We start from the raw sequence: 72,089 nt of genomic DNA, 5'->3' as shown, positions 1-72,089 counted from the left end.
GCGAAATAGCTCTAAATTGTTTTGTTTTGTCCATGTGAAATTAGTGCGTAATAGAAGGTGTTACGCACACATACACAACAAGCAGAGCTACGATCTGTCCGCATATGCTTCTCTTAAGTGTCGTATTTAGATGTGTGAATTACTTAACGGTACCGCATATCAGAATACTCAACTGCAGCGAGCTCAGTCTGATTAATTACTGTATAAGCGGTTGAATTCGCAGACTCAATAATTCGTCGATTTATGAGAAGCCAGGATCCTGAGATCACTTGCGGAACCTTAAATTTGCGCGACTATAGTATACGGCGTCTTCATCTCGTTGAATGAACCTAAATGTGTTCTCACGCCATAGCTCGCGGAGTGGTCGCGTCGTGAGTCAGCAGGAGCATTCTGCTGCCGCGCTGAGGGCGGGAGGCGTCAGGTGGGTCATTCCACGCCAAACGTCCCGGAGGCGTCGCTCGACCCCCTCAAATTTTCATGAAAAAAATTGTGTGAGCTCTTTATTATGTATATAACATCGGCCAGAAATTCTAAAGTGCAATTATTAACCCTCTCGAGTTTATAGTCCTCTCAAGTACCCCTAAATGCCGCAAACCTTATTTTACGTATGATTTTTTTCAGAAGCCTCCACGACACTCAGACGCGTTCTGTAAACTGTGAACTCCGTGCAAAGAACATGTTCATACAACCTAGGCATACAAATTCAGATTGCTTATAATTACGACAGTTTTTCTGAGACGCGAATATGGCGAAAAAATGTGATAGTACTTTGGAGTGCTGAGCGTCTGTTTGTAGACTGATCGCCACGAAAAAAAATTACGTGGTAGCCAATACATGTGCCAAGCTAAGTACGAAAAATTAACGTCGCAGCTATAAGGGTTTCAGAGTAAAAAAATAAAGAAAACGTCAATTTTGCCAGAAATGCCTATATTCACCCCAAAAATTCGCGCTGTGGAGGTCGAGATAGAAAATTTCCGACACTGCAGACGGTTAGTACAACACTTCTTCTCAAACATATCGAAAAATCTCGAGGGTTATATTTTTTAAACGCAAGAAATTAATTTTTACATTGCACAGAGTGCGCGTGCTCACGGCGCCCGTGCTGTGACCCTTCCGTTCGCTCAAGGCAAGGAACACAGTCCCACAGTGTTCTTCCATTTATATTGCACTTGAGAGCTCAAAATGGGTGATCAATCACAACGTTATAAAGTTACTACAAACTTGCTAGACATGCGGCAACACAGTATATACAAATTTGTCTTAGGAAAAGCCTGTATGTCCAAAGCGGACACTTGAGTTTGACGAAGTTGTGGAATCCCCTTGCACCGGGGATAGTTATGGCCTTTTCATATGTGTCAGAGAGCCTATCCAAAACCTTGTGCCGCACACCAGTATGTTACATCTGGCTTTCCCAAAAACACGAAAAATATACATATGCTTGAGGCAACACGCTGTGCTTCCCGCGCGTTAGGCACTCGCAAAAGCTGACACATGCTGCTGGTCGAAGACGACGTCGAATAGGGTGAACGAAAATATTCCAAGAGGGGTATTAGTACATCGTGAACTGGACAGCGGGTTTTATGAGCCCGATCTGGTGATACCATCGTTGGCGGTTGTAAACTGACGGAGTTTTCCTCCTTATCTCCAGCGCTGCGCGCACAGCTGTGTCTGGAGTTTCGTGCGAGAGTCTTTCACACCTTACAATGGATGACAGCTTGCCTGGTCCAAGTAGACGGATAACGACTCTGCCAGGAGAACCAAGGTACGTGCGTATAATTATGCAGTTGTGAACAATGTCTAACTGAAACAGAAAAAGAAAAATTACCGTAATCCTCCCTTGAGACCTCAGTGCCTCGCACACACTATAGCTTTTAGGGCATTTTCTCTTGTAGGGAAATGTGTCATGACTCATAAGGCATATATATTTTGTTTGGCACCGATAACATTGTAGAGCCTGGACGTCAGACAGGGTGCGTAACGCTGAATCTGTGCAATGATTAGCATTTTCATTTAGGCCTGTTACTCGTATAGAAGAGCTCACGACGACTGTACGCTGAATGGCGCTCGAATGCAGCCTCAAACTGTGCGTTTTTATGTTCACAGTACTGCTGATGAGAAAGGAGCATTGCCACCTTGCTCCTTTGGACCACTGGGCTGTCACCAGAGGACAGCAACGAGGGAGATATCGCTACGGTGCTTCGGGGAGTTGACTAAGGAACAACGGAAGTTGATATGCCTCCGTACAAGGCGCACACCCGATACAATTGCGGGTATATGTGCTCACCACCTCAACATGTATTTGAGAAAATATATGTCAAGTGTCGCTCCCAAAAGCTGCATCAATCCCTTGCATCTACACACAACTACACGACGAGGTACGAAGACGGTGACCATCACATTGTGCGAGAGATTTCCACATTTGTCACTCGTGCCTGGCAATCGCACCTGCCCTTCATGTTACATGCATATTCTTAAGACCAACCCTGAGACAGCAGTCGCTGAGCAAGAGCCTGCCAAGGACTCCGCGTCAGAACGTGCCCACTCGTCGTCTTCATCCTCAGCATCGCCCCCACTCGCATCGGATCCCCTGCCAGAGGAAAGTACTCTGGACTCTCTTAATGCTTCTCTCGGAGCCGTCGGTGAAACCCCTGTCAGGAAGGACCGTAGTTACAAAAGACGTCAGCCATACGTGGAGAAAAAGTTGAAGAAAATTCAAAACCGATTCAAACACATGATATCCAAAAATTTGAATGTGAAGCCACGACAAGAACTCGATGTTCTTTCACGGGAATACCGCGTTCTGTTATCTGAAATTAAAACAGCTATCCAAAAAGCAACGTCCCGAGGGAAGAAAGTTTGGCTTCTGACCCTGGCACCAAAATCCTGGACGAAAAGAAGAATAATGAGGTTCTTTGGTGTAACCGAAAGGATGGTCCGTCGTGCAAAGAAGCTCAGGGAAGAAGCAGGAATTCTGCCAGACCCCTCACCAAAGCTTGGAAGGCCCCTCTCCGACGAAATCAAAACGGCAATAATAGACTTCTACAATTCTGATAACATCTCTTACTCGCTTCCAGGCAAAAAGGACGTACTGCGGGGTCATCAGAAGAGGATCCTTCTGATGAACTTGCGCGAAGCATATCGGGTATGGAAGAACCGATACCCCGATCATGAATGTGGATTTTCCACCTTCGCAGCACTACGCCCCAAGCGGTGTGTTATTGCAGGAGCACCTGGCACACACAGTATTACTATACCAAAGGAAGAAATACTGGACCGTTTATCTGACCAGCTAAGTAATCTGAAATCCCATCACTTTATAGCCCAGGAACAATCACGATACCTACGCACTCTGAAAGCCAATCTGAAAGTAGAAGAATGTATCGTGGTAATGGACTTGTCCGAAAACTACAGTTTTGTCGTACAAGACGCGCCACAATCATTTTATTGGGAAGACAGCCAAGCAACAATACATCCAATTGTAGTCTATTACAAAGCGAGAAACCATCAAGAACAGGGCCTTTGTCATAAATCGTTCGTTGTAATATCTGACACTACAGATCACGATAATGCGACAGTGCACCTTTTTCAAAGGCGTTTTCTGGAATCTTTCCTCACACAGGACACCTCACACATAGAACATTTTCACTATTTCTCTGACGGTGCAGCCTCACGGTACAAAAATAAAAAAAAACTTCGCAAACTTGTGTGCGCATATCGATGACTTTGGAAAATATGCTACATGGAACTTTTTCGCAACCTCCCATGGTAAGGGACCCTGCGATGGCGTCGGCGGTACTGTGAGAAGGCTTGCCACGAAGGCCAGTCTTCAGCGGCCTCTGGAAAAGCAGATCCTGACGCCTTTCGATCTCTGCACGTGGGCTTGCGAAAACATGAAGGACATTCACCCAATATGGGTAGCAAAAACAGATGTTGCCGTCGAAAGAGAAATGCTGTCCGATAGATATGGAATGGCCTTAACCATCCCCGGGACGAGGGGATTCCACAACTTTGAACCAATATCAAGTTCAAGTGTCCGTGTGGGATATACGGGCTTTTCTGAAGAAAAATTTGTATATACTGTGTTGCGGCATGTTTAGCAAGTTTGTAGTTTTGTTGTAAAGTTGTAATTAGTCACGTTTTGAGCTCTCGAGTGCAATATAAATGGGAGAAAACGCAGCGTTAATGTGTTCCTTCTCTTCAGCGAACGCAGGGGTCACAGCGCGGGCGCCGTGAGCACGCGCACTGTGTGCAATGTAAAAATTAATTTCTTGCGTTTAAAAAATATAACCCTCGAGATTTTTCGATATGTTTCAGAAGAAGTGTTGTAATAACCGTCTGCACTGTCGGAAATTTTCTATCTCGACCTCCACAGCGCGAATTTTTGGGGTGAATATAGGCATTTCTGGCAAAATTGACGTTTTCTTTATTTTTTTACTCTGAAACCCTTATAGCTGCGACGTTAATTTTTCGTACTTAGCTTGGCGCATGTATTGGCTACCATGTAATTTTTTTTCGTGACGATCAGGCTAAAAACAGACGCTCAGCAGTCCAAAGTACTATCACATTTTTTCGCCATATTCGCGTCTCAGACAAAACTGTCGTAATTATAAGCAATCTGAATTTGTATGCCTAGGTTGTATAAACATGTTTTTTGCACGGAGTTCACAGTTTACAGAACGAGTCTGAGTGTCATGGAAGCTTCAGAAAAAAATCATACGGAAAATAAGGTTTGCGGCATTTAGCGGAACTTGAGAGGGCTATAAAACTCGAGAGGGCTAATAATTGCACTTTAGAATTTCTGGCCGATGTTATATATATAATAAAGAGCTCACACAATTTTTTTCATAAACATTTGAGGGGGTCGAGCGACGCCTCCGGGACGTTTGGCGTGGAATGACCCAGGTGAAAATCCGGGTAGACCCAGTCGTCGGTACGGGCAACGGCGGTAGACGTGGTTGGCTTCTCCACGGTGGTAGCAAAGCAGCGTCAAGGCTGATGTTCGCCGTACGTCTGTCTTTCGATCGAGTTCTTTGTGCGCGTGGCGGGTAGCTGAGTGGTGCAGATTGGGCGGCTCGCGAATGCGCCTAGCTGTTGCCGTGCCGCTGCTGGTGGTGGCTGTCGCATTCATCTTCTTGCGGGTTGGGGGTCCCAATCGGCCGAATTCCGCAGGTAGACCACGCTGTATTCGACTGAGTCGTTGCTGTTCTCCCAGGCCGTTGAGCAGGGATTACCCTGCATCTCCACCAGAAATGTCACGGATGAAAACAGACGAGCGCTACGGTGAATAATCGGCGAACGCTTTATTCTAACTGCTTAGCTTGCTAACACAACAGCGGTAGCTCATAGACAGAACTAAGGTAAAGAATGCTCCGGCTTGGAGCTCACAAACTTTTATACACAGCGGCGAACATTGTAGAAAGCGCGCGTCGGTGAAGAAGAGGAAGTAGAGAAGCTTCTCCAAGGTCGTCGATCCGTCCATGAGATTTATGGGAGCTAAGGAACAGATGCTTCTGGAAGCATCGCTCGCTAATCAGCGCGGCGTGCCGTGGATCTCAGCCCGTCGCTCGACGTCTCGCCGTCCGTTGTTACTGTTCATTGTGGTCGCTTCAAAGATGATACGTGGCAATATATTATTGTCTTCCTTTTGAGCCGGTTCTTACTCATAGGGCCTCGATGAGGCATCCTTACTTGGTTAGTATCTGAATCCTTGCCGAATGGCCCTGTCCCACGGTCCGATATTTTGCGGAGCCCTCACGAATTTCGCGAAAATTACTTATACAGTATCTTGCAAAAAAGTGTAGGGGGTTGTACTGGTTATGAACGGCGCGCATGCCTACGTATAGAGGGCACATAGCAAAAGTGTCAAAAAAAGGTGACGCTTGGTTGCCTATATACGCCAGAATGGTTAGGTCACATGTTTAATGTAATGCCTCTTATCCCGTGGGATGGCGTCACTGGCTTGAACAAGGCAATTTTTTCTCCCTTGGCAGCTGGGACAATTTCTTCAGGGACCGTTGTCGTCGGCTATCGCCTCGCGATCAGACTGTTCGTAAAACAACGTCCAAAAGCCTTGCTTAAGACTGGTTTAGAGTCCGACGGAGCGGGGCGTAACGACGCTCAGCGCACCGCTGCGCATCGCGAGCTGCCGCCGGTGAGTTCATAGTGCGACGACACTCGGCGACGCACGGCGCGGCGGCAATGCACGGCCACGCCAGCCGCCGTCGTGGGCGTAGAGCAATGCTCTACATTTGCCAGCGAGCTGAGCACGGCGTGGACTCGTATTTTCCAACATGGCGTCGCCCATTGAGCTTTTGATCGAAACTGGAAAGGAACATCCGTGCCTATATAATAAACTGCGGATGGACTGTAGAGACAATCAAAAGGAGAAAAGCTGGGAAGACGTGCGTCTTTCTTATACAATCCACTGTTCATGTATGGGAGTACCAACCGTATTACATAGATGAGTAGAAATCCAGCGAACCGGTAGAGATTTATTTATTTATTTTATTACAGTAGTACAAACGTAACAGTACAGACGATGGGAACACGGATTGTCTTTAGTCGGATTTCAACAAGCGGGTGCAGATATGACTGCTTTACCATTATGAAATGTGAAAATATTCCGTAGCGTTTTCGTTGTGCTGCGCCGAATCACGTCAGACCATGACCTCGGTAGGATGGGGAGGCGTGGCGTAGCGAACGCTGGCTGTCGGCGTGGAATGCGGGCGGCGATGGGCGAAGACTACGTCAGACTCTAAGCCAGCCTTTAGATGTTTGCAGTCACAATCAGCACCGGACGGCTGATAACATTACAACAAAAGCTTTTGTGGATGTAGGTATCTCCTAAGCCTTTTTGAATCGAGAGACCGATACACTGTCAATTCGGTTAACACAAAACAAACAAATATTTCCGAGCTGCAAACATATCTTTCGATGTTACGCAGCCAATCAGACACGTTTGTCCTGTTTTGTTCAGTTGACATTCAGGTATAGTCGGAATATTCCGTTATATATCCGACCTGATTCCGGAAAGTGTTACCCGGAATCCAGTCGGACGTGTACCGGAATCCTCTGATTGCGCCTGAGCGTCGCCGGAATCCGCCGGAATGCTCCCGGATTCAGGCCTGATTCAAGTGATTACCAGCTCCGGTGGCGCAGCGGTAACGCGTGCGCTTGGAGACTGGGAGGTCCGCGGTTCGAATCCGCGGGCCGGCTGTGCCGTCTGGGGTTTTTCCTGGGTTTCCCTCAGATGTGTAATAGGCGTATGCCGGCACAGTTCCCCTGAAGTCGGCCCATGGACGCAACTATCCTCCCCACGAGCGGATTCCGCTCGGTCTTCCACTTCACCCTTTCCTCCTGTCCACCATCTTTCCCTTCCCGAGAAACATGCCGCCTAATCAGGCAGGCAGACCTCTCGGGTTCCTCCCAACGACACTCCTCCTCCTCCTCCTCCCCGATTCAAGTGATTCAGAGATTTTCGTACGGGAAACTCTTCCCCGATTGTTCCTGTTGGCAAGCCTTTTGCGCATAATGCGCACCCTGTGAATAAATAATTACCCTGGGACTTTATGCAAATGCAGATTTTTTGTTGCATCTGTGTAAGTATCCTGATGTTTCCCCACACATTTCTGAGCACGGAGAGCACGAATGTGTTTCGTACGCAAATATTTGCCAATGTTTGCTGAATTCGTCAAACTGCACTTGACAGCATATATATGTATATATATATATACATATGTTTACAATTTGATCGTGCCCTCCCAGCCAAGGACAGCTGTTTCGGTCTACTTTGACCTCGTCAGCCTGGCGCAGGGAAGTGACACGATCTTGGATCGGCGCAACAGTGCGTCTCGGCGAGACGTCAAGGTTCCACGGTGACGGCGTCACCTGTGGAGGCCGCAGTGCAAGCCAGCAAGTACATATACAAAGGAAAAATAGCCGAAGCTCTGTAGCTGCACGTTGAGCACATGTTTACAATTTGATCGTGCCCTCCCAGCCAAGGACAGCTGTTTCGGTCTACTTGGACCTCGTCAGCCTTGGACCTCGTTGCGCCGATCCAAGATCGTGTCACTTCCCTGCGCCAGGCTGACGAGGTCCAAGTAGACCGAAACAGCTGTCCTTGGCTGGGAGGGCACGATCAAATTGTAAACATGTGCTCAACGTGCAGCTACAGAGCTTCGGCTATTTTTCCTTTGTATATGTACTTGCTGGCTTGCACTGCGGCCTCCACAGGTGACGCCGTCACCGTGGAACATTGACGTCTCGCCGAGACGCACTGTTGCGCCGATCCAAGATCGTGTCACTTCCCTGCGCCAGGCTGACGAGGTCCAAGTAGACCGAAACAGCTGTCCTTGGCTGGGAGGGCACGATCAAATTGTAAACATGTGCTCAACGTGCAGCTACAGAGCTTCGGCTATTTTTCCTTTGTATATGTACTTGCTGGCTTGCACTGCGGCCTCCACAGGTGACGCCGTCACCGTGGAACATTGAAGTCTCGCCGAGACGCACTGTTGCGCCGATCCAAGATCGTGTCACTTCCCTGCGCCAGGCTGACGAGGTCCAAGTAGACCGAAACAGCTGTCCTTGGCTGGGAGGGCACGATCAAATTGTAAACATGTGCTCAACGTGCAGCTACAGAGCTTCGGCTATTTTTCCTTTGTATATGTACTTGCTGGCTTGCACTGCGGCCTCCACAGGTGACGCTGTCACCGTGGAACATTGACGTCTCGCCGAGACGCACTGTTGCGCCGATCCAAGATCGTGTCACTTCCCTGCGCCAGGCTGACGAGGTCCAAGTAGACCGAAACAGCTGTCCTTGGCTGGGAGGGCACGATCAAATTGTAAACATGTGCTCAACGTGCAGCTACAGAGCTTCGGCTATTTTTCCTTTGTATATGTACTTGCTGGCTTGCACTGCGGGGAACATTGACGTCTCGCCGAGACGCACTGTTGCGCCGATCCAAGATCGTGTCACTTCCCTGCGCCAGGCTGACGAGGTCCAAGTAGACCGAAACAGCTGTCCTTGGCTGGGAGGGCACGATCAAATTGTAAACATGTGCTCAACGTGCAGCTACAGAGCTTCGGCTATTTTTCCTTTGTGTATATATATATATATATATATATATATATATATATATATGCACGTCGTCGTGCATAGATACACGTTTCTACTGCATATATAGGTCGAGAGAAGTACAAAAGAACAAACGGCCACGAACTTTTACAGTTGTGGAAGGACGAAGACGCCGAAAACGACGGACCATTAATTTTAGGTGAGTTAAGAACTCTAGTTCATTTAATGGGCAGAAATTAAAAGTTAAAAGATAATTCGTGGACGTTTCGACGTGACGTCATAATCGATACAAAGCACGCCTCAGGCTGTTGTCGGCGAGTCAGAGGCGGAATATTCCAGAAGTCCGGGTCGTGATGTCATTCTCCTTTGGTCCCAGTCAGTTTTGAGGGAAAATTCCTGGGCAGGGTGAGTTCTGCTTCGGACTTTGCTGAAAAAGAAATAGACAGGAAAGAAACGAAAAGAAAGAGTGTAGGTCATCTAGGAGGCCAGATTTCTTACCGTTGAAAGTGCTTTGAGATCTTCGTTAATGGTTGATTGGAATTTGTAAATGAGATGAGATTCTCGTTGTTCCCTGCACGGATCTGAGCTAAAATTTGACTGGAGAATGAAAAGTGACACATTATTTAGTGAATCACCTGGCTCTTTGAAATCCCTATTGAAAAAACCATATCGAATATATACGAGACCCATACATACGGCATTATTGAACATGGGGCATATGTGTCATATGTAGGGTGGGCTACCGAAAACGGGAACGAGAAACTCCAAATAACAGCAGGAAGCGAAAATGGAAACGGAAACAAAATTATTTTAGTTTCCACTACCAGAAATAGAAACGGAAACGAAATTCTAGAGTTGTAACGTTAAAGGTCAGCTACGCCGAATTCCCGATGTGTTAAGACGGTTGTGAATTTCAGAACGAGCACGTCCAACTGTCCCAGAAACGCTCCTTTAATTTTTCTCAATTTTGTCTTCCTATTACGAAAATTAATTAATCAAAGAAACCACAACAAGCCATGGGCGCAGCCATTTTTGTGACGTAGATGGAAAAAACCTGCTCCATCTACGTAGATAGAGAATCGTGCTTCTGATTGGATTGTGATTATGTGCTTGTGAAATTGCGATTATGTGCTCCAGAACTTCGCAGTTCAACCGTTCTGCTGCCATTCACGTCGACCCGTTTGCTGCTTTTACTACAAGTGCAGGAAAGAGAGCGATTGAGCAACAACGTGAGACTTGGTGGTCGTTTGAGCATATGCCTGCAGATGACTGGTCTTCAAAGAAAAAAGACCGTATTTCTGCCCATGAGCATCGTGCGATTGCCAGGCTTGTTACACGAGATACACACATTGCGCAGCACCATAGCGTGACCGCAATGAACGATGTAGGAATGTATCGTGACCATTCGAACTGCATTCGTTCAACCATTCGTTGGTTATGTGAAGGTGGTCATTAGAGTTGCCCCGCACAAAAAGTGTTGGATGTAGCTTTGTAGTGTGTTCATCTCATAGAGCGCATCGCGGCATGTAGATAGAGGGCCCTCATACATATTTTTTGCATGTTTACTTCAGTGTGCAGATTGTTCTATACCACACAGGCCATATTTCATTCATAATAGTTCTCGCAAATAAACACGTACGGGTGGATCTCGTACTGCTTGAGAGTTAGGCATAGTGTCTTCAGATCAGGGTATATGCATCCTGTTTGCTGGGCAAAAGATTAGTATGCCATAATGTATGGCGTTAGATTATGGCAAAAGATGGCGTTACATTATGGCGTGCGTGATTCGGGGACGTTTTTTTCTTTTGTGTGATTGCGTGTGTGGCTGGACACGTTTCCTTGTCGACAGACAGTGCTGTGCGTAGCGGCGCTACTAACAGAGCAGCTCTTTTCGCTACTTTTTCAGTAGCGGAGGAGCGCTCGCGCTAAATTTCTAACCAATAGCGGAAAAATAATTCCCGCTACAAATTTTGGTAACGTGTCCTATGTTGCTACCGCTACTTTCCGGCTACTTTAGTGGGCAAGACAAAAGAAGTAACTCGTATTCCACGCCATTTCACTTCGACAAGGCAGTATCCGTGTCACAATCCGGCATGACCAAAGTGATATTTTCTAATTTCTGTACGCTCTTACTCTGCCTAGAATAAAGTTCAGAGCTGGTATCGAAATTTTTCGAGCTTATTGTTCCTGCATAAAACAATATTTTATTGCCTAAGCGTTGTGTGGGCTCTACTCATCATGGTTACATGTTCGTCATTTAAAAAAAAATCTTACGAGGCAGCTTGGCAGTAGCGCCGGTACATATTTCCTTCCGGTAGCGGTACCGCGCTACGTCTCGGAATGAGTAGCGGTACTTCGCTACCTAACTGCCGACCGAAGGGACAGGACGCAGGCAAGCTGGTGCATAACCCGGTTCCTTCCGTTCGACTAGAAACAATGAAGCAAAAAATAAAAAATAAATAAAGGAACAACACGAAGAAGCGTGTGTTTGGGAGACGGAAGAAAACTAGCTCGTAGCCTTTTCTGTGTTCACATTCATTGCCTAGCAGTGACAATTCTTTTGGAGGAGGCTGCTTGTTGGCCCTAACAGCTTTATCTAACACGCAGGATGTCAGTGAGACTTGCAGTAACCGAATATGATTCAGCATGCGCGGCGAGGTGTGCAACTGTTCAAACGTATTGCGATAATTAGGTTCATTACGATAATTATGTTGATGATACTGATTACAATTTTATATTCCATTGAGACTATGGCTGCTTGCGCATCGAAGATAGTGCTGCACGAAATGCTACAGTCGTTCATTGTACCGCTAGATTTGGTCCACAGGCACACTACGCGCACGTATTGCTCCCTAGGCGCAAACATAGGATTCTACTATTTTTAGTTCGTTCACAACAACGATTATGAGCCAAGGCCAATATGTTAGGCCGAGGACACGTTGCGAGAAAGACAAACAAGGAAGCACAGCACACAAGAGACGCGTTTCGAATAACAGCCTTATGCGTTCCCCCGCGATTTTCTTTTACAATTAGACAGGTGGTACAACAACCGAAGGAATGTGAACGGGCGCGCTTTCCTATTATTTGTCTCCGTCATCTGTCCTCCTCTGGCCGTGTGCCATGCTAACCAGATTGCAGCAGGTCAGTGGTCGGAAATCTCGTGCAAGTTGGTCTATTTCCTGCTCTTGCATAACGTATTCAAAGTGTTAGAAGACTTTTGTGGGAGAATAATTTATACGATAACTTTTCACGAGACCGCGGGACGTTGGAGAAGGTAAAAAAAAAAAAACAGACGACGAGAACACATGGTGGGTGAGACTAAAGGCGTTGGTGAAAGGATAACGAAAGGAAAGTTATGGCGATTTCGGGTGATGCACCTGGTAATCCGAGCGAGAGCGCCCAGGTCCAGTGCATGCTCTACACGGGAGTCGCTCTCGGGCAGTCATCACCCGAATTTGTCGGACGCTTTACCGCTCTTCTGCGAGGGTTGCTGCGGTCGCAACGCATTGTGCGTTAGTTGTGTTCGTGAACTTCCGGCATGTCGTTGGCATCGTCGAGCACTTTCACCTGATCACAAGCATAGCTTGCGGGAAGCAGGTCATATAATCTTTATCATTCGCATTATCGGTGTCAATTGAACTTTCATCGCTACTACTTTCGTAAAGATCCATGCCGTCAATGGTGAACGCAACAAAGAAACAGATGACTGGCCATATGACAGCCGCAAGAGCAATACGTGGCAGACGACACTCGCCAGGCACATATATGCGCATGCTCGCCGTCGAGAGCGGAAGAAGAGAGTTGAGAGCGGTTTTGGCTCGGCCTCTCGCAGCAAGAGCCAAAAAAGTGCTCTTGGGGCGAGCGAACTGCTCCGTAGTGCATCATCCGAACACGCGGCTCTTGCTCTGGCCGCACCACCGGAATTTACCGCTCGGGTTCGGGGCAGAAAAAAGTGCCCCAAATGCATCACCCGAAATCGCCATAAGGGAATGTACGAGTCAAATTTCAGGTATGTTAGCATGGGCATTGTGACATTGCTATGAACATGCCCATGTTGAGCTCATCGTACTGAGGAAGCGGCCATTCGCTTGGCGAGCGTAAAACAACGGGATGAGGCTGTGAGGCAACTGTAGCAAACATAGAAAAAGAGGAGATGGAACACAGCCATTAGAAATTGGTAAATGCATATATTGTTTATGATAACATCCGGGTCGACCTGAACCGCATCACATCGCACGCTCTTGGATAGCCGCAAGTGAAAGTTGGCACCACTGTGGTAATCTGAAAAAGTCAAAATGCACAAAAACTTGGCAATGCTCTCATGGGCAGAAATGAAATATCGAAGTGAGATACACAGCAGAAGACAGTTCCAAACCTAGAGAACGCTGTCCATCCTCACCCTTTTACTCCTGTGGTGTACCTCAGACTATCAAAACAAAAATCATCGGGGGAGAGTCGTAATACAGGGGCTTCTCAGTCTTGCCCCCAGAGTCAAGCAATGGCACTAGACTAAGACTACTGATGCCTAAGACCATACAAGGGGGGCAAAGACCACAGCTTGGATTGCCTACGGGGAATAACAAATAAATAAGAGCAAGCGCACTGCACCAGTACAAAGTTACAATCACTTGGTTACAACTTACCGTTTCTCTCTCGCCAGCCGCCGACGCAGCTTGCAGACTGATTTCCGACCGCAACTCCGCGGTTTCCGAGGATTCTTGCACGGCCATGTCATTGCCGCGCGTTCCGTGCGAAGCGGCAGCAGCAACGATACTATGAACGTGCAGTCTACCGCAGTATCAAGAGTTCAAATCAGAACACGACAGTCAGCACCTGTCAGCGCGGCGTGGATGAATGCGTCCCGCAGCACAGCGGCACAGCCAGAGCAGTAGCAGCACGCAACCAACGTGACATAACGAACACAAGTGACGCAAGCGCCACCTTTCGCAGAATACTGGAGTTGATCACACAGTAGTTACATGCTCCGCCACGATGTGGCCACCGAAAATCCTGTATAGTTTCGGTTTGGTCGGAATGTTTTGGAATGGATTGGGAACGTAGTAACCTGCGCTGTGCTCTTCCAATCATGCTGAAATTTTCAGCGATTGTTTTGCGCATAATTGCCCATCCACTGCCACTTCTAGGCTGGTGTGGTGACATTAGAACACCTCGAAACAGGAAGTAAAAGAAAGGCATTTTTCTGTTTTGTTCATGTTTTTCTGAAGGCGCTCCCGGATTATCGGCGTCATATATCAATAAGAGCGAGACGGTCCACCCTCCACGTATCACAGAACAACACAACGCAACAAATTGTGCGCCGCTATCTGCTCTCCCTTTTGTGCCAGTTTCGTACAAAGACCACCCATAATCGGATATATTGGCGTGTTCCAGGCCTTATGGCGCCGCAACCGCATGCCTGGCCGAAAATCGGAAGACGGTCCCCCGGAGTCAAGAATCATAACTTCCGAATGGCACCAGTTTCACCACCAACAGACAAAAATGAGAGCTACAGGTCTGGTACAAAGTTGCCTCGTTTTAAGAGGGGAGTGAGACCATAGCCTTAACCTGATCACTTACCGAGACCTGAATGGGGAGAGAGGCTGTGAGAGAGAGTGATGGGGAGAGCAAAGGAGTTGTACGGAGGCAAGACTCCTTCGCAATGTCCAAGTCCGGGAGGCGCCATGATCGATATTCTGGATTCGGCCGGATTCGGCCACAGTGTTTCTACGTGTGAAGGCCAAGTGTGTTCGGCGCAATGGTATCCAATCCAATGCAACTCGCTTCCGCTTCCGCTGGGCTCCGTGTGCGCAGTGTGCGAAAAGTGTTTGTTTTGTCCCACATCACCTGTGCGCTTGCATTCCCTAGGGAACTACTATCGCACGGTTTAAACTTTGTGCTGCGACATGAAAGAAGGGCGCACGGAACTCGTAGGAGACACCGTTGGTAACACGCTAGGCCTACCATATCAATCATGGCGGCTCCCATGTTGAGATTCCCCCTTCGCTTGCTTGATTTCTAGTTATTATGGGAGTTCTATGGTCGTAAAGCCGTCGCCACACTTAACCGTAACGCGCGATTGCGTGACCCGTGTGGCCGCCAGCGTCACCAAGTGACCAATCTTCTATGATGTGTTCGAGGCATGTGGATCATTGCACAGATGCGCCGCCTCTGGACGGTGGCTCGGCAATAGCGGGGTATGCTCTCACCATCTGAGGTTATGTCTGTGCGCTCTCTCCCAACGTGCGCGCCGGCCACGAACGATTGCGAACGTGAGACTGCACGTTTATCACGTGCACTCTAGCTTGCCGCGATAAAACGGACAAAGAAGTGTCAAGAGTGAGCTATGACCTTGACATAATTCTTTTACATTCTTTTTAGACGAATAAAAACATGACAAAGAAAGTTCAGCTCTGTGACCTTGCTGAAAAAGACAAAAACACTTGCTCACCCGCAATAAAAAACTACAAATTCTCTGAATCTCGTTGAATAGAAATGCATTAGAAAGGCTGTGACACAACCTCATTTTCAGTTTTTGATTTAAATGCTCTGCACGGGATAGGCGAGCATTCCTTCCATTCACTCAGTCGTAACGTTAGTGCAGAGTAGGTAAATGCAGTGGTGAAACATACGAGAATTCGGAGTCACCGTCGAGAGGAGGCGTTTGTGCGGGATTATCCAGTGTATCGAAGCCAGTGTGGCCGCTTGTTAGCGCTGGCGCCTCTGCGGGCCACGCGATCGCGCGTTACGGATAAAGGGGTTGAGAAACCACACGAATAGATCTTTGTCTCTGGTAGAGTCTGTTCGCCTTACTCCACGCACTCCGTACTCAAAGTCCCACCTCCTATTATTTTTTATGCTACAGGGTTTTAAAAATCTCCAATTTTTGAGGCCACCGCCGACCGTGGCGCCAAACGGTACAGGGCAGCTCCATGAAGTCAGCGGGAAGTAACGCCTTGACCGGTTGCTCTATGGCTCTACGTCATAGCCCGCTCATAGCCCGCTCGCCGCGGCCTTGTTTACAGGCGTCGTCATGAGAACGAGAACTCCGCACTTCCGTGGCGCGCTCGGTACTACGTCATACCGAGATCGGGCGAAGAGGAGGCGAGCCAAGAGTGAAAGGATCTCCTCATATTCAAAGCGTCATAACGCCGTGGCGCGGAAGCGCAGCGTGAAAGGGTTTCGACGGAGATGTTTGGCACCAATAGATCTACATTTCAAACATCATTTTGTGTAATATTTGGATTTGGATTCACAACCCCTTTAAGTGCGGCGACGGCTTTAACTAAGACGACCGAGCGCTGCCGTCGGCTGCCGTCGGAGTGTTTATACTCGAGCGGCAGAGAACGTGCACAGTCAATGAGTGCCCTGGCATGAGCACGCTGCACGACGGTGGTCGACGCTGCACGAGCTACACTGTTTGCCCTTTACGGTATGGTAACTCGAAACGCCGCAGACATGTGTGGTGGTAAAAATCGATGCCTCCTAATCTCTTTCGTTTTAGTTCTACACCTGTATGAATTCTAGCTGTCGTGATTTCTATTCATTAGACCACTGCTTCTCCACCGTAGTTCCGAGGGTCTTGTTGTACCAGTGTTCGCCCAAAGACACATAGGCCTTGGTATTCCATCGAGCTAATCTCATCAGTATGGGCATCGATGTCACAGAACCGCAGTCTGACCGTGGTCTGACGCTGGTTGCAAGGGAGCTCGTTGGCTGTGGAGGCGTTGTTCCGAGAGCAAGGATGAGACTGGCGTCTATATGGCGGTCATCTTTGTCCTAGTGTGTTTGGGCATGGAGAAAATGGCCGCTACGGCCAAAGAATCTTGCACTTTCACATGCATGCCACTACTTGAAGCGCAGAGTGGAGGAGGTTCTACAACGGGAGCGAAGGTAACCCCTCGCCCAGCTATGGTACCCAAGAGCACGACGTTTGGAAGGGTACGACTTAACGCTCTCAGTAACACGCAACAGAGTAATACCCACACGGCCTAATTTAGTGTTGTTTTCGTGAAGTGCACTCCAACCAAACGAATGTCACTTTCAGTACATGTTTGCTACACCTCTACCTTAAGTCACTGTCACTTAAACAATGATGGCAATTACGATAGATAATAAACGGCGGCGAAACTTTTAGGCGTGCGCCATAATACCTTGCTCAGAACGATTTTATTTGATTTAGAAACATGTCCTGCAAATTTTCCAACATTAAACAATCTGGTCTCAAACATGTGCCACAACAAAAATGACCGCCGCGAAGACCGTGAGATCGCGAAGTTCTGACAGGCTGTTAATGAGCGTAATAACATGTGTGTGTGTGTGTGTTTTGTTTTACATTGTCACACTGTACTAAAATAAAATAAACACGCTGTTGAAAATCATTGTTTAAAAATGTTGTTGTGTCGGGGCATCTCGCTTTTTCACAATATTTATACCTCTACCACAAAGCCTGCCGTCGAGGCTACAGTCGGTCACCCAAGAGAAGTCAAGTGAGGTTGTGGAACTCACTAAATCGTTAGTGCAGGTTCTGCCTAGTGTCACTAAAAGATGTCGTGTGACAGCACACGAATTACACTAAGTGCAAGTGCCACTCGTTGAAAGTGACACTAAATTAGTCCGTCTGATAGGGGTATAAGACTCCAGTTTCCCTCTGAGTAAGTCGTCTCCCGTCACTCTGTTTCCTGCATGTCGCATATTTTAATACATCAGTTGGGCTCCTTCATCATCCCAAGCTATTGTTAACCATGGCTCGCAGTTACACAGGGCGTTTATGAGGAGAGTTTGGTCTTCGAGAGGAGATGTAACTGTAATCTAATCTAATTGGGAGGAGCTTATATCCAGCCGAGTTATTTTACGTCACACGATGGCTGGCCCAAAGGCCTCATACTGCCGGATACTCATGATTTTTGATCGAACGTTTACCGAGAACACATACTTTTTTAAACATAACTTCGTCACTTTCTATTGCGCAGGATGTTTTTTGCAGTTAGTTTGCGTTGGGATTGATTGAAAAGTGAGCACCGAAAAGCTACCTAAGATTTGTTTGGCAGCTCACGACTCCTAAAATGCTAACGAGACAACGCCAGTGGGCGGCCTCATGACGAAATTGACGTCAGCTCAACATCAAAGAAAACATCAAAGAATGGCCCAACTCTGCTCATGAAAGGCTCTGAAGGAGCGGGATTTCCTATACGCTCCGCAAGTACGTTTCTGCGCAGCAGAAGAGGGCGAGGGTGTAAAATGACGTGCGCGGCGGCGTGCCGCGCTCCCATTCGCCAAGGCCCCTGTCGCCTCCACGTGCGAACCAGAGAAAGGTAAACAGCAGGGAACCCGCCATACGTTTTGTGTGTTTTCCGCTTTGCTAAGTGATACGGGGTTAAACACCTGCTGCATTTATGACTGTGCTTCGTCGCCTTTGGATGTAGTGTCACTTATTTATTTCCAAAGCGCACACGGATTCGCTGACGGTGGGAGAACGCGATTAAATGTTGCTGCTGCTGTCGGGTTCAAACGGCATTCTACAACCGGGGGAGTGTTTGTGTGCGTTGTGCAGTGATTTACGTTGGCTACAGAAAGTGTTCAAACACGGTGCACTCCCAAGGCTCTGCTTTCGTAGCAGTGACGAAGAGCGCCGCGGCAGGTCACAGTTTAATGTGCTGTTTTGAGTGGTCTCATCATTTGAGTGGTTCTAACGTCTAATAACAGTGGAACGAACCAGGAACGAGCATGATCATTGTCTGTTCGGGTGCAACTGCACCAGGCTCCAGTTGCTTCACAGTGGAAGACGGAAGTTCGTACGCGTGCTGAGGCACGGTTGTCGTCGTCCTGTCGTTCACGGTAGTTTAGACCTTTGCAGCTGCCATGTGACTGAATTTTCCATGTCTACGAGGACACTCGCTGTTCGCCCTAGACTGCTGTCAACTCCGTGAGACCGTAATTTGAACAAAATGGGGAAAATGTTTGCAGGGTGCTCGCACGAGCGAACTTAAACGAGAGCCGAATAGTTGAAACTTCAGCAAATATATTGCGTTAACCTTTCGTTTGTCTTTCGTCGATAAACCAAGATCATTCCCAACGAAAAGTGGGACCTCTAATACAGAAACCAGAGCTGTTTTGGTCCTCCCTCGGGCACTCCGTGCATCGAATGTGTCTTTGTTTACCTTCTTGAAGCGCGCACATGGTTCCTTCGTCCAATCGGGAGCGTCCTAGAAACGTCACCGTGACGTCATGCGCACTAAACTCGCGGGCTTGCGGAGCGTATATGCCAAAGCTATCCTGCGCATCGTATATTAGTTTAGTAAATTGGAAGGTGCTCACGAAGCAGACTTGTACGGGGGTATTTGGAGTATTGTATTTAAAATACTCTATTTTAAATACAATTTGCGGTATTTTGGTACTCTACTCAATACTTTTTGTTTTGTGTATTTGCACTTTATTTAAAATACATTTTATGGTATTTTCTACTCAATACTCTAATTACATATTTTGGATCTCCATCTCAAACTTTCTGTGTCTGGTCTTTCCATTATCTTGCTTGTTCAGTGGAAATATCCTGAATACCTCGGACTTGAACCGGATAGTGACTCTAGACCCGGACATTGGCCCTTCTTGGAAGTCTCCTTATAGAGATCTTGCCCCGTGTGTACTAATCTTTGGCCAGTGAGGGTTCTATTATGTGTGCCCTATGTGACGCGGTGACGCCGAATTCTGACCTCGCCGAACAGGGACCTGCTAGCAGTTTTCTTTGTTCTGGGTCACATATACTTAGTGGAGGAGTCATGTGGTGTCTCTTTGTCATCTTTTGGGGGCTTGTGTTTAGATGACTCCTATCACACAGTGGCGGCTAGCGTAGTGCGCGGGGTTTAGGTGATCCATGTGACATTGCGGCGACCTGCCGCATTGACCGGTGACTTTTTGCGTTCAAGGATATATAGTATCTTAATTGTATTAATTGTCTTATCTGAATACCTTTTTGAGTATCTTGTACATGTCTGTCACGAAGGCAACCGTGTATGAAGTGACTGACATAATGTAGCTGACCTCCGGTTTTGCTGCTTCGATTAACGTACAGATTTCGGAGAAGACCCTTATCATAATTAGGCAAAGGTTGTTTCCACACGCTGCACGAAAATTTGCCCATGTGAGTTGAAACAAAGAGGCTTTTATTTATGGGTATGTATATGACAGCGTTAATTTTATAGCCGGATTCGATACGTTCTTGAGGCTCTTGTACTCAGGACAAGTGTTGTTGAAGTATTCTCTGGTCATGATTTCTCTCACTGCGCGAACTCGTTGAAAGCGTCCCTGGTGGGTCTTGCTCTTGTCACAGACGTTTGGGAAGCTGCACTGAAGATCACGAACAACCCAGCCCCCCTGGAAGTCGAATTCGCTCTTCGCTCGGCAGATCTGCAAAATAAAGTTATCCACAAAAATTACGCTTTTAATTGCGCGTAAACTCAATGGCAGCTATTGAAACGATTTACCTAAACTAAAGCAACGGCGTGGTTGGTGGTGTGTATTCCCTTTGTTCAGGGTGTCTCTTAGTCTTGTTGAATCCGTAGAGCATTAAGCCCTTTGGACATCAGGGCAGTATTTAAATCGATGTGTACTCTGGCGAAAGTGTTTACGAAACCGAAGGACCGCACAACGGCTAATGAACAGAATGGTGTAGTGTATAAGATCAGTTTCCAGGATTGTAAGGCGAGATACATTGGTGAAACAGGTAGACGACGAGTGACACGAATAAAAGAACACAAGCGGGATGTGGCCAGGGTTACGCATGCCACGAAGACAAAAACAGAATTGGTCGATCATTGTTGCTCGAAAGGTCACGACTTTGATTTTGATAACGTGATAACCTTAGCAACGTTGGGGCCGTAGAAGATTGTTAGAACCTTGGTGTATCAGGCGTGATTCAACAACTTTTAAAGTAAAGTAACGGCATTGCCAAGCGTCTGCACACTGAAAACACAACTTGGCTGCGTAAAGCTCTGCGCGTCAACCATTCAGCCCAATGATTTCGTTATCCTTTCAGTATTGTTTCTCATCTGAGGACAGGGCTAGGCGTTCGCCTTTTTTTGGAGATTAACGCATATCCAAGAGTCTACAAAAAGAACCACACCTCCGTTCTTCGATAAATCGGGTATGCCACGATATCCGAAGGAATCCACAGAACTAAGTCCCAACTTGCAAAACTGAAAGCTTATACCTGCGATGTCTCGGAGTGACCGTATTTCAAAGTAGGTTCGCATTGTGCAACGTGTCACCTTAGCGTGCTTCTCATGTCTGTCGAGGTCGTTAAAATAACGTGACAATTTTAGCCGCGTAGGCTTAAAGGAGGATGCGCAGTAGCAACACAAAGCGAAGAGACGTTGGTTAGCGATTGGCAGGTCCGACCTATACAGTGTCCAAGCTTGTTGAATACGATTCCCCTAGGGATTTTCTCAGCACCCCCTACACTCCTCTAACACTTCCCAAAAATCTTGCAACATCGCCAAAATGCCTGCCAGAAAGGCTAAAAAAAAGTCAGAAAACCAGCAAATATGGGTGTTACGCCCCCCCTACGGGTCACAAACAGCCATGACACCTCCGCCCTCCCCCTCACCCGGGACGAAAAGCCTGAAAAAATCTTTGAGTTCCCGCGATGTTTAGAAGCGGTGCCATCATTAGACTACGCTGATTTCGGATTTTGAATGTGTCGTATTATGGACCTGTGCAGTTTTGACTGTGGGATGTCGGGATGTCCCTGACAAATTAGGAAAAAGAGTGGTATCATTCGGAGCGACGATTGTTTGCGAGCGTGTTATGCGGTGAACTTTTTAACATATCTATACTTTGAAAACATAACTTCTCCACGTTACATACTGCACAAAGAGACACATGAAAGCTTCATTGTTTTTATATTTTTAACCTCAAGAAACGGCATTCTTTCCTTCTTTCTGCATAGGAGACCCGACGGTTCCGAAGAGTAACGAGTAATTTGATTTGCGATTTACAATAAGTACCAACAATACGGGAGTCCCTTTCTGATACCCACGTTATGAAGGGAAACTGAAATAATCAGGAGAGAAATTAAAACGGTACAGAATGGATATCATTTGGCAAAATTGTCTTTATCCTTACATATGCGGCACAAGAAGCAGAAAAAAAAATCACAGTATAGAGTCCGGCAAAGTAAAAATCGAGTATTACTCTCCGTCATTTCCATTTGCTCGCTACTCTATACATCCAATGTCATATTCAGCGCGCATTAAATACGACAGAATTGATATAACGACCACGACGGCCTCGTCTCCTGCCACTGCGATTGCGCCTATACAGACGTCATTTTTCGCCACGGTCTTAGATGCCTCGGCGGTTCTATCTTCCAGATACCTCGTCGGAGTGTTCTTTCGTAAAGTTCATTCCCACGTGTTGCAAATATTTTGAGGATATGCCCTGCATTTAATAAAAAGCGCTTCACCGCATTACAGGCTCGGGGCGAAGCAGCATTCGGAATGACATCTCTGCGTACCTAGATTTGCTGTGGAAGGAGAACACCTCGCACATAAGCGAAGCGCTGCGGAACATACGTATATGCAAAGCGCTTTCAGCGTCCAGTGAATCACTGCTGTGAACGCTGGCTGTCCCAAAGCGTGCTGTGTGGACAAGTTCTCTTTCTAAGTTGTACGGTGCTACATAAAAGATACTTCTCTTCATACGCCAGAAAGATCGTTCAGAACATAAGCTTAACGTGTCGTAGTCTCTTCGGCAAGGCACTGGCCAAGAATGCAGTGTGTTCACAGCGTCACTGTGAGACAAAGGGAAAGAACAGTGTATCCATACCTTAACTTCAAGAGACGAACTTGTGTCGTACACAGCGACTCCAAAAGTACCATTCAAGCGCACAAAGAACATCTCATGAACTTGTCGCTCACTTCGGGCGAAACCCATCGAGTTGGTGGTATTTGCAAATTGGCAGATCTGGAACAGGACGGGATAATTATTTCTATCTTTTTGGAAATTGGCTATATAAGCAATTGTACCAGAAATATAGCATAAAAAGAAGACCTACTAAAGACGCAATGGCGATAGTGCATCTATAAACATTGTTATATATATATATACTCAAACGTTGCCTGCCTGCGTACTGTTGATGAGGCCCAAGAAGGCCGAAACAGCTGTCCAGTACTGGCATGGCGACGTTTGAGTTCCAAACAAATATATATATATATATATTATATTAATTAGTCACATATAATTTACAAAACCATGGATGCCCTTCCCTTCTCCACCCAGGAGAACGTTCATTCCGTTACGCGCATTGGTTATGTTCATCCCCTAAATCATAACAGTGAAACACCCGAACAGTAAAAAGAAATAAAGCTTACCGTTACCGTTATTTATAAAGATTCCTTATTTGAAAAATTTCCCTCGGAACACTTTTGGACTACTGGAAAACGAGCGCGTACTTTGGTGTTTGTTCGGAAAAATTGCAAAAGAGAGGAAATTTTGAAAAGTTGATTACACTATCGAAGAATACGAGGGGAGCATCACCCACCATGTCGGCTGGCGAAAACGTGGCGAAGAGGAGGGATGTTTTTAGTTCTAGTATATCGCTTTTGCCTTCCGATTTAATTAGCACGAGTATGTTCAACAATCACATGTCGAAAAGAAATCAGAAGTGTAAACATTAAGTATATTTGTGCATTAATTACTTACCCAATTGGTGACGAGTCCGAACCTATATTTTCCACAAGCACCGCCGCTTGTGGTTTTCACCTCGCGGTATTTCCTCGGTATGCTTCCGATGTCAGTAAAGATACCGCAGAGGGTGACGGCAAACATCTCAACCTTCCCCGGAGGCAGGATGATCTCCTTCCGCAATCTCTGGGCGCCTTTCTGCGTGTGCAAAGAAGTTTCATGCAGAACAATGTTTCATCCCAAGTGTTCAAGCTCATTTTAATGTGCCAATACAAAAGTAATTATTCCAAATGAAATTATATGCCAGCGATCCGTATAAGGTAGTATAATAGTAAATGCGAAAGGCGAACACCACATTCAAGATGAAAGATGGCACTTCTTAGGCACTTTAGGCTTTGTATGTATTTGTCCTTTCTATGTGTTCCAGTCTCAGAACATCAATTGTCTCATGTACCACATTGAAGCCTCGCAACCCCCGCTTGTACATTTGTTTTCAAGAAAACAGTCCCAGGACATCCAGTCTCTGACCTGAAATCAGATTATGCGAATCGAGGCATCAGTGCATGGTATCCTAACATGGACATGAAGCGACATATTAGGGAGTTTCTTTTTCTTTTGGTTGTGCGCTATTACTGTTCCCAACACCATCACAAATTTGCTACCATGAATGTAGCACGTTGCTAACCAGAGCCCTAATTCAACCCTGAGAATGCAGTGAAACTATGGGCGGGTGGACGGGATGTATCCTAAGCATTATCACAGAGCCTACTAATTTCTTTCTTTGGTATATGAGCTACAGGAGGAAAGACAGCCTGTGACGAAACTATATGGAGTCACGGTACTTTTGGTAATACTATTGAGAGGTTTGGTAGACAAAGGCAATACCTCCAGGCAACTCTAGTGACACGTTAAAGGGGCCGTAAACAGGTACACAACGTACGCACTTGTTTGTGTTATATTATTGCAACTTAGGCCGTCAAAACTCTCTGCAATTCCTAGCGATCAAAACCGAAAGGCACATGCATACGGATGAAATATTCACTGCACTCTTTCGCATTTTAGCTCCGCACCGCGCTCTACGCGCTACGTCATTTTGACGTAGCGCTTTCCTCACCAATTTCGATCGAGTGTTCCACGTATGATTTTATTTCAAATGCGGAATTGGACTAGATGAACGTGAATCCTCTTCTATTCAAAATCCAAACAGCTCCAACTGAAAAAGAAATGAGTTTAATTTAGGTACCACACGCGCACTACGTTTTCTTGCCAGTAGCACGCAGCACACCGCGAGCAGTTCCGGAATCTTAGGTATAGGTGCGCGATGGGACATCTTCGTCATCTTCGAATGGTTTCGACAACTGGGCTGCCGTACTTTGGTTTGAGCCACGCGGCATCGCGTCACCAGCTCACGTGGCACAGTGGATAGCGTGCTGGCCATGTCACGTCGTGACTGGGAGGAACCCTGGTTGGAATCGCGTCATGTGATAGCAGCCCAACTGTTGACGTTTGCGCCAGACGGAGATGTTGAAGAATTGAATTTCGGAACCACGGAACGCAAAATGTAGTTTCACACAAACAGAGCGCTCGACTCACAGCTGATAATGAAGTATGTTTATTGGCTGGTAATTTGAAACGTCATGTGCGCAGCTCGGCACTGCGATTGGACGGCAAAACGCTACATTCCGCTACAAGCGCTACGCCATGTGACGTATGCGTGGTGGAGAGAGGATCGGTGGTTACTCATCTTTGAAAGCAGTTATATGGGTCACTAAGCTAACACGAGCCGAACGAATAGTATATTTGGGTATAATGATCTGAGTTCTTTCATGGGGTATCATTATTTATGAAATATTTGGTGGCCTGTTTACGGCCCCTTTAATCACCGAACGGAAAATGGCACATTGCGTTTACTGCACGTACAATTTAAGTTTCTCACTGCATGTCGAATGAAACGAAGAAACCACCATGTCACCTGCTAGCAAGCAATGAAGCTTCTGCAGTGACGTCACATTTGGTCACGTGACACTGGAAGATGTATTGCCGCACCGGAGTCACAGTAGGAGGGCATGTCGTATATGCGTGCAATTACGAGAGGGGATTGTAAAAACACACGCTGCTGCCTCATTTGGCTCGCCTGTGGACATCCCTAGGTTTTCCCATGTCACGTGACTCCAAGGTGCTCATAGGCTGCGCGTGACGTCATGTGCACGAGTCTCATTCGTATCATAACACACGGGAAATATCTCTTTTCACGTTGAGTAAAAGCGGTTTCCCGGTCTGCGACACATTCCTATTACGGAATTGTATCGCGGGATGTTTCTTCAACGCAGTTCTGTGGCACTATTGTGAAATGCTAGGTCATTTATGCTATGGGTGTTATTTTGTATCTTAGCCGTGCACCAGGACTTCACACGAAACGACTTTAATCATCACATTTCCATCTACAAGTGTTCACAGTTCCGGTATGACTGTCCTCGGTTGATGGATGGGCTTGCTGAACTGTGCATCGTGTAAAACTCCAAGTAACTTTGTTATTCTTGAGTCCTGACGAAGGCCAAGCCTCCGCCGCAACGTTGACGTGTCCCTTAACTTTCCACATGTAAATAAATACCTTCCCCCTTTTTCTTAGTTGATATACCTTCGTTGTCTGCCTCTCGCTTTTTCTAGTACATATTTAATTGCGCGGTCTCCCAAACCCATTTCTTGCACCGTATGTAGACAGGGTTTTTCTTTTTAGCTGCAACAAATTTTCATAAAAAGGGAAATTGCCTTACGATGCTTTTACTTTTGTCATTGAATTACTCGGCGGGGCTGCTAGTAGGAAACCGTATTTTTCCTCAACTAGGGGAGAAATTAACAGATGCATTTCAATCAACTTATAGTTATTGATTTCAGGGAGCACATTAATATTGTTATTATTATTTATTTCTTCATTTTCTTTTCTATAAAACAGAAATGCGTGTGCCGGGTATAAATGCTCAAGGCTGACAAAGCACCCGGACCCATTTGGCAGTAGAGTGCAAACTACTCATGAAATCCACAGATATAATGTGCAAGCCTGCAACAAAACAAAGAAAAAAGCAGAAAACAGAAAAAACAACAGAAATATTACCATTAACTTGATGGCATTAAGAATTTGCAAACAGCAGATGGTTGTATAGCGATTTCTTAAAATCTTAACTTCTTAAAACAGAACTGACAGTTTTAACAATGTGATCAAAGTTATCCAAGAAGGTTGGAATAAGAAATTTAGATGATTGCGCGCCATAATTTGTTCTAACTTTAATTGCGATATTAAGAACCATGAGATTTTTCTTCTGTTGTGATTTTAAAGCTTGATCTCCACATGATCCGCTCGAACCAGTGATGAAGATGAGAGAACTGATGTTCTGAGGCTGGAACAACATAGAAGGGACAAATACATACAAAGCTTCAATTTGCCTAAGAAATTAACGATGAAAGTCACTGAAAAGGCTAGCCAGCTGTAGGAGTCGAACCCACATCTTCTGGATTGCCGGTCCAGGGCTCTACCAATTGAGCTAAGCTAAACGCCTTCTCAGCGACTTCCAGGGTGCGTCATATGAAGGGACAAACCAGCCACTCTCTCTCACTCATCCTCCTTTCACTCTTACATTTTTGCTCACCCATACACACATGTGTGTATGAGTGAAGAACAGGCTTTAATATCGCAATTGCAATATGCTTCCTAATGTCAATAATTAAAAAGCTGATCGAAATATACAGGGTGTTTCAAAAAACGTGTCATTCGGACTTTATAAAAAAACGGGACGACGGAAAAATACGGGGTAAACGGCATTTTTTGTGGCAACTGAATTTGCCACCTTGAAAAAATATTTTCATTTGATTTTAATTAAAATAAAGTGAATTTCTTTAATTGAACTCCAAAATTTCCCAAGTCAACCTAACGTTTTTTATAGAATTAGAGAGCCCGTAGCGAACTTAGTCAGATCCACTAAGGAATCCGCTCGATATTGCAAATGGAACTGCCCAAAAAAAGTCCCGAAATTGAGGCTTCGAAGTTTCGGGTATTCAACTGCGCGCCAAATCAGACGCAAAGATTCGTGGAGGCATGGTTGCATCAAATACAGCCACCTTTGTTTGATGCATGTGTTGGATGCGCCTAATTAGCAGCGAGACCGACTTTCCTTCGTTCTTTTTTTTTTTTTTTGTTCTGTGAATTCAAGGTCAACAGCTGCTTTTAATCCCTTATTTTGGCACCACTGTTAGGAGGCTACACGACGTCAGCGCGATATTGTGCGTTTACGTAAACTGATAAATGCTACACCAACGTCTACAAGCCGTTGTATAAACTGGCTCTTTGCATGGCTAACCTTTCCTTCCTTTTACTAAACATAACCGCCCACCCCCCAACCCCCCGTTGTAAACCATCAAAGCAGCCAAGGTTCTCGGTCTACCTCCTCACAACACGGCATTGGCTCCTCGAGGTATTCGATTCATTCGTGGAACAGTGCCTTTAACGTATAATCCTCGATACGGTAACTGCTACAGCTAACTAAAATATTGAAGACGCTTGCTTGAGCACGCTTCTCCAAATTCGAATGCGACGAGTGGGATGCACTCGGTCATTTTAGTTTGGGAAGGCAAAGAAGACACTACAATACTACATTCCTGTCACCTTTTGCCGCCTTTACCCTGAGCGTCTCGTCCAACCCAGGCCACACTCACGTGATTATCATCTGTGCCATCGTGTAATCCAACGAGTGATCCTCACTGGAGCCCACAAGTGTGGAGGTGGGAGCGAAAATAAAGGGACTAAGGTTTCTTCCCGGGATACGCGGCTAGGCCAATGACACGGGCGAGCTGCATATAATAAACCGGGGATTTTGTGGTCCACGTCGGGTGGACCCACTTTACAACAACACGGCGAATAAGCAGAAAATGACAATGCCATCCCAGAATCCAAGTTTCGGCGAGCTTAGTTATTCTAGTATATCCATTGGCAACTGCTGGGAGATAACACCCACACCCACAAACAAATCCAGGGTATTTTTCCAAGAATGCTTTCATGGTCAATTACACGACCGGGAAGTGTTGCGGCATTCGTCATGCCGGTCACCTTAGGACTCAACAAAAGAATGACTGCCGACCAGAGGCTTCCCAGGAGCTGAACATCCAGGTCAGGTCACATCGTGTTAGAAGCGTACGAGATTTCGGGAATTTCCACATACTGACTGACCATGTCGTCCATGTTAAACCCGAGCGCGAACGAAGGAAAGGAACGAGTAACGTGAGTAACGAGTTACCGATTTTTATAACTGAGCACGTTATTAGTTACAATTTTTAGAGAAGTAACTCAGTCGTTACTTCGTTACCGAAAAAAGTAACTGGTTACTGGGTAACGAGTTACGTACAACTCTGGTTGGGAGGGCGTCAGGGGGGAAGCAAGGGGGCAGTTTCCCCCCCCCCCCCCGGCCCTAGGCTTCCTGGCACATCTAACATGGTCGTTTGAACACAATCACGTTTCCTTTCTTTTCTTTTTTTACGTGGTTAGCTTGGTGCAGTGCGTAACGAACTTTCTGTTCATCGCTAATATGACTGGCTTTTCATGTAAGCAGTTACAGGTGACTGGCATGGCCTGCTGCACATTATGCTGACTGAGGATATTTATTTTCCTGAGCACGCATTATCCAGTATTCCTATCCAATTAGTACAAGGTTTAGCCTCCTTCTCTATTGTCTCTTCAGACGCTATGTCCGTCTCGGATTGTTATGGCGATTCCGGCCTCCAAAGATACACCAGATAAATCCTGTCGTGGGAACGTCGATATCTAATTCGCCAGACAGCGTAAACACGGGTCAGCACCTTGCAAACAAAGCATTTTATCCCTTATTCCCCAACACATTTAACGACGATGAACAATGTCCATCTGGGGTCAGCTCGTATTGGGAGGAGTCCACTTTTCTTTCATGGTGTTTGCCTGCTACAACATGTACCGTGGAACAGTTTTTCAGCACCCTGCGGAGGGCAAGAACCTGGCTTCGTTCCACAATGACTGAGGACCGGCTAAACGCGCTGTGTATGATGAACGGTTCATCGCGAAAAAGTGGGTGGCGACAACACATTTGTGGAAAAAGCTATCAACTCTTTTGCGCGAGAAAAGCAAAGGCGCCTACAGTTTCTGCCTAAAGAGTGAGGGACATAGGGAGTGAGGGTAGAGAATTATCGTCTATACTGATACTGATGTCCATATCTACTGAAAATAAGCCACCACTTGATATTGTCAACTTGTCACAAGTAGACACGGCTGTTTCACCGTGTGTTCTCGTTTTTGCGAAATCAGCAGAAATGAGATAATCGCTGACGGAAAGGGCAGCAGGAGTGGCGACGGCAAACGTACTATGAAACAGAAAATCAGGAGCGAGCCTTTGCACGGACAAGGGATTGCGTAGCCGAGAAACGGCAAAACGTAAAAGTTCCGAAGCATAGGGTTACTGAGCCAAAACAATATAGTTGCGGGCGCATTCGACACCCAGAACTAGAGGAATATCCCGTACCTTGAGCACCAGCCCGAACACCTCCGCACCCGCCCTGCACTCACGGCACCCATAACGACCCCCCCCCCCCCCGCCTGGAGAAAATCCTAGCGGCGCCCATGCCAGGGGGTGTTAATCAATGTCTATGGGTGTATGCATTGGTAGCTAGCCGACCCATATTGGGCATTCCCAAAAATTTTACGTTTCACAGTGTTGTTACTGCGGCAAGGGAATATTTGCTTTAGTGCGTCTCATCTCACAGAATGCCTTACGCAGCAATCGTTCAACGTCCCGGACGACCTATATTTGCACATGAAAACTAAATAAACAACCAGAGAGAAGACCTTGCGCGAGCGCTCGCGACTTTTGGCGCAGATGGGCTGTTCAACTTTTCAGCCGGTGCGAATCTGTGCTGCAGGAACAGCACGTGGTGGGCTCGCAACAGAAGAGCGTTTGTGAGCCCCACAAAAATGTGCCTTTCCGCGTGGCGCGCTGCGAGCAACAGCGCAAAAGCTCGTGCATTTCGCCGCCATCTTGTCCACGGCCGTGACCACGCGCTCCCCATGCATTGCATTAGGCGCTTGGCACACCAGTCCTTCTAGCCCGCCATACGCGCACATCGATCAGCGAATTGTCATGAAGTTTCTCGTGAATGAAGACGTAAAGCGTTTCAGTGGTGCAAACGGTTCCGAGACGGCCGTACATTAGTGCAGGACACTCCCGGCCGGGGCGGCTCAGAGTCCAGAGTCAGAGTTCCTCAGAACATCCAAATTGCGGAGCGCCTGATCCTCAACGACCGACGGATAACATGTCTCGAACTGGCTCGAAAGACGGACCTTTCTGTGGGAACGTTGAACACTATCATTCATGAACACCTCCAGTTTCGGGAAGTTAGTGCCCGTTGGGTCCCGAGGCAACTTTCTGTGTTTGACCGGCAGAGAAGACTGGAAATCTCCCAAGAGCTAAGGTACCGTTTCGACACTGAAGGACAGCCATTCCTTGATCGGATCATCACGTGCGATGAAACGTGGGTGCGTCATTTCATTCCTGAGTCTAAACGCGTATCAAAACAGTGGAAGCATCCGTGCTCGCCAGCACCCAAGAAGTTCCGAAGCACCCCGTCTGCGGGTAAGGTCATGGCCACGAATTTCTGGGACAAGGCTGGCGTTGGTCGTGTTGATTCTCTGCCCAGTGGTACCACCATCAATAGTGCATATTACTGCCAGGTTCTCAGGGATGTGCATAAGGCGCTGAAGCAAAAGCGGCAGGGCCTCATCACCAAAGAAATCCTCCTGCTACAGGACAATGCACGCCCGCATACCGCGCATCTCACGACACGCACCTTACAGGAACTTGATTGGGAGTTGTTGCCACATCCCCCTTACAGTCCAGACCTCGCCCCTAGCAATTTCCATCTCTTTGGACCACTGAAGGCGTTCCTTGGGGGCCGCCACTTCAGCTGCGACGACGAGGTCAAGAATGCTGTCCGATTATGGCTACTACGCGCCGGTAAGGATTTCTACGCTGCTGGCATCCAAGCCCTCGTGAAACGCTGGGACAAGTGCATTAGTGCAGCTGGAGATTACGTTGAAAAATAAAACTAATTTTTTCGCCTGTAAGTTCATTTTACTTTTGCGAAAAATGAAAAGTCCCAGTTTGACTTGAACATCCCTCGTATATCTCGAAGTACGTTCAATTCTCAGGGTGTTTAATGAGGACGCTAGATTTGCATAATTCCTGGCTCCAATTCTGCTGTCTCGCATTTCCCAGAAAACATCTAATTAATAAGTTAAATAATGAATTTTTAGCTAATTAGATGTCCAGTAGTTGCATACTCTGTCCTAAAGGATGTTCGCCCGGCCGTATAACCCACCTGCGAAAACTACATCTATTTTGCTCTGCTTGTTCTTTAACGAAAAAATCTGTAACGAATAAAGAAAAACACTGTATATTATTCGAAGGTGTCTGGGGGTAACCCCATTTCACGTTGCCAAACGTTTGTCATCTCGCCACTTTGTCGTCCGCGTTCTGCATAATGTTTCCAGGCCTCTTCACCCGATAATCATCTATTCTATCTAACCTAATATTCTATTGAGTTGACATGACTTAACCTAACCTGACCTAACCTAACTTGACGTGGCTTGTGTTGTTAGGATTGCGTTTTTTTTTAGTCTCACCACCTTGTCCGCGTTCTGCAAAATGTTTCCATGCCTCATACTCGATAATCATCTATTCTATCTAATCTAATATTCTATTGACTTGGCATGACTTATACTCTTACTCTTTCTTGTGTTGGCAGTGTTTTTTAGACTTTCGCTGTTAGTGATGCTATTGCTTCTTGTTTCCAGTTGAAAGTTTGAGTGCATCATTACGCTATCGCCTTTGCGTATACATAAGGGATATCGTGGTGGTTCCGTGCACTGCGCGAATCTTTTTTTATGTGACATCTGAAATGAGAGCGCAAGATACACGGACAAAGAACGGAGAAACAGACAGGACGGGCGCTTTGTCCGTGTATCTTGCGCTCTCAGTTCAGATGTCTTATTACCAACTAGCCCAATCCTCAACCCTTCTCTTTTTATGTGTCACGCGTGCAGTGCCACCAACGCTATTCCCTGCGTATGCAAAAACGATAGCGTACGATGCACTAAAACTCACTATTTTCAGTACGTAGAGGTGTACCGTTGTACTACCGTTTCGTGCGCAGACGTATAGGTGTCAAAGTAATCGCATACGCCATTTATTTGATTTCTACCGTCTCTTTCTACTCTGCGAATGAAAGATATCTTTCATTTGGAGAGTAGAAATAGGCAGTTTATAAATAAACAGTTAAACTACTAAACCGGCCCCCATAACCAGTATATATACGGATGTTATTCACTGCGCATGTCACATGCATTATGATGCTACTGCCTTACTTACAAGTGAAGGCTGGTATTGGGCATTGGAAAATGCCCAGGGCGTAGGTCCGGTTATCATGCACTCGATGTCACCACGGTACGTCGTTTGGTACACCAGTATATCAAGCTTGGCTTGGCTGAGGAGTAAGAGCGCCACTTATACATGCCTATTTGAAATACACAAATGAAGACGCACCTGAAGAGTTGTTGAACGTGACTAACCAATATATTGGTGGACGCAATTGATGCGTTCCTGAATGTCTTTATTCCAGCGAAGCTGTAGACAGGGTCAGCAAACGCTCGTGACTTGAACGACACGATTTCCTGAAATTTGCGAAGCATCAAGAGGTAAGTAGCTGGTTAACCTCAACGCCAGCTCTTTTCTCAGTGACCTCAGTAACCGAACTTTTAGCGTAACAGCTTTATCTGTTAGGGTTTACAGGTACACTGCAATTCGGGTCCACTTTCCAAAGCGCGTCACACAAGCGACTTACCTATGCGCCTTTGTGGTATTCACTGTCACGTAGTGTCATAAACTCGAAAGGTACCTTAAACATAACACCCAAAAAGGACCTTTCGCTTCCTAAACCAATAATGAAATAAATGTACAGGGTCTCCTAGAAAACGTGTCATTGGATCACAATGTTATCCATAAAAATTAAAATTAAGCGCAAAATTAAAAAAATTCGGCGCATGCCGAATTTACTCATGGTCATGACAAGTGACACGGATACTGAGAAGCTATCCTATCGAAAACACAAACAAACATCATGCTCTTCGAAGCGCCCAGCATATAGCGCTGGACGAGCTTTTGCGCGCCGTTGTTGTTGGCCCTGTAGCAGAAATTAGGAGAAAGTAGCACAAATTGAAGATCTCCCTCTCTACCGTTAAAACGTTCGATGGGTTTGGCTGAAAACTCGGAAGAAAAAAGGCGACGAGGCAGTCAGTTCCAGAACAAAAGTGCAACTAACTTTATTTACAGAGGAACCGGAAAAAAGCGGGAAAGCGTGAGAGGAGAGAAGACATTGCTCTGGGTCGGCTTAGGTTACAGTCGAGGACGAGCGTCGCGGTAGCTCACAGAGGAGTTCCTTGAAAGGGAGCGTCCACTCAATATGCATGGCCTTTTGGCCATCTGCACTTATTTTCTCAACAACCCGACGAGAAAATGTTGCTAAACTCAGCCCACACAGGGATAGTAGAAAGCAGTGATGGCCAGTAGTTAAACTACCAGTTAAGCTACCTGATTTTAGTTTAAAAGTAGTTATCAACTACTTGCAGAAATGTAGTGTGCAACTATTAGTTAAACTACTCTTTCGAGTAGTTAACTACAGTAGTTAGGTTACTTCTAGCGCCAACTACTTCCGATTTTGCCGCAAGCTTTACGGCACGACTGTGCTTCTGACTTTAACATTGAGCTACTTGTTTGACGAGAACGGAGGTGCAGAGCAATGGTGCCGTGCATGTGTACTAAATCTTCGCGTTTATCACTGCTTGTGATTCATATTTAGGTGTCCAAGGACACTATAGAATGGGATTGGTGTTGATGGACAACGTTAAGTAGTTAGAGATGTATAGTTACAATACATTCCAGTAGTTAAAGAACCTCCCCTAGCAGCTGAAAAGTAGTTGAACTACTATTTAAACTACTCCATCGCGAAGTAGTTAGTAGTTATAGTTAAACTACTGTAGAAGTAGTTAGTGACCATCACTGGTAGAAAGAGATAAGACAGGGATGACACATCACATCCGGCTTCCACTGGAATCATGTTTTCCTTTTCCCAATTTCAAGAACTGTCACATATTCTACTATCCCTCTGTGGACTGAGTTCAGCAACCACCTTTCGTGGGACTGCACGAAGGCGCTCAAAAAGTTCGCTATATGCTCTGGGTGCTCCGAGAAACATAATGTTCCGCTATTTATCCCGATGGGATAGCTCCTCAATGTCCCTGTCATTTATCAGGAACTTGAGTAAATTCGGCACGCGCTTCACATTGGTGACGTAAAAAAAGCGACCCTTATTTGGCAAAGTTTCTAGTTCAGTTCGTAATAATTAGCGTAATAAAACTTCACATCAGGAGGTGGCAAAACATAGTAAGAACAAATGCTGTAGACGGCGTGATTCTAGGAGACGTAGTATTTTAAATGATAATTCAAGGACACGTTTCCGGGGACACCCTGTATGTGGAAAGACTATCTAAATCCAAACAACTTTCCTGAAAGGCGTTTCGCTCTGGCAGACCCACAGGCAGGGCCGGTGCTAGGGGTGTGCGGGGCCTGAGGCAAAGGCACATCGCGGGGCTAGTTTAAGTGCATACGATTTAATGCACGATTAAGTGCATACTTAATATTTAAAAAAAGTAATCCCTGGTTGAGGGCTTCGTGCGCGGGGCATATGCAAGCGCGGGGCCTAATGCGGTCGCCTTATTCACCCTCCTCCCCCATATCGCCGGCCCTGCCCACAGGGAGGAGAAAACTGGAGATCATCCCATTCGCTCATGTGACGTCGCATGACATTCACTCTGGGCTAGTCATCTGGGAGCTAAAAATTACAGCCAACACAAGGCCGCTGCCTGCCTTTGCGTGGCCGATGCGTGGAAATGCCCTCAGAGCGTCACATTGTTGTCACATGATGTCGCGCATACGTCTGAGAATTTTAAATCGTATGGATTCCAGTGCTCGCGATGCCGATGTTAAGCTATACCCTATAACTTCACGTGAAGGAATGCAGAACCTTGTTAAAGTGGGAAATGCACTACCCATTCCAACAAAAGTATACGATCTGATCCATCAAGAGAGAACTATGCCTTTAAAAGACGTGTAGAATACCTCTTCATGATGTCGTTCTGTCGTGGCTGCGGGGAGGAGGGGGATGGGAGTACAACAAATACCATGCACTCTTGCCCAAGGACAATAGTCGTAGCTCAAATGTGCACATTTAAAACAGAACTTCCCCGCATGACACGCGGAAGACCAACCGCTGCCTATAGTGTGATTATATCCTGACCTTCAGAAAGCGCGGGTCCTACTCCTTTTCGTGGCAGTTTTCGTGATAGCTCCATGACTGACTACCTCCCGTTTTCAAAACGTCAGACAAAACAACAATGCCCTTCGGGGTGATGGTCGGCTAGCAGCGTGCTGTGCGGTGATGTTCTGCTTTGAGAGTGCAGCGCGCTAGAGAAGTCTTCGATCCGCACTTGCTCTCGTATTCCCTCAACTTCTTCCAAGAGCGCGTTAAAGAATGAGGTTCACGACACTTGGTGACGCAGTAGAGACGCTTTGCACAGCGAGACGTCAATGTGCTCCGCACAAGCAGTGGCAGAGCATGCGCCAGTCAGGCGGCATCCATAGCAGATAGATTTTCGCTACGATAGATGACCGCTACGTCACGTAAGCAAATAGCTAGGTGGCTTGCGAATCACGAACCTTCAGGACGTCTTTTCACACTGCGGAGTGATACGACAACGTTCACGGAAAATAGTCTCTATCGTAGCCTAGTAGTAGATACGTTATGAGCGCCGTGACGTGCGTCACGGATGTTACGTGCAGAGAGGCTCTTTGCATCTGGGATCACATAATCGAGGTGAGGGCGGCCACTATCGGTCAGCAGCACACCGTTCAGGTCGGAGCGTCTGCTACCGCTCCCGAGACGCTACACGTTCTTCGGTTACATGATGTCCCAAATGACGGATTCCGCCGACAACCGCCACTTTTTTTGGGACCGTTGGCAGCATGGGAAGAACGAGTAGTGCAGCACGAATCTAACTGTGCGTTGTAAAGCGACACCCCAGTGCATCCGGACAGTGTGCGGCTCTATGGAGTTGCAGTTGTAGCACCAGAAAGGTCTATAAACGCCATTTATCAACGCTATCCCTTACGTGGGCTAAGGCGACAGCGTACATTATACTAAAACTCACTAATATCTGCTGCTGTTCCATCGTTGACATACGACAAAAACGCTCGATGGTGATTGATAATTGCACTCCCTGAAGTACAGACTGCGTATTCGAAAGGTTGTGTCAGGCTTGGTAGCCTGACGTTGAATGACGTCTTGCTTCTTCCTGGCTGATTCGACGGAACCATGTGCAAGCGCAGTCATAGGCGGTACTTTTCTCATTCACGCAGGACCGAACTTCGCGAGGCATTACCGGTGAGCTGTAGGGGCGCACACTTAGCTGATATGAGGACACAATAGATCACACAGATTTTGCCGTGACTGGGAATTAGCGAACACGACGGAGAGACGCACCAAAGCTAACACCTAGGGATGTACTCCCGCTTTGAACACCGCATCACACGACGGACGCGTACGTCGCACTCGTGATCGTAATACTGTTTTGTCGGGCTGCATATGCGCCTTATTTTCAGAAAACGCGACATAATTAATAGCAGTCAACATGGAACAGCTGACTGACCTCTGATTATTTTTTCTACTACGAGTGAGAGGGCTCTTAGTCACAGACGTCACACTAGAGGGTTGTGGTATACAGTTCGAGCGCTAGAACCTCTCGCCTCGACAGCTATTTTGTAAATGAATTTTAGTCACAATGAGGAAACTTTGGGCCGAAATATTTGATGGAAATGCTGTTTGTACACTGCTTTACAAGATGGCAGCAGCGTTTGTGTTAGTTGCATACCACTTTAATGGTCCTTTAAGAAGTCTGGAGGGCACAGAGGGTCTCTCAATTCGAAGGGGATGCGTCCTAGCGCGTCGGAGTGTGTAGTGGAGCTCTGATACAGGAACTATATTTTCCAACTAAAGGAGCTTTACCTTAAAGAACCCTAATATTTCATCCGCTTCATGTACTGTATCGTTGCTATTTGCGCCGTCCAATACACCGTAGAAGATTATGCTGTTCTCCCAAAGGTTATGTAGCACACTTGACTGGTCTTCAGCAATCAGTGCCTTGAGTGTCTGCGGACTTGTTACTATCCTGTAAAATTCCACACGATACACAGTAAGTATTTGCTGAATATAATACTACCACGCATCTTGAAACGCTTGGCGGTCAAAAGAGAGGCCGCACCCCCGTTAGGCCACCAGCTGTACTAGCAGTATACGCACGACTACTGTATGAAGCCGCCGAGGTGGGAGTGTCAGCGGTTCATTTTTTAAGCAAAATATGCTTTGTCATGTGCACGAGGAATGTTTTGTGGGAATGTGGAACGTCGCTATTGCTTTCGCGTGTTGCACCAAACTTGGCGTCCCGTGTGAATAGTTTACTGGATTGGATTACTGGGACCTTTACAGTATAGTGGCATAGGTATTTTGTTAATAGCAGTCAGAATAATGGCCTAAATTGTACAATAATTCGTTAACTGAATTCCCAACCCTGTGAGAAATGATCCCCAAATTACTGTGGTGCTAAACCAGATATTTATTTCCTACGAGCCAAAAATGACAGGCTACATATTTTCATGAACTTACCCCACCCTATGGGCAAGTTGAGAACATCAAAAAATTAATGCCGGGTTGAAATTTTGTCTTTCTGTTTGGGGCCAGCCGAAATGGTCAGCCACGAGTAGTGCACATGGAAGCACAGGGCAATGGCACAGCATCATAACGGTGAGGTCATATTTTATTAGCCGAGCAGCAGAAATTAGCAAATTGGAAGTCAATGCTCGCGAAGGTACAGATGGGACAAAAAAAAAGGCCCCTCTTACCTCGATCACACCTGAAAAAGAGCGTCTCACGTCTTTCTAAAAAGTCACGTGCAGAACATCAACACATGACTTCAAAGCCCAGACAACGACTGTGCTCACCCTGGTGTCGCGGACAAGAAAAAATATTGCTAAGAAAATGCCACGCGAAAAACCCACTGTTCCCAAATTGGGCCCCGTCTTCAAATAGCCCCACTTTACCGTAAGACTGACGTATATTGTTTACGTCGGTTATGGTCAATATAAGTGTTGCGTCACGTGCATCATTCAGTGCACCGGAAACAACGTCCAATATCACTCTTGCCCACACCACGCCGCACTTCACGGTTGGTTCACACGCAGTATAATTGTCCCACATCGGCTTTTCATATGTTGCCAGTTCCTAGACTGCTATTCGTTATGTAGTGTGTAGTCATAGGGATATGTACACGCTTAACATAATGCTACAGAAAGTGTTCATTGAGCAGGCGTCATGGTGAAGCTGAAAAGATTGCCCGTTTTCCGCCGAAACGTAGACATTCATATTAACAGTAGTATGGACTGGACACAGACTGCCGCCAACGCACAACTAGCCTTAAACACGATTAATTAATCAATTAGAGCTAATTGGGACCCCCCACATTAATCAGCATCATCCAGTGAGTCATCACATTAATTGGGGAGCGTCTAACTCGTGTTCAGGCCAGCTGTGTGTTGGCGGCAACCTGTGTCCATAAAAACGAAAAAAATAGATAGAGATAGAGTGGAAAGAAGGAGTTTAGTTGAAGATCAACGATGCCATATTGAAGAAAGCGGTCCGGAACAGCCGCTGACAATCGCCGGGCGCCGGAGCACACAGGGAGGTTGCAAAGCATCGCAGCTATGACCACAAGTTCCGGACATCCTGTGACGTCAGCTGTGACGTCATCATGACATGTCTGGGCAGCTTAGGACAGCATTGGACATGCGAGGAGAAAAGCACTCGTAATACAGAGGCTGGGAAAGCAAGAGTAAATATGCTAACCATCAATAGCTAACAACAAAAACAATTAGTTACACAACAAATGAGCCCACCACAACAGCAGTCACGGGGAGCGCAGAACGATGCGTCTACACCATCCGACAGCCAGGCACGCAACTGAATCGTAATGCTTTTTTCTCCTCTATAAAGTCATGCATCTGTCTCTCTTGCGGTTACTTTTTGAACTAATTTAATCGCAAAATTATTAAGAATCGTTCTGGCATTATTCCCTATCAAGGCAGCACTAGCATCATCGTCAAGACAAGAACGATCAACATGAACCTTTCCTGTCCATAAACGAAAAAAAAATACAAAGCTAGATGTGTCAACAAAGGAAAGCATGCATGTTGGGGCATGTCAGGAGCGCTATTACACGGGGACAAATCGCACGACTGCCGGGCAACAGCGGAAAGCAAGCACAGAAAAACGCTTGAACAGAGTGAAAAGGCACTCACCATCATTTTTCACGTTCACTACATTCCCTCATTGTAAATCCCTTCGTCACACACCATTCACAGTGACGAACCACACATTCACACCCCATCAGAGGCAGACGGGACCCCACCGAAGCTACGCTCTTCCACTAACGGCCAACGCAATTTCTAGGAACAGAGTTAATGCGTCCACACCCGTCAGTGTCCAAGAGAGAAGTGAATCCTTGCACCCCCTGCAGGCCGTGCTCATTGGTCGTGACGTCAGCCTATTGTCTGAGGGCTACACTGTTTTTTTCCACTAATGCTCCTCTGGACATGGTCCACCTGAAACAATAGTGTCACGGTATGACGTCATCATGCAGCTGCGTGGCTCAAGGACGCGTACGCTCCAGACAGGGGACCTGTTATTTATTGAATCACTACCCCAAGATTATTTCCTTTATTATACTATAATGATTGCATAGGGAACTATTGCAGAAGAGCACCATACATGAGAGGAGATTGTAGGAATTAAGCATTTCAGTCCCAGAGTCTTACTAAATTAGACTTACGAATACAGGAAGAAACAAAATAATGGTTCAGCAAGACATGTGCATCCCATTCGAGAGCCAGGCAGCTAACTGAATAATGACGCTTTGCTCCTCCTGAATAAAGTCACACACTTGTCCCCCTTGCGGTTACTCTCTGAACTAAATGAATCTCAAAATTATTAAGTTTTAGTTCTAGTTTAATCGTTCTAGCTCTACTCCCATTCAAGGCAGCACTATCGACATCGTCAAGGATGTTCCTTGTCAAAAAGAAAAAAAAACTATATGTAGAAGGGAAGCATGTCAGAACAGGTGTGGGCATGTCAGCGCATGTTTGTCAGACAACAAGGGGAAAAAAAGCGAAAAGAAACACTTGAACAATGAAGAAAACCAGTATCAAACTATTTTTAAGCACACGCACTCCTCTTATGCAAAAACAGTGCTCATCATAAATCCGTCCAGGACAATACAGGCCATTTTTCTAATGCTTCACTTTTTTCCAGTAACGGTCAATGCATTGCTACAGACTGCATTACGCCATCACATCCTGTCTGAAGAAGACAGCGGCAAGGACTCCTATTATTTATTAAATCGCAAGGTTATTTCCTTTGTCCAACTCTTAATGACGTTAACTTTTACAATAAAATTCAACAAAAAAAGCACTGTGCATATTAGCGATTTTCACCCCAAAGGCTCATGGTCATTAGAATCACAACACCAAGTAAACTAACTGTGCTCTTTTAAAATAATAAGTGAAACCACTCAACATCATCACCAGGCCTATGTAATACATGACCCTTTCTATGCTCGTATACTCGTTGTCTGAGGCTACACCTGCGAGCAAAAAGGCGCGAAATATGGGAGGCAAAGTTCCATTTGCGCACGACAAAGCACAAGACAGAACACCTTTACGGGAACATGATTGGATTCCCACCATATTAATGATTTTCTATCTCGCATTGCATTTCTTGCGCGATAAGCCTCGCGATAAAGTGTGTAGCGAATGATGTTCACATTTACCCGTTCTGCTCTATCATATTCTTGCAAAATATGTGGGTTCAAGGAAATAAAAGGAAAACGAAGTGAATTCACTACTGTATAATGATCGCTGTGCAGAAGCACGGCACCGTTATCTTCGTGGATGTATAGCGAACATGCACTCCTTTCTTTTTTTTGGTTCGCACTGGCCGAGTGACGACATCCTATTACATCCGGAACGAAGACCTATTGTTTTGCGTTCGCATACATGTGTGTTTTGACGATGGTAGGATAATTATTGACCTGAGGAATAATATTGATGTATGTGGTTGTGAAAATAGACTGTGTTTGTGAGTGTGTGCACGCGCGCGCGCTTTTCTGAACCAGGGACTCCACTTGACAAGTAAGTGCTATCTGTTTGGCTTTTCGTATGACATGAGTGATACATTTATGTACTATTGCGTGAAATAGTGGTTTAAAAAATAAGGGTAGTCGCGTTTGCATTGCTATCTGTAGGATAAGACGAGCATTTTTAATGGAATTGCCTCCCGAACCTGATGAAGTCTTTGTTTTGGGCAGGGTATTTTATGAGTGCCCAACGCCCGTCCTGTTGTAGTTTGTTTGTTAGTATGTATCTGTCACGTTCGTAGCGCTGTTCAAGCTTTGTTTTCTTTGCAAAAATTCAGACTTTATGGTATTAAGCTGTCCGAGTAGAAGTGACTTTCCCTGCTCGCTTAAGATAAATTGTGTGGCGTTTTTCTGTGCTTTCTTCACGCAGGGACAATGCAATTGAGTATTTAGCATTATGCAATAATTATCTGAGAGCAGAAATGGATGTCTTTGTCACAGTTTATTAGCGTGTGCCTCGTTATTTTATTTTTTTCTCTTATAGCTATGCGAGCAAAAGTGCATGTAATTTTTCGCTGCTCTTTTCTTATGTTGTCTACTTTACGCAGAAGAAAGCTTCCTGGTAAAAGCTGAATAGTGTTCTATCAGTGGAAGTGGGGTTGTTTCTTCGATTTTGTTGGGTGTTCGATATCTTGATGAAGTAAGCAGTGCTTAATTTTGCAGTCATGGGTTTTTGAGCAGAAATGCTGGTTTTCTCTTCTCCGTAAGAAAATTTCTGCGTCGTTTTCCAAGCAGACCGCGTTTAGTTTACGCGAAATAGAAAAATGAAGTTGTGTATGCACTATGATTTTCTGTCGCAGGCTTAGGCCTTTTCCCCGATGAGCAGAATTTTGTATGCGATGTCACATGTCTGACTTGTTCAGTAGTGTCTTTCTTGCTGCAATTTTTACCCTTCGCCAATATCTTGTTGCTGTCATGCTGTGCTAGGCACATAGCGATAAGCGGTGATTCTCCGATTATTCCTGAGCGGTTCGACTTAAGCCTTTTTCCTGCTCACTTAAGGAAATTTGTGTATCCCTGTCCTGTGCTTTCTTTACGCAAGGGCAATGCGACTGTGTATGTGGCATTATGCAAGAATTATCTGGTGGCAGAAATGGGTGTTTTTTTCTTAGTTTATTAGTGTGCGCTACGGTTTCTTGCAGTTACAGCTATTGGGGCACAAATGCGAGTAATTTTTTGCGATTCTTTTCATCTTTCACTGCTTTTACTCAGAATGTAGGTGAGGGTAAAAAGTCAGCATCCAGGTAGAGCAGGAGAAAGCCGCTCGGCAGAGGAGAGTTCACGAGAATGGAATTTGTTTGTTTTTTCTTATGTGTTGTTGAGTGTCAGTATTCACTTTGCTTGATATGTTGATGGAGTAAGCTGTATGCAGTTATAAGTATTTGTGCAGAAATGCTGGTATGTGAGCGTGGAGGAGAAATTCCAATAAAGCACCCCTCTTTGTGCATTCCTGAGCTGATGTCTGTGTGTGCGTGCTTTTTTCCTGGTTTGCGACATCATCGAGGCATGTTCGGGCTTGTTTAGCAGTGTTGCAATTTTACCCGCCTCTATTATCTTGTTGTTATCTTGAGTTAGCCGTTGAGTTTCGTAGCTATGTCCGGTGGCTCTGCTATTATTCCTGAGGGCTCAGTCTTAAGCCTTTTCCCTTCTCGCTTAAAGGAATTTTTGTGCCCTTGTCCTGTGCTTTCTTTAACAAGGGACAATGCGGCTGTGTATGTAGCATTATGCAAGAATTATCTGATACCAGACATAAGTGTCTTTTCTTAGTTTATTAGCATATGCTTCAGTTTTTGAAGCCATAGCAATACCAGCACAAGTGCGCGCAATTTTTGCTGCTCTTTCCTGAAATCACTGGTTTTGTGCAGAAGAAAGTCGCATGGTAAAGCTGAATTCATGAGAAGTGGGTTTCTCTGCTTGTTTGTTAGATGTTGTTAGGAGCTCGGTATGTTGAAGAAGTAAGCTCTTGTAGGTATTCGTGCAGAAATGCTTGCATCTGAGCGCAGGAATTCCTGAAGCACGGCACCCACAGTGTAAATTAATTATTTTGGATGTGAGTCTGCTTCACTGCATGACTAGACCTGGTAGGCTGAACTGGGAAGAGAGAAAAAATTGGAGCGCTTCATTAATAGCGATCCAAGTAATAGGGCAATTATAGTTTTCATAGAAAGTTGAATTTTAATAGGCTCCTAAAATTATAGTTTTGTAGTAGTTTTTCTAAACTGCAATGGAAGATAGAAAATCGTTAATATGGTGGGAATGCAATCATGTTCCCGTAAAGGCATTCTGTCTTGTGCTTTGTCGTGCACGAATGGAACTTTGCCCCTCGGCTTTCGCGCCTTTTTACTCGCAGGTGCAGCCTCAGACAACGAGTATACAAGCATAGAAAGGGTCATGTATTACATAAGCCTGGTGATGATGTTGAGGGTCTGTCTTATTATTTTAAAAGAGCACTGGTAGTTTACTGGTGTTGTGATTCTAATGACCATGATGAGCCTTTGGGGTGAAAATCGCTAATATGCACGGTGCTTTTGTTGTTGAATTTTATTGTAAAAGTGAATGTCATTAAGAGTCGGACAAAAGAAATAACCTTGCGATTCAATAAATAGGGGGTGCAAGGATTCACTTCTCTCTTGGACACTGACGGGTGTGGACGCATTAATTCTGTTCCTAGCAATTGTGCTGGCCATTAGTGGAAGGACGTAGCTTCTGAGGGAGGTCCGTCTGCCTCTGATGGGGTGCGGATGTGTGGTTCGTCACTGGTGAATGGTGTGTGATGATTGTGGTGGATTTTGTGACGAACGGATTTACAATGAGGGAATGTAGTGAACGTGAAAAATGATGGTGAGTGTCTTTTTCACTCTGTTCAAGAGTTTTTCTGTGTTTGCTTTCCTTTGTTGCCCGGCAGTCATGCGATTTGTCCTCGTGTAATAGGGCTCCTGACATGCCCTGCATGCATGCTTTCCTTTGTTCACACATCTAGCTTTGTATTTTTTTTCTTTTATGGACACAAAAGGTTCATGTTGATCGTTCTTGTCTTGACGATGACGCTAGTGCTGCCCTGAATGGGAATAATGCCAGAACGATTCTTAATAATTTTGCGATTAAATTAGTTCAAAAAGTAACCACAAGAGGGACAGATGCATGACTTTATAGAGGAGAAAAAAGCATTACGATTCAGTTTCTGCCTGGCTGTCGGATGGAGTAGACGCATTGTTATGCGCTCCTTGTTACCCGTACTCTGTGTTGATTTGTTGAGTACGTAGTCCTCTTATTACCCATTGATGAAGTTACGTGTTAGGATATTTTGTTCTGTTGCAAGCCTCATTTAGTAAGACTTTGGAATTCCTATGATCAACTTTCATGCATGGTGCTTTTCTGCAATAGTTTCCTATGCAATCGTTATGGAAGAGTAAAGGAAATAATCTTGGGATAGTAATTCAAGACATAATAGGTCCCCTGTCTACTGCGTACGTGCCCTTGAACTATCCAGCTGCATGCTTAGGTGATGACGTCATGCCATGGCTTCATTGCAGATTGACCTTGCCCAGTTGTGTCGACCGTAAAAAAAAAAAAGCGGTGTAGCCTTCTGACAATGGGATGACGTCACGACAAATGAGCAACTCAAGAAGAGGGCGCAGGAATACACTTCTCTCTTATCCTCTCGCAGGTACGGTCATGTTACTTCTCACTGGTAGTCACCGCAGAGGGCGTGGCGCTCCAGTCACTTGCTCGCTGGATCTCGTGCAGTGCAGACATGTCCTCGGTCACTCCGCAGTCCTCGCGCGGCTCAGTTTTTGCCTGGCTGTCGGATGGAGCAGTCGCATCGGTCTGCGCTCCTATTGTGGTGGGCTGATTTGTTATGTAACTAATGCTCTCGCTCGTGATAACTTTGTCCCCCTTTTTTTCTGATTTTCATCAGCCCGTACATGTCAGGCGCTGGTCTGTTGTCCGGGAATCCCCGCCATTTTCTATCTTCTTCTGCCTTGGGAACGAGAGTAGCGCTGGCACGATTCTTAATAATTATGTCGTGAGATTAGTTGAGAAAGTAACCGCTAGGGGGTGCAGCTACGGGGCTTTATACAGGAGAAAAAATCATTACGAGTCAGTTCTCTGCCTAGCTGTCAGATGGAGCAGTCGCATTGTTCTGCGCTCCTCGTGACTGCTGTTGTGGTGGGCTCATTTGTTGTGTAACTAATTCTTTTTCTTGTTAGCTATTGATGGTTACTTATTTACCCTTGCTTTCCCAGCCTCTGTATTACGAGTGTTCTTCTCCTCGCACGTCCAGAGCTGTCCTAACCGGCCCAGACATGTCATGATGACGTCACAGCTGATTGACAACGAGATTTGGTCGAGGCAGACCAAAGCCCTCTCAAAAGCCGAGGCGCCTCTTTTCCCTGAGTTGTTGCATTTCGATGGTCACAGCTGACGTCACACGATGTCAGGAACTTGTGGTCATAGCTGCGATGCTTTGCAACCTGCCTCTGTGCTCCGGCGCCTGGCGATGGTCTGCGGCCGTTCCAGACCGCTTTCTTCAAGATGGCATCGTTGATCTTCAACTAAACTCCTTCTCTTCACTCTATCTCTATCTATTTTTTTCTCTTTTATGGACACAGGTTGCCACCAACGCACAGCTGATTTGTGATGACTCATTGGATGATGCTGATTAATGTGGGGGGTCCCAATTAGCTCTAATTGATTAATTAACCGTGTTTAAGGCTAGTTGTGCGTTGGCGGCAGTCTGTGTCCAGTTCATACTACTATTAACCTCACTCTAACGTTTGCTTAGGTAACTTAATATTTAATATTACTCAGCCTTAGCAAGTCAATTATCGTTTCATCTTTCAACAATCCGTGTCGTGATATATCCAGAGTGCGGGTGGACACTAGGGACACATGGAACATATCCATGGCACATGGCAAGTTGTCTGCTGAGATAGCACGGAATAACAGCCACGGGGATCTGACTCGGAAGTCTTATTTGAAGAATTTGTAAGGAAGTTCAGGATCTTTAGAAGCAGGAGAATGTCTGAGAGATATCTTTACGAGAGACACCGTCAGAATCACGGTCAGAGGTCTGACCGACTGACTTTGTGGACCTGCTACCTTGGGCGTTGTACTTTGGAATAACAGCTTCATGCTCGCAACAAGGACAGTCATTATGTAACCTTTGAGAGACTACAGAGCTCTCAGCGGAATCTGGGAGAGGTTTTTTGCGTACGTTTTCGCTCACTGAAAATTTCTCACGAAGCTAACTACCTACATGCGCCTACCTACGCTTATGGTGATCGCGGGAACACTTGACAACATGACTGATGTTATATAAAACTACGATAAAAACCGGAGACACGGAACACAAAAAAAAAAACACAACACGTCACGTTCTCAGACACAGCGACCCATTTAATGACAGCCTACACTCCCAATAACCTCCTGATGGGTGGAAAGGGGGAAACAGAGGGAACACTAACGCAATTGCCTCGTGGCTTAATCTCTTTGTACTCGGCTAAGAGTCGCCCAAACGGGTCACGCACCTTTTTCAATACAATGGTCTCTTGGAAAAGCGGGAAACAATTGTGACAATCTCTCAAGTGTTCGACCAATTCAGAATTTCCTGAAAGGATGTCTGCATTCCTTTTATGCTCTAAGAGAGTAATGTTTAAGCATCTACCAGACTGTCCTACGTAGCAAAAACCACATGCAAAAGGAATATATATACTCAACAAAGCGTGTCTTGTGAGAAATACGGCAAGCTGACTTATCAGAATGAAAGGGCATTAGAGAGCTTAAACGCGCAACATTTGAAAAAACAACTTGAACATTGAACCTCTTTGCAGCGGCTAGGATGTTATGAGACACAGCATGAAAATATGGAATGCAAACTCGTGCAGAAGGCTGCTCAGAACGACAAGGTTTTACATCACCTATGCCCAGAAAACACTCTAGTAACTTTGACTGCAACAAAGCTGGACCAAATCCCGCTTTTGTTAAGCGGTAAACCTGATGGCGAAGACTATCTGAAACAAAATGGCAGCAAGACTACTTCTTTGCACTTCTACCATTGATGTTCCCACATGCAGGATTTGTAAGTCTAGCCTTTTCTCCCGACCTCTCTGAGTCCGTTCTTCGTCGTGTGGCACTGTTTGCCCTTTGCAAGTTTGGGATCGCCATCGCTAATGTGGAGGTGGAGATCTGCACCCTCAAGTTATGTCTTCGCCACCAAGTCTTGCCTCCCCGTGGACTAATTTATTTATTTATTTATTTATTTATTTATTCCTCAAGGCCCGAAGGTATTACAGAGGGGAGCGGGTTATTACACACAAACACAATATACAAAGGTAACAAAATACAGGTCAGTATAAACGCAACGGTACACAAAATACCAGGCAATTAGATAAATAACACTAAAATAAGTCACATAAGTCACAATGAGCCACATAAATAACAAAATGTAAGATTGTTATGCAGTACACCATATATATCACAATCAATTCGAAAACTCCAGTAAAGTAATTAGTGCAGCATTGAACTTTGTATGGTCAGTGATGTTACCTGGAAGGCAGATAATAATAATATTATCCCGCTTGATCCCGCGGGATAATCCAGCTTGATTGTACCCTCTTGCCTCGACACTCCTCGTATAAGCTCCTCCGTGTACAGAAGAATCTGTTTGTCTCCCATCTGAAAGACCTGCGTGCCATTGTGGATAAATTACGGTTCTTAGTGCTTGGGCCTGATTTTAGATTGACGGCATACTTTGATCAGTGGACACGACTTGTGTGTTGTGAGTTTGGTCGTGGCTGGGACCGTTCTAAATCGCACATCGGGTTCCGTAGCAAAACCTGTGAATCTGTGTACAGCGCCAATGACGGCGGTTTTCTGAATTTAGCGAATGTGTCGCTCTCACCCCAAGTTTCGTCTGTTCTCTCAAAAACCCCCAAGTTCTGTGTTTCAATAAAGCCGTCTAAACTCGAGGTGGCTTCCGCTGTTCAGAATGTGGCCTCTAGGATACACGAACCTTCTGCGAAAATGGCATTTGTTGAACAATGTGTGGGGCGCCTACCTTCTTCGTCTGGGGATTGCAAACAACTGTCCAATGTTCTAGGTACTGTAAAGCGTGAACTAAAAAACATGGCTTTGGCCCGTGTTGAGTGTGACAAGTCTGGCCGCTTTGCTGTGTTGCCACGTCCGCTGTACGAAATGAAGGCGGAGGATGCCCTTAACAGGTTGTTCAAACCCTTCGCTGGCAATTTGAAATCGTTGAAACGGAATATTACCGAAATCTTTATCCAAGTGGAGATCCCCCTGTCAAAGAAAATGAGAGATTCAAAGTGTTGCGCGTTGGCTGTCAAATTTCTCCTGAAATACCATAAGGTGGACATGCCATTCAGAGTTGTTGTCAGTGAAACAGGTTCGTGGCATAAGCTGGTTTCTTGTTTCCTAAAGAATTCCTTGACCTCCCTTCGTCTTCCCAACTGTTTGTCCCTAAAGAGTTCAGATGAGTTAATTCCCCAGTTCTCCAAGTTCCATGGTAGTGAATGTGAAATTGTTTCTCTTGACATAAAGGACTTATATTATTCTTTGAATGTACATGACTTGCTCCGTCGTGTTAGGTGTGTTGTTGAAAGCCAACTTGTATCATTTCAGTCCGCTGCCGGCATGTCACTGAGTGAGTTTCTTCGGGTTTTGGAATTGTATCTCAGTTCTACCACTGTTTCTTATAATGATTCTCTCTTTGTACAGTCTAAGGGGGTTTGTATTGGTTCATCTGTAGCTCTGATCTTATCTGAAATCTACCTTAATGTTTTTGATAGTGCTGCACACCAATTCTTGAGTTCTATGAGGGCTATGTTCCTTGTCTTGTTACGCGTTATGTAGTTGACATCTTAGTTATTTCAAAGGATGACGCTCTTGTTTCCCAAGCTCTGCAGGCAATGAAGTGTTCATCCCCTGAGCTAGTTTTCTCTGTTGAACATGTAGTTGATGGTAGGCTTCAGTATCTTGATCTTTGTTTGAAGTTGTGTCCCCTATTTTGTTGGGCGTATGGTAAATCTGGTGGCAAGCCGTTACTTCCCGTAAACAGCTCTCATTCCAAACTCGTAAAGTCGGGCATCGTGGCCTCGCTCATCCGTTCCGCGTTAAATAAGTCTTGCTGCCATTTTGTTTCACATAGTCTTCGCCATCAGGTTTACCGCTTAACAAAAGCGGGGTTCGGTCCAGCTTTGTTGCAGTCAAAGTTACTAGAGTGTTTTCTGGGCATAGGTGATGTAAAACCTTGTCGTTCTGAGCAGCCTTCTGCACGAGTTTGCATTCCATATTCTCATGCTGCGTCTCATAACATCCTAGCCGCTGCAAAGAGGTTCAATGTTCAAGTTGCTTTTTCAAATGTTGCGCGTTTAAGCTCTCTAACGCCCTTTCATTCTGATAAGTCAGTTTGCCGTATTTCTCACAAGACCCGCTTTGTTGAGTGCGCCGTAGGCGTTGTGTATTATGTTCCTTTTGCATGTGGTTTTTGCTACGTAGGACAGTCTGGTAGATGCTTAAACATTAGACTCTTAGAGCATAAAAGAAATGCAGACAGCCTTTCAGGAAATTCTGAATTGGTCGAACACTTGAGAGATTATCACAATTGTTTCCCGCTTTTCCAAGAGACCATTGTATTGAAAAAGGTGCGTGACCCGTTTGGGCGACTCTTAGCTGAGTACAAAGAGATTAAGTCACGAGGCAATTGCGTTAGTGTTCCCTCTGTTTCCCCCTTTCCACCCATCAGGAGGTTATTGGGAGTGTAGACTTGCTTAGAGCTGCTGCTGTTTAGAAGAACTACTACAAAACAATAATTTTACGAGCCCATTAAAATTCTACTTTCTATGGAAACTATAATTGCCCTATTACTTGGATCGCTATTAATGAAGCGCTCCATTTTTTTCTCTTCCCCTTTCAGCCTTGTCATGCAGTGAAGCACATATATCGTGTCCATGAACTGATTTTTTTATTCTTAGAGAAATCATATTTTTGCAGTTATAAGGGATGACAACATCTTCTACATCTGAAGTGGATGTAGTAATTAGGTCTCGTTTAATTGTTGGAAATAGAAGGTCGGTGCAAATGCGAGGTCATGGGTTGCTGTGTCTGAGAACGTGTCGTGTTGTCTTTTTTCTGTTCCGTGTGTCCGGTTTTTATCGTCGTTTTACAATGTACCAGCTCGCCTGCACCCTTGCACTTCTACCATTGATGTTATGGCTTTAGTGCAACGAAGAGGAAGAGGACAGTTGCCATCACGAGGTTTTGGGTTCTTTTTCCTTTTTTTGGGAACGTTCTGTTAGTCTTCGTTTGTGCTCGGGATAAAGAGGTTCGATTATACAGAGCGGAGTAGTTGCGGTCATTACAGTCAAAGAGTGGGAGTTCCACAACAACTGAATTATATCCACTGCATTGAAAACGTGAACTTACTTGCGATCAAAGTTGACTCCGCATTTTGTAAGCGTCGCATTTCGTGAATATGCCTCCAGGGCTTTAATGGCTGCCGTTGGTCGTAGGTTGTGGTTTAAGATGTCGTCCATTGAATAGTCCAGGACAAGGATGTCGCAGATGCCGTCTGGTAGATCGACGTCGATGGCTGCGCGAGTCCTTGAAGTTTCTCCCAGGCGATCGGTTGTGCATAATATAGGATTGGCCTTGACAGCTACACGGAAGGCGTGAGACTCTTATCAAATGTTAGAGTCCCAGCTAGACCAACTTCTTACACAGTTCTGCCTGCAACTTCAGCTATGTTCAGAATATCCTAAGTGACCACGCGGCATACTTTGTCACGGTCTCCGTAGGCGGGGAAGAGGAGGTTATGAACACACTTATAGTGCTCGCTACAAAACGTACTGATGCGTATGAAAGACGGCATTTGCGAATATTGAACAAATGACAACAACATTCAATATATAGTACATTTGGTGAGCGAGCCTCTAGCTTGTTAATTAATACAAAACGTAATTTATGCAGCACTCTGCATATACGCTATGATGTGACGAATATAGGATTGCAGCATATCATGATACTACTTGTGTGTACGTGTTACAAACAGGTATTATTGTTATGTGGTGTTGGATGCACGGCGTGTAATTAAAGTATAATTTATATTGCCAGAACCTAGGATAAGCGACAAATTGGAGGCACAGAAGTTCGATGGAAGAAGCATAACACAGTCAACGGAAACGCACAAGCACGTACATCCTCACGTTACGTGCGTACCTGTATTGTAACGCTTTCTTTCCTTCTAGATGCGTTCTTCACTCACATTTAAGGTGCTTTCACGTTCAAAATAGCGACAGATTTTGCCCTGAGCGCCCGTTCTGTTTACTCGTAAAAGTACGTTGGTGTAGCTGTGTGCTCCATCGTTCGAGCTTCAGGAGTAATTAGCAGGAGCGTTTTACTACCCGGCAACTTAAGCTGCTTAGTCGCATTTGCAGTCTCGGCAGTCTCCGTAGTTCTTGACGTAGTTGTCGAAGGAGTTCGACCTGCCGTTACTCGCCCTTGAACTGCGGTTTGCCTTGAATGGCCTTTGAAGAGTTGGTCGCATGGGAATCAGTTACGCTCAATCATCTTGGTAACAAGTGTAACAGCGTGTGATAACAGCTCCCGACCAACGTACCAGTGGGCTTCCTGTATCCTGTAATGCTGTCAAGTGTCAGGATGGCAGGGTCCCTCTTCACTGTAATTATCCGCCATGCATTTACGGAAGACGAAAAGAATTAAAACAAGTGGTACATAAACACACAGACAAAAGTCGAGAACTACTACTTATAGCCACGCACAAAGAGGAGCCACAGATATCTCTTCTGTGTTTTCCTCTCCATTCGCTGTGCATTATATATATTCAAAACGAATTGTTCCTGTCGTTGCCTTCAAGCTTTCTAGCGTGCGCTTTGTTTTTCTGTTTCGTGTTTCGATGTCCTTACCACAGTCGAGAAATACTGACCTAAGTATCTGTCTATGAATAGTGTCAAAAGGCCAGGGGGAGTCGTGGTTATTGGTAAAAAAACGCACACTGGCACTAGAACATTAAAAACAAGTAAGAGCTTGACGTTTCGGGAACAGTACTGCTCCCCTCATCAGAAACAAGTGTCTTGGCTGAGTGTATCTGCACTCTAAGAAAAAAAGGTATAACTTTCCACCCGTCTCGGTAGAGCTGCATTGCAACCACATTTCTGCTCAAACCAGTTTTACCTTTTGGGTATAACTGCAGAGTAGAAGCAAACTACAGAGTAGAAACTGTCGTTCTACTAGCTTGGGTAGGGTATTCTACCATTTTTTCTTAGAGCAAACGTGAGAGAGAGGAGCAAGGGAAAGGGATGCTGCCGATTATACCCGCTGAGGAGAAGGCGCGTGTGGATCGGCACGAAACGGTTGAGGTACTGTCGTTCTACTACATTGGGTAGGCAGTTCTACCATTTTGTCTAAGAGTGTGTCTATGTAGGAGTGTGTGTATCTCTCTACGTATCTGTCCATGTAGGAGGACGTCTACTATGTGAGACGTTTTGATTATTTACCGCAACAACCACACTTCACCGGTCTCCTATGAGTGCAAAAGAGAGAGAGAGAGAAAGATAAAGAAGAACGTGCTCCCGTAATCTAGACATGCAGACGAATCATATAGGCGGGCACTGACATACGTAATATGAAACTGGTGTGTGACTTTTAAGTTAGTTGTAATAAGATATTCAGTAGAAATACGTCCAAAGGAATAGAGAGGAGTTGAAAACTGGAAGAAAATTATTGCTCCGTTTTATTTGCTTGCGCTGCCTGTGCGGTGTTCGTTGTCCAAGTGGACGTCGACAGCATTCCTACACTAATATGTCTGTGTAAGTTATGCAGGACTATTGAGGTACTCGAATAGCGAGCGCAAGAGCGACAACTCGACGTAATGCCAAAATTGATTTGTATACACGGTAAACGCTTCACTGAATTAAAGACGAAGCTGTGTCTTTTTCACATTGCTGACCAAGGTCGTAACAGAGTGTACTCTTAGCACTCTAGAACCTACGCTTTCTGTGTCTCGCTTCATTGCTTCGAAGGCCGACTGCAGCAATCAGAACTATTGCCAGGGTTATTCCGACGGCACTTGCCAAGAGGCTCATCACCTTGATTGCACTACTTGAACTTCTGAAGTAAGAATAATGCACAGCCTTAGAGTTGGTCTGCATTGGGAATTATTATAGCAACAAAATAACTTATCTGGTTTGGGCTTTCCAATGCATTACGAGGTTGTGTTTCTCCGCCATGAGAGGGCACGAAAATAGGAAATAAGACGCGGGAGCCAAATTTAAGAGGAACTCGTCATGTATGCGGTCCTTGTTCGCTCTAGCAACAGAAGTGCAACTGCAACCCTAGCAACAGAACACGCTGAGGACGAGGGCTGCACATGATATTAGTAACATTTTGCGTAGTTACTTTTAAAGTCATTCAGAAAATGCTCATCATCCCCTGTTAAACGATTGGGGTATACAGAACTTCATCACTCTGCTTAGTCCACGTGTTGGGCGGTGAAGTTAACGTTTTAGATTAATTCGTTACTTTAACTCTTTAGGATGTGGATGTTTGGCGCTGTGCTCTCTTAAAACAGAACTTCACCCACTCACGTAACACGGTGAAGCATACATAGCTGCGTAAGTGCCAGAAAGAGACAGACGTCTCCCGTTTTCAACAAACCGAAACGCTTAATCGCTTACAGGCCTAAACGAGCTAACGAGGAGTAAGGCACTCATCTACAAGGGCATGTGATATATACTGCGATTGCAAGGTGCCCTTCCATTGATACGCGCGTGACAGCCGGCGCATGCGCCTATATGTTTTATATGCGGTGAAGTTCTGTTTACGGAGTGTGGTCGTTAACGTCGTATTGCTGGCAGAAGGGAAACCGCATGCGCTTGGAGCCTAGGGCTGCTTGTACATTTACCCGAAGCTCTCAGCTCACATCTTTCAAGAAGCTTCAGGAATATCGATTGGCCTACACCCTAGCAACGTATGCCCTACAACGCGTCCTTAGCGAATCATAGACTTAGGGTTCCGCGTTTTCGCTTTAATCGAAAAACACCGAATACAGGGGACGTTCCAGGAACGATGACAGAGATAAATTGCTACACATGCCCAACAAGTTGCTGATGCAGATCAGAAAACCATACAGAAATACGATGGTTGTGAAAATTGTCCGTTTACTTTTGCGTTAGCCGTGAAACGCCACTGCAGGCGAAGAACGCCATCTTGAATGAGCGTCGTGCGGAAATTGCATTGTGATTTCTATTCGCCGATAACTGTCGCTTAAACCATGCACACTCCAGGAAAAACATCGAAAAACGCCGATTTCGTGAAAATGAATAAACGCCGAAAAGCATATGTCCAATGCGCCCAAAAATAAAAACCGAAAACGCGGAACCAACAGAGCCAACATTCTTTCTCATGATTTGTTGAGCGTGGGAGGTATATCGCATTTTCTACGAAATCTGCTTTGATGTTGATTGTCACGGAAAGGTCTAGGCCAAGCGCCCTTCTCTAATCGTAAGCGATATCGGTATCTTTCTGTGTAACGGTTGGCCCCATGACCATGTTATATGCTGAAGTTTTTTTGTTCTTTTTGTTTTCTTAGATTGTACGGAGGAGAGCATGCAGCACCGACAAAACGGACACTCGGTTCAGGAGTTGTACTTCTTCGTGTGTCTCTCTTTGAGGGCAGCCATCCTTTGGAGCGAGTTCTGCAGGTAATTTTGAAAGTAACTGTAGAATATAGCTAGTACTTACTGAGTTGCTGTAAAGGAGATTTCCCCAATTACGCATCTACGTGGTGAAACACAGACAGTAACACATACCTCACACAGCAGGGTACCCGACTTGATGACGACAAACACATTTTCACTGCGTGACTATCGCAGTATTCGAACAGCCCACACGATAACTGTTCTTACAGTAAATAAAACGCGGACGAAACACTTACGGTCGAGGACAGATGAGCGTCACGCATGCAGCGTATGTTTTCTTGCAAGCTGTATACAGGGTGTTTCAGTTAAATCCCCGGGCTAAATAATTCGCGAACGGGTGCACCAATCCACGAACTTTCTTGTTTACAAGTATCTGTCCGATACCACCTACAAGCTGCACACCGTGTGAACGAATTGGAGCCGCTCATTATTTAAATAAAAATTAAAATGAGTTTCGTAAAAAAACGTAACTTCTAAAGCAGGGCGCTGTCAGCATTAAAATGGGTACTACCCCTTTTGGGACCTTCAGTGGACACCTTGGGACCTTCAGACATCTGCCACCGAAGCGGGTCATTTGTTGCAGTAATTAATTGGTTTCGGTTTACGTATTTTTTTCGCGGCTGGTCGCGGCGAAGCGCAAAAGGGCGTATTTCATTGGTGTAATTCATTGGTGTAAGGACGTAATTCATTGATGGATAAGGGAGTGAAAGAGCGTCCTTTTGTGCTTCGCAGCGACAAGCCCCGACAAAAATACGTAAACCGAAACCAATTAATTACTGCAACAAATGACCCGCTTCGGTGGCAGATTTTTCTCTAAAAGGTGTCCACTGAAGGTCCCAAAAGGGGTACTACCCATTTTAATGCCGACAGCGCCCTGCTTTAGAAGTTACGCTTTTTTACTTAACTCATTTACATTTTTATCTTAATAATGAGCGCCTCCCACTAATCCACACGGTGTGCAGCTTGTAGGTGGTATCGGACAGATACTTGTAAAAAAGAAAGCTCGTGGATTGGTGCACCCGTTCGCGAATTATTTAGCCCGGGGATTTAACTGAAACACCCTGTATAGCGCATCTCCAACAATACCGTGCGAAAAAGAAATAAAAATACCGATGTGTTCAGCGCATAAATTTGTCGGACCCCTAGTCGGACCGCAAGAACTATTGGAACTGAGCTACCCTGGTGGCAAAGAAATCGTGGTGAAAGCGAAGCAGGGAGGTTGAGCAAAAAAAAAAACAAAAAAACAAAAAAAAACGGGGAACTGCATACACATCAGGCTGATAGTAAAATATTCTAGAAACTGTCTTGCTCTCAATGAATGTAACTACTTTCCCTTGTAACATTTAGTATTTCCGATACCTCTTCGCAACTTGGGTGCATGTTTTGCAAATTTTCGCGGGTTTTCTTTTTTCAGTACTTCCGTAAGACACCAAGATACATTGATTAGGAGAACCATGTGATCCAATAAACATGAATCTTGAAATGCTACTGAACAAGGCAAGCATAGTAAAGCTTGATCCACTATGTACCGAAAGCTAGGCCGAAGTTTATCCCATAGAGAATACATGAAGGTTAACATGTTTGACACAAATGTGTCTGATTTGTTTAAATTCAATGGGGGGGGGGGGGGACAAAAACAACAGGCAAAGTTCGCTGAAGACAGGGTCCCGATGTTTCGAAGCCTGCCGGATCCTTCTTCAGGGGTGACATTTGAAGCTCGGGAGAGCCGCTCGTACACTGGGGTTCTTTGTCTTGTCGATCACGTGGCGGAGGGCTGAAATCTACCTGAGATCAACCTAAGACGGCGACTGCTCGTTGAGTCATGGCCCATTCAATCGACACCCGGAAACCTTATTTATTTATTATTTATTTATTTCATCACACAAGTGATTAGGAGCAGAGGCTAAAAAGTCACAGGAGACTTGACAAGGTCTTTAACCGGTCAATACGAACAGTGCTCTGTAAACGACCTCCGCCACGTGACCGACAAGAGAAAACACCACGGCATAAAAGAGAGGCTTTCCTTGACTCCAAATGCACCCCTGCAGAAAGAGCCAGTAGAATTCGAAACTTTGGGACCCTCTCTTGAGCAAACCTGGGTTGTCCCCGTTGAGAAAATATATGGGACAACGCGCGCGGCCATAGTGCGCCCTTTTGCCCGCTCTGTGGAGTCCCACCGTAACATGAAAGCGCCACGCATCGCAGAACGTTGTTTCACAGAAGTACATTCATCAGAACGCAAATGATCATTTCATACTTCCTGCTGGCGCTGTATACGACAGTTACAATGAGGAATGTCGGCACAGAATACACAACCCTTGTTGTTAACCCTTGAGAAGAACATTGTAGCATTGCTGTCGTGTCCGCCGGTTAAGGCAAACACGATACGATACCGTTTTTGATAACCATGTCCTTATTCCATTATGTGTACTCAGACAACTGCCCGTCGAAAACGCCAATACCGAGAAGTGCAAAGCCTAACGGCAACGTTCCAAGGAATATACCCCTGGCACATTTGCAGCCTTCAATGACCGTTGCAACAAATGGCTCTTCACCTTGTTTCTTGCTCCACCAAGCATGTAACGTGTCAACTTCTCAAAGAAGATTGCCCTTTGAAAGCTTGACACGTTGCATGAATGGTGGCGCCACCCAACTGTTCAGTGGTCATGGCAATGTTCATTGAAAATTGTCCATCCATGTGGCAGGGGTACTAGCATCGGTTTCCGGATTTGTCATAAACTAATCATAGTTATCAACTCCGCTTCCGATAGTCACTGCTTTCTTTTTTCTTTTTGCTTGATGAGCACTTAATGTTTGGCGAGATTTTCGATGTATCTTCCTGTTTCTCGTGCTGTTTTTTTTTTTATTGTGCGTTTTTCTTCCCATCTTCAAGTCCTTTGATTCTAGCAGTTTATGCGCTTTGAAGTTGTGTCAAATAATATCCAATTGTGTTGTGCACACCGTCCGTTATGTTGTTCCCGCAAGGTACGTCTCTTCTTTTTTCTGGCAAACAAACAAACAAGCGACATTGAAAGGATAAATAATTTAACTTGACATCATCGTATTCTATGTGCGATAATTTCATCCCATATGATGAAGGTTCCTCTGAAGAGACCCGATATTTAATCTTTTGTGACGATTCTTTCTCTCTTCTCTTTTCGGCATTGACAGTGATTACAGTTCCGTGTTTCGATACGAGGAGCTGACTTTTAGGCTCGACTACAGTTATCTTCTGAGGCCAGAATTTTCCAGGAATTGTCATCAGGTAGTGTTGGAACGGATAAAGCCCCGCTTTTTGTTAATGTGGGGAAGTAAACACACACACACACAAAAAAAGAGAAATGCTACCACTTGGAAAGAGAGAATAGGGGATAAAGTGAAAGAAGAATAAATGCACAGAACATATAAATTAAATTTTAAACGTAATTTAAACGTAATTAAATTTTAACGTAAAAATTAAATTTTCTCGCAGTTTTCTTCAAGTTATCCGCCAGATTTACTCGGGCAGCAAGGACTTCAGCGGCACCTTCTTATGCTGGCACCCCTTGTGCACTAGAGAAAGCTAACCGGAACATATTTGGCTGGCGTAACCTAACTTTACGTAGTCTTGCCTAATCTAACGTTTCATCATGCCGCGAACAAGATGGCGGCAACACATCCGTTGGTCTTAGCAAGGCCGTAGCCCTGTTGTAATACAAGTGCTTAACACTACAAGTACAAGTGCATACGAGAGCCATTCTAGCCCGCAGTTTTCCACAATTCTTATATTATTCGATTCCGTATGTCACCCTCTATCGCTTTCAGGAATTATCTCACTTCTAAATAAGATCAATAATTTTTTAAAAGTCATAAGCTCATATACGGCACCGCTGGGAAAACCGTGGTCCGATTAACAAAAAATAGAGATTTAGAGAGTCGCTTCTGCCCGAACCAAACGACAGATACTGATGATTCGGAGAGCTTTGGGGAAGGGAACGTCACTTTGAGCAACTCGGACGAATCGCTCGCCCTCAAATGTTTTTCAGATTTTCAGATGTTTTTCCAGGCATTCAGGCAACTACTGGATCACGGTGGATCATTCACAGTTGTTTTTCTCGGTATTGACATATCGCAGCGTGTTTTACGACTCTCTCTCTTCGGGGAAGGCTAGAGCTGACACGAACTTGAGGACGGTGGTCACGTTGTCGTCAACGTTATGTCAGGCAGACGCCGCCCCTTTGGCGACACAATCTCGGCTATGAACCAGGAAGATATGAAAAGTCAATTGCGTTCTGAGAAAGATCATACCCCCCGTGTGCGAGCCTCTCTCTGTACTTGAACTACGAGAGCCAATCGAGGAACGACAGGGGATGAGGCACTTGCATAGCTCTAATGTGCCTTGTATACTCGAACAAACTTTTCAACCTGGCCTCGAGTACATGTTCTGGCGCCACATCTCGACGCTGAAACGCGTTAAATGCGCTGTGGAATACGTTGTAGCTTCCAACAACTTCTCGATCTGCATCGTCTACAACAGTAAACATCTTCTGCGCAGTTCCACTGGCGCGCCGCTTGTACAAAACAAACGACAGCCATTTTGCTTCGCGATTCCAGTCGGTCGTGGCCACAGAACAGAACGAAACGTCTCTGCGCCAGTCTGTCGCCCGGACTAGACTCCCCCGCGACTCTTACCCATTCGTAATGCGCATGCTCGAATCGGTCGTTTTGTTACAGTGAAAACGACTCGCTAAAGGTCTGTATTGATACGTACGCATTGCGGAAACCACGTGGGAACGGTGAAGGTCACCAGCGAAGCACAACAATCGGGATATAACAGCGAGGGAAATGTACCCGGCGAGACAGAAAACACGTCTTACACGTCTGACGAACGAAAGTTCTTCTTCGTCGTCAAATCTAAAGATGCTTCTTCGTCCTTAGTTTTTTTGACTGAATGCACCTCGTGAACTTCACTTGAGATGCAACGTCGTTGAGTAGCGATTTAAAAACGGATGACCGATTTAGAATTACCCAACAACAACAACTTTATTTTGACTTTGGAGCGTGGGGAGGTTCATCGCCATAGGCGATACTCTACCCCATTGCTGGTGGGGACGTGGGGAATAAAATGACGAGCCCCTTCACAATAACGATCGCAGTCCGATGGGGTCCACAAATGTCAAAAGAGCTTTGAGCGCAGATCGTTGCTGGGCTGGATTGGGCCAGGGACCAAGCAATTCCAATAGGGAGAAGGGGCGAGAGTCCAGCTGACGAAGAGACTCGGAGAGCGCGGTTCGGGAAGGGTGGTAGTGGGGGCCATGAAGAAGAATATGCTCCAGATCCTCAAGAGCACCACAGTGGCAGCAGGTGGGAGAGTCAACTTGTCTCAAGCGGTAACGCCACTGAGCTGTAAAGGCCACATCGAAGCGCATATTCGGTGGATTAACGCAGCATCTTGACGAGAGGTATTTCGTGGCATGCGGAAAGCGAGCGTGGTGCGAGGAGCTACCTGGTCGTATCGAGACCGGGTGGAAAAAGTACTCTTTGGGAAGTGCTTGGCGCGCGGAAGGCGTCACACGAACATGCGAGATCTGGCAAAATTGGCGAGAACGAGCGAAAAAAAAAACAAAAAAAGTTCTCAGGGAACGAACGCCTGAATTTGCCATTTTTCTCCTGTGAATTCTGGTGTTCCCAAGGCACCGCCTGGGAGAGTTGCTATTTCTAATCTACACTGATGGCCTTCCGCTCAACTTCTCTTCTTCAGTTCTTCTATTTCCCGACGATTGCGTCTTATATGGACATATCTCCTGTCCAGCCGGCCAAGCACTGCTTCAGGCTGACTTTCACACATTAAGGTCATGGTGTTCTACTTCGCTGGTGCCGCTTAACATATCCAAAAATGTGCTCACCTTCACATCGGCATGCATCGAAATGTCTACACTTACACACAATCAATGGTACCTATCAACCACTTCATGTTATAAGTATCTTGGTCTTCATATCACCTCTAGTCTTCAATGGTACGCCCACATAAATCACATAATCAATTATTCTAACCACTGCCTATGGTACTTCAGGCGCAATCTTTTTAGCGTACCCAGGATTGCACGCTTTGCCCCCATCCACGAAGCACTTTGCCCTCCCTCCTTGGAAAAAATATCCTGGCAACGCTCATGATCCCTACACAGTACTATAACACACACCAGAAGGGACGCGAATACACAGACACGGACGCAGAAGACGCAGTTTTCCACCCTTTTTGACCCACGAGCAGACCGTCATTGCTCGGCGGCAACGGTTCGCACAAAAGTGTTCGCGGCGGCGCACACGTCTACGTGCTTGGACAGTGCCTTCGCAGTTCTCGGACGTGGAGCTCCTGTATATTTTCTCACAGTGCAAGTATTGCACCCTTAGGAAGTGGAATTAAGTCGGAAAATTCCTGCTCAACCGCACGAAAAAACACGGTAGCGCAGGGGTGAACGTTTTCTTCGTGTTTGTCATATTATCACCACACATGTGTAGCAGAATAAATAAATAAATAAATGTGTTCTTCCTGAACTGAGAAAGAACCGAACCGAAATTATGTTACGTTCGCGAAACGGTTCTGGCGTAATTACTCCCTGACGGAGCCCATACAAATCTACGACTCGAAACGGACATCCAAGGGTTCAATGTAACACGGCGCTTAAAGGGGTTGAGACACCTTCATAGATGTGGTTCCCCAGACAACACGAGCGGATCCGAGGGACGCTCATGGGATGCTTTTTGCGGGATGTGGTGCATGTCCCTGGGATGCACGCAACTCCTCCCATGCAGCTCCCCACAAGGTCCAAGTGGAACGCCGAAGTATGTCACCGTTCGTGTCCCGTGGATGTCCGCTGGGAACCTCAAGGGACTTCATAGGTACCTTGTTAGTACACACTGTGTGCACTGGAAGCAGGCTGCCCTGTATGGCACAAGTGCTATCCTGAGAAGCTAGCCTCCTGGCTGCAGATTTCGTGACGTTCCTACACGAATCCACTGCTAGTACCTTGCTGGTACACTGCTGTTACACGTATAGAAGAGCACATTTGAGTCAAAACTCACAAAATTTTATTAAATTGCCCTTGTTTCTCTCGAAAATAGAAGTACAAAGGTATATCATGTACAAATCCTACTGTGCAAAGTATCACAATAAAATATCACAGGCCGTGTCAACCACGGGTACATGTGCACTGTACCACAGGAAAATATATTGCAAATCACCAGGAACATACTAGACATGTGGAAGATGCATGTCAATTGAAGCGCTATAACGTGAAAAGGGTTATACAATAATAAATAGTGCAAAGATCTGCACTAACTTCAGGACAAACTTTATAGTCTAACACCAGGCCTATTCCAACTCTTAACTGGAGTCTTAAATAGTTCAACAAAACAGGCAAATGCTTTTGCCTTGACAGCGGAGGACATGTTCACCTGACACATAGGCTTTGGAAAGTCCTTGGCAAAGGTAAAAACGTATGAGGCACCAGTGTAGAGCGACAGAACCAAGCTCGCCGTTGCTGTTCAATGCATACCGATGTAACTTACACTTACTAATACACTTATGTAACTCAAAAAGGAAACAAACAAAATCCACTTTACAACAATGCCAAATAGAACATATGACTGATGTGGTAGTGCAAGTGACCAGAACGAAGGCGCAGGCTTTGAAAAGCTCCTCGCAACAGTGAAAAGGAATGGCGCATCATGACGGGATACCACCAGGCTCACCGTTGCTGTTCAGTGTGACCAGGTAAACACTTATGTAACTCAAAAAGGAAACAAACAAAATTCACTTTACAGGGTTCCGTTACAGGGTTCCTGGGCCCATAACCATTGATAGCAGAGTCTCCGGAGCCAAGACGGAATCGAGGAACGACGGCCCGTGTTGAACGATCAGCACGAAGTGCCTCGTGAATAAACAACAACAACTTTATTTTCGGCCTTGGAGAGTGGGGAGTCTCATCGCAACAGGCGATACGCTACCCCAGTGCTTGGTGGAATGGGGGGAATAAAATAACGAGTCCTTTATTTTCGTCAAAACAGCAAAGCAAAAGAGAACAAAGTGATGATAAGTGAAACTGTGAATTGATGCAATGAGTGCTTACCACAAAGATGCCGTCTGACACCATCGATTCTCTCTTCGGGTGGTTGAGAAAGACAGCTTTGAGTAATGACCAAACAGATGTCCGAGCAGTGCTTTCTGGTATCGAAAAGACTTTCAAGACGGGTATTGCCTCTACATCAAGGGACAACACTGTAGTTGCTGAAGGGAACCATCCATGCCCCTCGGGAGACATGTTAATGTCAAGGGTACAAGCCACAGACAGGGTGGAGGTAGAACAGTTCCCGACCAATGCAACAAGAGTACTGATTTACCACCTCGAACGAACAGAGGCGTTGGCTCCTACTCCTGAAGTTGCAACGCTAGCCTGGGTGGGTGGCTACTTGGCTAGGGTTATTAGCAAAATCATCACTTGTGAGTACCCAGCCGAAAAAAAGGAAATGGTCCAGTTGGAATTTCTAATTGGTTCGAATGGGACCCAACAGGTCCCATGTCAAAACCTGTTGAACTGTCCAGTTGGTAATTGAGCACCAATTGGAAGGTCCATTTGGTTTCATGCACTCCAACTGGACACTCAATTGGACATCATGGTCCAATTGGTCGTTCTGATAGGGAACTCCAGTTCCATTTGGTCTCTCGGTCTCCAACTGGTCCGTCCAATTAGCAGACAACTGGCAACTGCCCTAGTGAAAATGTGTCTAAGAGACCTCTCAAAATTTCCTGAGAGGTCTGAGAGGACCTTTCAAGAAATCTTGAAAGGTCTGGTAGGACCTCTTAGCACTTCTGAAGGGTCTGAGAGGACCTTTCAAGAAATCTTGAAAGGTCTGGTAGGACCTTTCAGGCAGCACAGAGGGGTCTGACCTTTTAGAGAAAATCTGGAAGATGTTGTAGAATCATTCATGTAGCCCTGAGGGGTTTGGAGGGACCTCTCAGACAGCTTTGCGACAGTGCGTCGTGCAACACCTCTCAGAGCATCTTGCTACATGTTTTCCGCGCCGCGGGACATGCTACCTCGTCCGCTTTGGAAAATAGTTCGCGAGATTTCATATGTTTGTGCATTATTCCTCCAAGGAACACGTGCCGTGATAACCTTGTATCGTCGTTCCCGTTTGAAGCTATTGTTCTTGCAATCCGTGCATTATGACACTGTACGTAAGTGAAAGCGTTTCGGCCAGTCGCCAGCGGTTGAATCAGTCTGTTTTGAAACGTTGAAGTGTGAGGACGTCGGCTGCGGATCTCAAATAATCTGCGTTTCGTCTTCGGGATTCGAACGGGATCACTCTGGTTTACACTTCGCAAAATAAACTTCGAGAATAAACTCCTAGAAATAAATCACGAAAAAATCCACGGCGTAAAGATAAAGCCGTAAAAATCAACTTTTGCGATACAAACGCTTCAGATTCAAACTTTCAAAATAAATCGTCTCTGATTGGTCGACAGGCACGGCAGCCTCAGAGCAGCGAAGGCTTTTGGCTCCGCGTCTCAAAATAGTTCCCCGCAGGGTGAGGCTTTTTGCGGGGGGCTGGGAACGAGAGTGCCGAGTCTGGACGAATCGTTTACTGTATTCTCCGCCGGCTATCAGGATTCTGTTGACACTGCAGTTAATGATTTGCTCTGCTGCTCGCCTGTCAAATTTGAGTATGTCGAACTCTGAATTCGTGTGGTGTCACCGAATGAGTTCCCGGTGTTGGTCCCAGCCGTCCCAGCTATGGTGGACACCTGCTATATTATGAACATTGTCGCGAACATCGCCATTCTCCTGCAGCTGCCTTGATTGTGAAGTCGTAGAGTTGAAAAGTGACGATCAACGAAAAAGCCTGATTCCGATACCGCGTGGATGTGTTGTGTTTATCCGTCTGTATGTGTTTGTGTGTGTTCCAGCCTCAGAACCGTAGAATCGTGAAATCGGAACCTGCCTGTGGTTTTCCTTGTGAGCCTACGTTCTGATTAACACACGGAACAGGTACTGGACAGACTCTCGAAATGCATTTCTGCAAATAAGCTGCATATGAATGTGAAGAAATTGTGTGTTTGTTTGCAAGAAAAAACTATTTTCTCTCGAATGAATAACTTGAGTCAGCAGAGGTCCTAATTTTTTTGTAACCAGCATACGGTAATCTCAAAGTGTAACGAAATAAGATTCTAATTTCAGGAACATCCACATTGATTCGCGCACCTTCCTAGACAACGATTTGCCATGCAAAAGATGTATCTAGACATAATACTTCAAGCACTTTGTTTTCACTGGTCTTTGAATACACTGGAACTGAAGAATGCCATTTTCAAGGTCTTAAAAACCATGAAATTTTTGCATTTTGCAACAGGAATTTTTGCATCTTTTTTATTCGCGTGAACATACAGTGTAAATTCTGGTTATCAGATGTCGGAACTGAAGAAAACTAAGAGCAATGAAGTAACTGAAATCAGAAGTGTGAGAAATGAATGGCACCCTCTGTTGTATTTGTTTGCCTTCCTTTCTCTCCTATGATCTTCGCATTCAGAAATCCCCAAGTACGTTTATTAGCCGTCACTCTTTATGCCAAGCACCCACGCCAAGAAGAGGTCTAAAATTTACGGTACCAGCTACTTCACTGTATGGTACCCTTGCACCCATTTTTACAGCTTATAAATATTGTGCTGAAATATGAAATCGCTGTAAAACTTGCATCCTGTACGACATTACATTAAATGTTCTGCTTCCAGTTCTGCAGCGTTGTTTCTTCCTCACGTTCAAGTGAAAAGGCAAAAAGAACGCTCCGGGACTTACTCTCACACAGCCATTATTTCGTGACCATGTCCTCACACTAAATGGTCACGAGCATACTTTGGAAAACTATAGAGGCACATAGGGAAACCGACATTGCATTTGCACCGACCTTCTATTTCTAATAATTAAACGAGACCTAATTAGTACATTCGCTTCGGATGTACAACAGGTTGTCATCCTTTATAACTGCAAAAATATTATTTCTCTAAGAGTAAAAAATCAGTCCATGGACATGCTATATGCACCGCACCTACTAGAAATTAACCAGTGCTTGCTGAAAATATACTGGTATTTGTGTTTTATGTGATGTATGGCCCACATTTTCTTTTTGACCAGCTATGCCAGTGTGAGAGCTCCTATGCCAGACTAGCTAATTTCTTCTCTTTATCCTCTATGTGGTCACATATATGTTACGCTACAAGGAAGCTACCTGATACCACAGTACCAAAGAGGTGAATTTACATAAAGACAATCACATAGCAGAGTGAATAACAACCACCATTATTGACTTAGTTTGCTTGGTCGATGACAACTGAAGGTGGCATATTTCTTTCCTCAGATTTTTTTTTATTGGTTTGTTCCAGCTAAAAACAGAAGCCATACACTGAGCAGCAGGGCATAATAAAACCCTCCATAAGCATCACTTTGCCGCTTTGGCTTTGGCAAGCGTGACTTTGCCTCCACAAGCATAACTTTGACATAATTGCTTTGTGCCATGATATAGGGTACTATGACTGTGTTCGCAGTACCATTTAAAACGTTGGCACCTATAGGGCTAGATTGTAGCCCCCTATAGTGTGCAGATATTCTGATGCCTGCAGAGCTGTAAGCTGTTCTTCCGGGTGAAAGAAAGCTTGAAGACTGCATACGTTGTGGCTCACTGCCAAAGAGATACGGTTGGAGAAGAAATTACTGGACATAAAGCACAGTGAGGCATGCTCCACCCAGGCCACAAGGAGGTACACAATTAATTTGAGCCACCTTCTGTTAATGCAGCAAAAACACCTATTTCCACTGAAAGAAAGACTGTTTTTTTTGTTTTTTTCTGTTGTGGTTGAAGGGCACACGAGATCATAATAAATTGTTTCCAAAAGCTGTTACGTCGCATTCTGACATGACCTGAGCCAATATGGTCAGCTGATGCTATAAGACCTACAGAAAACACATGCCAGCAGATTCTGAACATGCTATAGGAGAGGGTATGCCCTTGAAATGATGAGATTTGTTCACTTTCTAGATGACTTCAGGTATGTGAAAACAATCATAAATGTTGACAAAGCTGTTATGAAGCAGCGACTGCAATTAATCTGTAGAACTGGGCAGAACGGTTGAATGCAGAACTTGTTCAAAGTGTGCTATAGCGTCATACAGATGGGATATGAATAAGCTGACGAAACATTTTTCTTGCGTAAGAGCAAATACACCTGTAGGTTCTCAAAATATTTTTGTTTTTGCTTCCTAGATGGCCTCAACTGACGAACAAGCTGCAGCATATTATGGTGACAATTTTTTAAAATTTTTCCTAAAGAAAAATAAACCTCTAGATTTTCAATATGTTGCAGGAGAGGACTAGTTATACAAATAAGGGAAGATTTCTTTTAGACGACCTATATGTGAATATACTATCTGAAAAAAAAGTAATTTTTCGCAAGTGCTTGTTATTCTCAAACACATGGTTAAACAATGAATATAGATCAGCTTGATATTTTTATGTGAAGCTAATCACAAGCAATCAGTTACAAGCATAAATAATCTGGGGCTCCTTCAAGAATGCTAATGTGTCAGAAATTTATTGTAAACTTGACTCCAAATGTGTTCCTTTCTCGAGTTCTCACCACGTCACCAGATTTATTCTCGTTCTACATACCCTTTGGGATAGCAGAGCCGTGGTTCCCCTCTAACACCAGGCAAGGAAAGCGCACAAATGATGCATATGTAGATGTCAGAAGGAAGCTCGTAAGGGACAACTTCATATTTCGGCACAGTTTATTGTGCCCCCATTGTTCAAGAAAACAAAATGATGAGTTACATTCGATATATGCATCATCTAAAAAATGCACACAATTTTTTTCAGTGATATTTAACGGAGTCAAGCTACATCTCTGGCTGGTTTTGGCTGGAATAGCCCAGGTTGACAGTTACACAAGCTGATGTATGTCAGCACTGAAAATATAAAGGAAAAAAGGCAATTTAAAATGCCTCACTCAATTTACTACTTTTCATAGCTTACACCTTGACAGGTGTTTTTTATCTTAAAATGGTTTCATTGCCAAAATCAACGAGAATGACCGTCATCACATTAACAAGTTTCAACTGTATACCAAGTAATAACAAACATGTGCTTACTTTTTCTGCAATCAAGATGTAAATTACATCGTTCAGTTGCAAGCTTCAGTGAAAAATCACTGCTGAGTGAGTACGGCACTGCTAGTGACGCAACATGTGATTCCAGTGTCTTTCACCCCACCCCGTGTTATTTCATGAGCAGTTGGCATCAGAATCAATCAGCTTGCATGATGCACTTATGAAGGGTAATTTCATGTGTGCCGATAAACATACTGCAGTGCTAATTTACAATGTAGTTTGTGGCTGTGGAGCACACTCATATTCAGTATGCCATGTGAACTAGGGGAGCATTTTCTGGCATAAACATTAAATGAGTGAAGACCCCCAAAAAATGGACGGACGACGACGACGAAACTGTGCAGACGTAGGATTTTTCTGCTCCGTAGTCATTCTTACCAGAATCCCTGTTTCTGCCTCTACTACTGCTGAATTTCCCCCTCCGAGGGTGGACATAAGCAGGTCTTGCCCTGCTGCGCGACGCAGAAGGGGCTGCGTGCTCATGGAAGTGGTCGTGAACGAAGATCATGGGTCGTCAACGGAGGAGGTCAGTGCCGGCGACACTGATTCGTCCCTTAGCGGCAGTAAGATCCTCCTTCGGAAGCGGATGAGCGATAGTCCCGCGCTTATCTCCTCTGACGCTGACGATGATGAACGCCCCTTCCAAGATGTTGCCAAAAGGGCACGAAAGACTGTCCACCCCAGCCATGGACGGCCTCCCAAACTTGAGGGAACCACAGTGTTGTTCGCGCCACTGGACCCGGCGTCCAAACTCGCAAACCTGAATCATCTCAAGCTCTCCGAATTTCTTGCCTCTGAGCTGCCAGGAAGGATTAAGGAAATACGACCCAACTATGCAAAGAACATCCTTGCTGTGGAAGTCATTTCCCTACCGGCAAAAGCGCCCCTCTTGAGGCTCGACAGGATCTGTAGTGTTCCTGTCCGCGCCTACGAACCGCGCCCCCTCAACTCGTGCTACGGTGTTATCACGGATATCGATGCCTCGCTCTCTGACGATCAGATAAAGGAGGCTATCAGGTCTGAGCCTCCGGTTCTTGCGGCAAGGCGAATACGGAAAGACGCAGGAGCTGTGAGACTCACTTTTCTCGGGTCACACAGACCGAAGGACATCAGCTTCCATCTCCTGACAATGCGAGTCAAGGACTACTTACCGCGCGCCCCACAATGCCGCAATTGTTTGAGGCACGGCCACGTAGCTGCGTGCTGCAGCCGGAGAAAGGTTTGCGCAATCTGCGGAGCGTCCCATGACTGTGCTGTCTGCCCGCAGAATGACCCCCTGTGTGTCAACTGTCATGGGAAACACCCAGCGACATCAAGCGAATGTCCCAAATTCAAGCTGCAAAGACGCATCGCCAGAGAGCGCTCGCGTTCTAGCAGCAGCTATAGAGCGGCCAAGGAACAAGTCCTAAAGAAGGATCACCGAAGGAACCGCAGACGAAGACGCCGAAGATCTGTGTCGCGGCCACCAGCCTCTACGCCTGCCGCCGAGAAGCAACTTGCCTGGAAGGACAGTCACTTCCCACCACTACCCCCCCACGACAGTGCGCAAACACCACCGAACTCTGCACCCAAGAGCTGCACGGAAGCGACCCACTCCCAGGTAGCCCGCCGCGCAACTCCCGCTTCATCGTCTTGCACCCCAGCTGACATGCAATCAGTGATAATCAGGCTGCTTTTCGTGGCACTAAAGGCCATAGTCTCTGCGTGCCCCGAGTGTAAGGCGCTCACTGAAGTCCAATCGATCCTTCAACTTCAAAACGCAATCGCCCCCTTACTGCCAACCGAGCCGGTTGGGCGCTAAGCCCCGGCTGTGTGACGGCATCGCTCCCTGGACGGCGAAATGGCGGTGCCAACAATAGTGCAGTATCAGACGACAACAATCTTCCAGTGGAATTCAAGAGGCCTCCAATCAAAAATATCAGACTTTCGCCAGTTTGCGTGGCGGCACAAGTTCCCCCTCATGTGCATCTCGGAATGCGGGCTCCGAGCGGATTTCCGTCTGTCGAATTATATCACATATGTCTCACAACCAAGCGGAACAAAAAGTCGGGCAGCCATCTTCATCCGCTCGGACATACCAGCTGTGCAGAGGAACATTGTGGCAACGGGCGCAGGGGAATACGTCTGCTGCTCGATTCGAGTGGGCTCCCGGGACCTCACAGTTGTCTCCCTCTACATACCACCCGCTGTCCCATATGATGTGAGCGACCTGGAGAACATCCTGGACAGTGTTCCTACGCCATATGTCTTATGTGGAGACTTTAACGCCCATCATACCATCTGGGGCAGCGTGCGGTCCGACCCGCGAGGACAGCGGCTTGCTGCGCTGTTCGAAGAGAGGAACCTCCACATCCTTAACGACGGTTCCCCGACCTTTGTACAGTCACCACACCAATCGTCGTGCCTGGACCTGACGGTTGTGTCTGCTTCGGTTGCGCGGCACTTCACCTGGACTGTTGGCGCTGATATGCTTGGCAGTGATCATGCCCCGGTATTAATCAACATTCGCGGAGCACCTGGGACACAGCTCAAGCGCGCAGTCAAGAGGACCGACTGGCAACGCTACAGGGCTGCCGTTGATTCCACCTTCTCAGACCCCGTACTTGGGAACGCCAGCCACGGCGACTTCTGCCGCTTGGTGGTCGGCGCCACACACTGTGCCACGGGAGTCTTTCACCTTCCCACCAAGTTCTTAGCGGTCAACGCGGAGTACGCCGGATTACGTGCGATCCGGCGGAGAGCAGAGAGGCGGGCCCGTCGCACGCATCTCTTGGCCCATATGCTGGAAGCGCGACGGATACAAAAAGCCGTTCATAGACACATCTGTAAATTGGCCAGAAATCACTGGAGGAACTTTGCTTCCTCCCTATCTCCGCGAACACCTCTGTCCCGACTATGGATGGTACTCAGAGGACTAGCCGAACCTGTTACCCAGAGAGACCCGTTCCGATCACTCTCCGTGGCCACAGGACGCTCCGAAT

General features: G+C 45.8%; 1 protein-coding gene across 3 annotated transcripts; it reads right to left on the bottom strand.

Moving 5' to 3' along the window:
* Positions 1-20,211: 20,211 nt before the first annotated feature.
* LOC135388391 (uncharacterized) lies at positions 20,212-60,762 on the bottom strand. 3 transcript variants are annotated; one of them, XM_064617945.1, is made up of 11 exons: positions 60,663-60,762; positions 54,205-55,962; positions 52,813-52,872; positions 52,598-52,720; positions 51,621-51,852; positions 37,937-38,099; positions 33,364-33,491; positions 33,190-33,304; positions 23,771-23,950; positions 22,895-23,032; positions 20,212-20,476 (listed from the first exon to the last, which is right to left on the bottom strand). In XM_064617945.1, the coding sequence occupies exons 2-11, from the start codon at positions 54,362-54,364 to the stop codon at positions 20,237-20,239; spliced, it is 1,539 nt and encodes a 512-aa protein (XP_064474015.1). In that variant the 5' UTR covers positions 54,365-55,962; positions 60,663-60,762; the 3' UTR covers positions 20,212-20,236. The 3 variants fall into 3 exon arrangements, with proteins under 3 accessions (XP_064474015.1, XP_064474016.1, XP_064474018.1); XM_064617946.1 differs by lacking the exon at positions 52,598-52,720; XM_064617948.1 differs by lacking the exon at positions 54,205-55,962.
* Between the last annotated feature and the right edge of the window lie 11,327 nt (positions 60,763-72,089).

This window comes from Ornithodoros turicata, chromosome 3 (assembly GCF_037126465.1).
Source record: "Ornithodoros turicata isolate Travis chromosome 3, ASM3712646v1, whole genome shotgun sequence".
Lineage (NCBI taxonomy): Eukaryota > Metazoa > Arthropoda > Arachnida > Ixodida > Argasidae > Ornithodoros > Ornithodoros turicata.
This window is presented reverse-complemented; position numbering and strand designations above follow the sequence as displayed.

Excerpts from the sequence above, each read along its gene's own strand:
- LOC135388391 (XM_064617945.1), bottom strand. The coding sequence starts at position 54,364 with ATGCAGACCAACTCTAAGGCTGTGCATTATTCTTACTTCAGAAGTTCA. Across the intron at positions 33,305-33,363 it reads CACGTTCAACAACTCTTCAG|CCAAGCCAAGCTTGATATAC; the intron begins GTGCGTCTTCAT and ends CTTACTCCTCAG. Across the intron at positions 23,951-33,189 it reads CCCAATACCAGCCTTCACTT|AAAGGCGCCCAGAGATTGCG; the intron begins GTAAGTAAGGCA and ends TTGCACACGCAG.